This window comes from Nicotiana sylvestris, chromosome 6 (genome assembly GCF_000393655.2).
Source record: "Nicotiana sylvestris chromosome 6, ASM39365v2, whole genome shotgun sequence".
Taxonomy (NCBI): Eukaryota; Viridiplantae; Streptophyta; class Magnoliopsida; order Solanales; family Solanaceae; genus Nicotiana; species Nicotiana sylvestris.
Genome location: NC_091062.1, coordinates 189,730,048 through 189,801,332, shown reverse-complemented (window position 1 = coordinate 189,801,332; position 71,285 = coordinate 189,730,048). Strand labels below are relative to the sequence as shown.

Below are 71,285 nucleotides of genomic sequence, written 5' to 3'. Positions count from 1 at the left end.
ATACGCGATAATATTATCAATCGGGACGGACCAAGTCACGATCCCCAATAGTGCACGATCCCACGCTCGTCATCAAGCATGTGTCTCACCTGAATTTAGCACTACGATGTGCAATCCGGGGTTTCAAACCCTCGAGACATCATTTACAATCATTACTTACCTCGAGTTGGCTAACTCTCTAGCTCGCGACGCCTTTGCCCCTCAGATCGGCCTCCACGCGTGCTGAATCTATCCACAAATCAGAACGAGAACATTAAATATGCTAAGGGAACACAGCCCAAGCGAAAACAATCAGTAACTGGCACAAATCCCGAAATTAACAAAACCCGAGCCCCATGCCCACTTCTCAAAACTCAGAAATTTTCACATCATTAGATTCCTCATCTCCTCACGAGTTTATACATATCAAAAGTTCTCAAATCCAACCCCAAATGGTCCTCCAAATCCCCAATCAAAAGTCCAAAATTCCAAGCCCTAGTTCTTCCATTTTTATCCCTTTAAACCCATTAATTACAGCCTTAATTCATGAAATTGTACCATAGAAATGTGTTTTTAAGTCCAAAATCCTTACCTCCACGAAGTCTCTTTGATTCCTCTCTTCAAAATTGCCTAAAGCTCCCAATTCCGAGTACAACCTTCAAAAATCGCGAAAGAAGACATATATACATTTTGCCCAGACATAACCGCATCTGCGGTCCAAAATCCACTTTTGTAGTAGCATATATGCGGTCAACACATCCGCTTCTGCGGAGTTCATTAAACCGGCCTAAGCCGCATCTGCGAACCTCTTCCGCAGATGCGATCCCTTTAGCCGCTTATGCGGTCACGCTCACCTGACCCATTTTCGCTTCTGCGATGAAACACCCGCATCTGCGGCACTGCATCTACGGTCCACAAACCGCAGACGCAAAAATACCAGAAGCAGCAAATCTGAAGCTGCAATATTCCAATTTCTCCGCTAACTATCCGAAATAACCCCGAGGCCCCCCGGACCTTGACCAAAAGCACAAACATGACATAATACTTTATTAAAACTTGTTCCAATCATCAAAACACCTCAAACAACATCAAATTACTCGAAACGCATCGAATCCAAGCCTAAGTTTCAAAAAATCTTCCAAAATACGCTTTCGATCAAAAACCCAATCAAACCACGTCCGAATGACCTGAAAATTTGCACATACATCCAAAATGCTACAACGGAACTACTGCAACTTCCGGAATTTCATTACCTCTATATCAAAATCTCACCTACCAACCGAAAAACGCCGAAATATCAATTTCGCAAATTCAAGCCTAAACCTTCCACGGACTTTCAAAAAGCATTCCGATCACGCTCCTAAGTCCTAAATCACCTCACGGAGCTAACCAAATCATAAAAATTCCAATCCGCGATCATATACAAGTAAGTCAAATATTGGTCAAACCTTTCAAATTTTAAGCTTCAAACTGGGAACTGTTCTTCCAAATTCATTCTGATTATCCTGAAAACCAAAATAAATGATTTGCATGGGTTGTAAAACATCACATAGGGCAAGTCATGCCCGAGAACTGACGAGAAAAGTGCAAAAGCTCAAAACGACCGGTCGGGTCGTTACACCACTGCATTATCGTAGTGGGAGAAATGTCAATAGGCAGTAGATTGCACAAGAGCAATTGCCTGACATCCCACTACCCCAAATTAGTGGGAGTAATGTTGAGAAACCTCAGATTATTGAGCAACCTCATATTGTTGAACAACCTGAAATTGTTATGCAACCTGCACTCCAGGAAGAAGTTAATGATATCCCAGTACCGCAAGGTGTGGAGGATAACATTGAGGCTTCAATTCCAGGAAATGATGTTGTGATTCAACAACAAAATCAGCCTCCACCTGTAGTGACTAGTCGTAATGGGAGAATTATTAGAAAATCTCTCTGATTTGCGCTCTTGGGAGAATCTTATGATAGAATCCCTCAAGAGCCTAATACAGAACCTATTAATTACGGTGAAGCACTACATGATACAGATGCTGATAAATGGGTTGATGCTATGAAATCTGAAATGGAGTCCATGTACTCCATTCAAGTCTGGGATCTTGTAGAACCACCTACTGGAGTCAAACCCATAGGTTGTAGATGGATCTATAAGAAAAAGAGAGGAGTGGATGGAAAAGTGCAAACTTTTAAAGCTAGGCTTGTTGCAAAAGGGTTTACTCAAAAAGAAGGGATCGATTATGAGGAAACCTTTTCGCCGATAGCCATGCTTAAATCCATTAGGATTCTCTTATCCATTGTTGATCATTACGATTATGAGATCTAGCAAATGGATGTCAAGACCGCTTTTCTAAATGGAAGTCTTGATGAGTGCATCTATATGGCACAACCAGTTGGTTTCATAAAAAGTGGCAATGAGCACATATTGTGTAAATTAAAGAAATCCATTTATGGATTGAAACAAGCTTCTAAGGCATGGAACACCTGTTTCGACGCATCGATTAAGACCTTCAGTTTTGATCAATGTGAAAATGAGTCTTGTGTCTATAAGAAGTGGAATGGAGATACAGTTACATTTTTTGTTTTGTACGTAGATGATATTTTGCTCATAGGAAATAATGTGAGCATGTTGAATTCAGTAAAGGAATGGTTGTCCTCACGTTTAGATATGAAAGACTTGGGACATGCAGCACATATCCTTGGGATCAAGCTTATGCGAGATCGCAAGCAAAGAATATTAGGCTTGTCCCATACACTTTATATTGATACTATTCTCACCAGGTTTAGCATGCAAGATTCCAAGAAAGGGTTTCTCTTCTTTAGACATGGAATCTCCCTGTCAAAAGATTAGTCCCCAAAAACGACAAATGATATAGAAAAGATGAAGGTGGTCCCTTATGTTTCGGCTGTAGGGAGTCTTATGTATGTTATGCTATGTACTAGACCTGACATTTGCTTTGTTGTTGGCATGGTTAGTAGATTTCAGTCTAACCCTGGTCGAGAACACTGGACTGTTGTTAAGCATATAATCAAGTACTTGAAGAGGACTAAGGATTATATGTTGGTGTATCACTTAGGTGCCATTGACTATACTGATTCAGATTTCCAGTCAGATAAAGACTCTAGAAAATCTAACTCAGGATATGTTTTTACCTTAGGAGGTGGAGCCATAAGTTGGAGGAGCATCAAGTAATCATGTGTTGTTGATTCCACCTTGGAAGTCGAATATGTGGCTGCATCTGAGGCAGCTAAAGAGGATGTTTGGCTCAGAAACTTTCTGAAAGAGCTTAATGTGGTTCCTTCGGTTCAAGCACCAATTGTACTTTATTGTGACAATAGTGGTGCAGTTGCAAACTCGAAGGAACCAAGAAGCCATAAAAGGAGTAAGCATATTGAGCATAAATATCACTTAATTCGGGACATAACTCAGAGAGGTAATGCAAGAGTGTTGAAGATTGCGTCAGAGGACAATTTGGCAGACCCGTTTACAAAGAGCTTGACACAGAAGATTTTTGACAAGTATGTAGAAGGAATGGGTGTTAGAGTAGTTGACGCATGGTTATGAGTCCAAGTGGGAGATTGTTGGGATATACTATTAACCATGCGGTTTAGACATAGTATTATATTTTATTCTTTATGGAACAATTGTTTATTTAATTTATTAAATTCAATAAAGTACTATTTTAAATAGATAATTTGTTACATGTGTGTCCTTTAAGTTATGTAGTAGACAATTTAGTGTATGGAGTCTTAGCTCATGCACAGAAGATTAAATTGTTAGTTCTCATAATTAATAAACTATGTTCACAATCAAAGATGGTGTTGGACAAAATATCTTGATGATTGTAGCACAAGATTATCGAATAATTTGTCTTGATTATGGGAGTAGTTTTACTCCAACTTCTTGTGCTAGTATACTCAGTGTATATTGAACGGACCAAGTAGAGAAAAGATATTTTTGTACTGAATATATAAAATATTTTCTCTAATTCATTAAATGAGCTTTGTAACAACTAAATTTCGCTCCTGAAAAAAATAATCAAGACAAGAAATAGAGCGACAAATATTATATTTAATTTCAAGTGATGGGGTTACAATCACTAAAATATCTCTAAATCTAAAAAGATGTAGTCCTCTGATTTTTCTCCTCACGGATGATGGTTCAAGGGCTTGAAAGCTTGATCTTGAACTTGACGGATTTTAGATTTGTAGTACGTCACGAACGATCTGAAGCTCGTCACGAACCAGAATTTGGTGTTGGGTTATCACGAACGAAAGATTTGAAGCCGTTTGCCTATGACTTGAGTTCGCCTTTGGAATTTGACCAAAGACGACGTTGCAGATATGGATGGAGACCTTGATGCTATTCTTCAGAGCCTCTTTAGCCTTTCCTTCTGCTTACTTGCTTGTCCCTTAGTCTTCTCCTTTGACCCTTTTATATAGGTGTGGGGTGGAGTAATCTCCAGAAAACCCTAGTGGATCATTGGGCTTGACGCTTATGGGCCGACCCATTTGATAGAAGACCAATTTGCGGGCTAGCCCAATAATATATTGGACTTTTATTTAAATCAATTCATTTTAGATTTAAATAATCGACCCGATTATACTAGCCCATAGTATCATTTGGACTAATATATATTTAATACGTGATTAAATCCAAATTACTTGTGGATTTAAATTTAATAAAATTTTATTTGTCTACAAATGCCCCCTGCTTCAAGGCTTGTCGCGGTGTAGGCTTGCTGAAATGAACAATGAGACTTGAAGTACCCGTGGACGTTGATATTTTTTTTCCAGCACTTGTGGTGACTTCTACCGGTCAAATTTGAACTTTTATCGAGTTGCACATTTATGTGAAATGCTAAATACAAACTCCAAACAAAAATTAACCTTCCAATACTTTGGTTGTAGAACACGTGTGTGCAATGTAATTTGATTTGGAAGTAGCAATTGCAAATTTTAGTAATGGAGAATTCTTGCAAATTGTCAGACAACTTTCCATGTTTGTCTCTTTTTTTTTTGGTTGTGTTCCATGTTTGTCTCACGCGTTAGGTCTATTTCCTTTTTCACCAATTTGAATTTTGTCTCAAAATTTCCATATGAGGCTTGCTAGTCAACGACCAATTGAATCTTATTTCTAAAGGAAAGTTCTTGTTCATCAAGCTAACAACAGCTGACTTAACACTTCTATAAATAGAAGAGGTCCTAGAACGTTTTCCATGAAGGTTTTCTGCCGTTTGTCCTTAATTTTGCTTTGGCATCTATTTACAGTTTGTACCCCTCAAAAGAAAATTTTGCATGTTGGCATAAGAGCATCAAAACACGAATCGCTTGATCATTTTGATGTTAAACTCGTAGGAATACGGATATAAGAAAAATCAAAGCAAAATACATTTTGTACCTCCTCTGGTAACATTTAAACTTCAGTCCGTAATCTGTCGTTTTATATTACTCAACTTTGCATGTCTGTGGCAAAAAGTTCATATCTTATTGTCAGAGACTTAAAATAATGAGCCGCTTGATTCTGCTAAAAAAAGACACGGAGGGCTGCAACATATCCAAGAACCGGAACAAAAATCCTTCTGTACCATTTTAGGTATTGTTTTGAATTTTTGTTTCACGTGCTGCCGCGTTTGATCTTTCGGTTTTGCGCATCTTCACAAAAACTTCATATCTTGGTGTAGGAACGAATCATGAGAGGTTTACGGCTACATAAACTATGCCCGGAGTACTACAAAATACCAAAAATTTGGATTTAAATTCGTATTGTATCATCCCATGTGAGCTTCATAATCTTGGTTCAAGTTCTGTCACGCTCGACATTTCAGTTTTGCGCGTCTTAACCAAAACAATCATATCTTGGTGTAGGAATGCCGAAATTGCGAGCGGTTTGCGGTGACGGAAACTAGACTTCCGGAGTACGACATAGGTAAAAATCATAATCAGAATATGCTGATATATTCCCAGATGTTTTCTCGAATTTAAGCAACATATTATGACATGCTGCCCCATTCTGTCTTGCTGTTTTTTTTCATAGATTCTTCCCTTCTTTTTTTTTCGCAGACTCTCAGAGCAGCACATAGGGCTGTGAATTCCATCAGCAAGGATGCGTTTCATCGACCATGATACACCATACCCACACCTTGATATTATTAGCGACAAGCAGAATCCGCGCGCCCAAGTTCTAACTTTAAAAGTTCATCCTCCGGTGATAGGTGCTTTTGCTCGCTAGAAAGCCGCTTGACGCCTCCCTTGATCTTGCAGAATGGTATACTATAGAGATGAAGGATGCATTGGACAGATTTTCGGGCAAAGCAACCAATATGAAGGTCCTAATTTTGAAGTCCTCCACCCATCAAAAGGTCGCGTCTGCTAGTCCTTTTCATCGTGATTATGATGGACGTCTCGCCACTTGGAGTGTTCCTCCTTCCGGCTTTGGTGAAGTTCGCTATACGTCCAAATATTGGGAGTGGGTAGAAGATGTTCTTGCCCGTAACAAGTTGACTCTGGATGGCATTAAGGTCTATGACGCCATCTTTGCTTCGTTGTTCACATATGACTACAATGAGAATGTCCTCCGTGCCTTTTGTGAGCTTTGGCGTCCATCTACCAACACAATTTCTACCTCCATTGGTGAACTCTCCATCTATTTGTGGGACTTGCGAGCAATCGGAGGCCTTCCGGTGCATGGGTCTTTCTACGACGAAGTTATCCCCTCGGCTAAGGAGTTGACACAAGAAGACGATCAAGGAAAACCTTTCCTCCCAAGAAGTTGTCTGCACCTGTTCTCGGCATTCTACAAACTCATGAAGTATGATGTCCACGAGGTCTCCATTCATGATTGGGTGGAGTTTTGGTTTCGAGGCCCGAGTAGGTATGCCAAGCATCCACAAAAGTCATTAAGGAATCGGACTACAAGGCCGAAGTTGAATCATAATCCTTCTGGGAATATTAATGCGAGCTTCCTACCACGAACCGATGAGGAGAATGCCCCATTTATTGAGCTTGGAGTGGAGGAGTCACTTAGAGCTGAGACTTATTTGGCGGCTTTCCTTGCATGTTGGATTTGCAAATTTGTGTTTCCCAACAAGAAGATCGACTACGTTCGTGCTAGTGTCTTCAAAATTGCGAGTCTGATGGCTCATGGAGAGAAGTTTTCCTTGGCGGTTCCCGTCCTTGCAAGTATTTATCATGGCTTGAAGGATGTCTCCACTTCTCAAGATTTGGGTGTCTGCAAAGCACTCTTTCCTATTCATTACGTATATGGATGGATAGGAGCATATTTTGACACCTACTATCGTGTTAAGCGTCCACAATGAGGTCCACAAATGTGCAAGGTTTCTGGCGAGAAGATGGCCAAGCATTTTGACCTTAGTAATGCTCGTGAGTTGTTTCAACAAGTTAGTGCGCAACAGCTTCACCATTTGGCTATGCTACAAAGTAGGGAATTGCATCTTATCGATCGTGACGAACAATTGAATTCTTGGAGTGACATTTTTATAAGTCTTCGCTCAAGCTTCATCACCCTTAGTCATGACGACATTCATATTGTGGAATCTTATAGCCCGCATAGGTTTAGTCGTCAATTCGGCTTTTGTCAAGATGTTCCTGGCAACCTCATAGAGCGACCCTATAACGGCTCACTGAAAATGCTAGTGCAATTCTGGGACTCCTGTGTTCGTCTTGGAGGTTCATCAAAGGTTATTGTCCCTACGCATCCATCAGAAGAGGGACCTCTAATGACTCGTGAGTATGCAGATTGGTGGTCAGCTCGTCGAGTGCACTCTTCCCGACAAAGTACTCATATCATTTTGAAAGTTCCAAGGAAAGATGATATTCCTTTATCCTCCAAAGATGATCAACGTCAAAAGAACACTCACGAAGGGTCTTCCAAGTCCAAGTCCAAGTCCAAGTTAAGATTGAAATATCCTTCGCCAAGCACCAAGGTCTTACCCAAGTCTACCCCTTCGACGGGCGGGGAAGCCCATGTGGACAAAGGAGATAAACATGTTTTGTTGACTTCCAAGACAACTACTGCCACTGTAGATGTGACGAACAATCCTTCCAAAAGGAAAGAGCCTCATACTTCACCAAACAAAAATGTTGCGAAGACAAACAACGTCGTGCCAACAAACGAGGAAAGGACTCAAGATTCTGCTTTGCCCAATGAGATTTTGAATGTTAGTGCAACTTCCAGTTCGAACGAGAGTGATGTTAGTCAAGACATACATGGGAACCATTCAAAGAAGAAGGCTAAGGACATGAGCCATAGTGAGTTTGCTGACTTGGATGCTCTTAGTATCGATACTGGATTTTTCGTAGAAGGTGACCCTAGCTCAACGATGTCGTTGTCTGAACTGGAGAAACGAGTAAATATTATTTCCTTCAAATTTACTCCCTTTCTTTTCTTTTTTTTTTTGAACACTAAAGATTGTTGTTTTTTTTTTTGCAGTTGGGCGTCAATGAGTTGTATGATGACGTGCTTGGTGAAGACACGGTGGAAGACTGTGTTACAAGCCTAAATTCCCTCAGTGTGGCCGCAAAAAGTCCTCACACTTTATTTAATGGTGTTGAACATCACGCTGCAAACCATGCTTCGTCGATAAATTTGAGTCTACCCAAAGAGTCGCACCTTGTTATTCCAGAAGATGTTGTGCTTTCCAAGCCAGCCATGACGAGTAAGATGGAGGTTTCCGTAAGTCAAGCAAAACGTCTAAAAGCCTTCGAGCCTACTCCATGGTCGTTGTATCTTGATGCTCCAAACTTTAAGCCACAAGAGACTATTTCCCATATTAAACTTTCTTTTGTTAACACGATGTGGCATACCTTGTGCGAATGGATCGAAGAGTTCTCTCTTGATTCTATGGATAGCTTCACAAAGTTGGAGGAAAGTATTGCTTTGAGTCTTGAGGAAATTAAGAAAGAAAATGTTATTGATACTTCTACCTTAGAGGCTCTCGTCGAGGCTTTCTTCAAGACGTACGCAGATTACGATGCTTTAAGATCGTCCAAGATGACTAAAGAATTTCACCAAGAGTCACTCTCTGATGCACGACGACACCTTAATGATGCAAAATGGGAATATGAAAAAGTGAGCGAGTCTGTAGAAAAACTTCAAGCCAGTCTTGCGAATGTTGAACAACAGCTAGCTTCCTTGGCCTCCAGAAAGAAGAAGATCATTGCACTCTTGGACAATCAACAGGTGAAGTTGGCTAAAAGTCAAGAGAACGTTGACGTTACAGAAGGGGAGATTTATACCATTGAAGCCAATCATCCATTATCTGACGATGAAGCAGAGAAATAGTCCCTCCTAAAAGGGGAAGTTGAGACAAGCCGCCAACAAATCCTTAGCTTCAAACCTTTTCCATGATTTTAAAGTTTTTTTTTTTTGCTTAGGATTCTCGACTTGCGATTTTTTTTATAACTAATATCATGTAATGGAGTACTTATATCTTGGAGCAATAAAAGTATCTTTATTATTATTTTTTATTTTTTTAATATGTGATATTTCTCTTTGAGACCACGGTTCTCTCTATTACTCCCAATTATTTCCTTCTTAAATTTCAGCATATGTCTTGTATGTTGGTTTTGTTGTTTCGCGAAAAAGAATTCATATTTTGCTGTAAGAGACTTCAAATAATAAGCCGCTTGCTTCTACCGAAACTAGACTCATAGGACTAAAACATATCAAAAAATTAGCACGAATCTCCTTTTGTATCAGCTGGAATTAATTTTCAAAGTTGATCTACACGTCTGGCCCGTGTTTAGCTCACAGCTTTGCACACTCTGCGCAAAATAAATCACATCTCGAGATAGGAGCATCCAAATCACAAGCCGTTTGCGATGTCAGAAAAGAAACTCGGAGATATAAAACTCATATAAATTTCATAGCAAAACTCCTTTAGGACTGTCAACAGAAAATTCACGAAGTCGACTCAACTACAGTGAATTTTCAGATTTGTGTACCTTCGGCAAAAATAGTTGTATCTTGAGCTTGGAGTGTTGGAATTGCAATCCATCCATGTCGTTAGAAAGAAATCCCAGAGATCTAAAACTCATATAAATTTCATAATAGAACTCTTTTCGGACTGTGAACAGAAAATTCACGAAGTCGACTCAACTGCAGTGAATTTTTAGATTTGCATACCTTCGGCAAAAATAATTGTATCTTGAGCTTGGAGTGTTGGAATTGCAATCCGTACATACCGTTAGAAAGAAGTCACGGAGATCTAAAACTCATATAAATTTAATAACAGAACTCTTTTCGGGCTATGAACAAAAAATTCACGAATTCGACTCAACTATAGTGAATTTTCAGATTTGCGTACCTTCGGCGAAAATAATTGTATCTTGAGGTTGGAGTGTCGGAATTGCAATCCGTCCATGCCGTTAGAAAGAAAACTCAGAGACCTAAAGTATCTACGAATTTCATGGAAGAACTTTTTTTGGTCTACCAACAGGAAATTCGCTAAGTTGACGCGACTGCAGTAAACTTCCAGATTCGCATGCATATAGGAGTCTTTGCGGCATAAGACCTTCTGGATTAGTCAAAGTTCCAGATCATGTATTCCACACATTTGTTTTTTGAAACTTATGTGACTGAACTTAGAATGAAACTCTAAGCTACCTACATACCTCGGTGAAGAGGATTAAGTCATAACGTAGTTCAAAATAGGTGAGTTTTTTTTTGTGTCCTAACTTTTGCCTAGGCCGCCTCTTTTGAGGTTTTCGACCTAGCGGACTCTTTTTTTTGGGTGTCGTTCACAGTTTAGGCTCATGCGGGCCAGGAGTATTGCAACATGCAGTTTAGATTCTTGTGTCAAGGAGCGTAGTGGCATGCAGTTTAGGCTCGTGCATTAAGGAGCTTCATGACTTACAGTTTAGGCTCGTGCGTCGAGGAGCGTTTATTCTTCAAGGATAGTACCTCTTCAAAAATTTCCCATTTATAGAGCCAATTCTCATGCCATCTGCATCAACTAACTTGTAAGCTCCACTTGAATAGGCTTCTTGTACAACATATGGACCATCCTATTTTGAAGTGAATTTGCCCCCAGATTTGCGAGAGGTGATAATAGGTCTTCTTACTGCAAGAAATTGATCGCCAACTTGGAAGGACCTCAAGCGAACCTTTTTGTTGAAAGCACGAGAAAGACGAGCTTGATAATATTCAAGACTTTGTTGAGCTTCTAGCCTTTTTTCATCAAAGGACTCAAGTTCTTCAAGGCGCAGGCGAGCGTTTTCTTCCTCAGTAAGACCTTCTTGGACAACGAGTCACAAGGACGGTATTTGACGCTCAAGAGGAAGAACTGCTTCGACTCCATAAACAAGAGAATAAGGAGTTGCTTGTGTCGGCGTGCGATGAGTCGTACGATATGCCCACAAAGCTTCTTCCATTATGTCATGCCAATCTCTTTTAGACTTGGAGACGACCTTCTTTAACAAGTTGCAAAGCGTCTTGTTAAATGCTTCGGTTAGTCCATTTGCAGCAGCATAATACATTGACGAATTACGTTGCTTGAAGCCAAAAAGTTCACAGATCTTGGTCATCAATTTGTTATCGAACGGTTTGCCATTATCTGTTATTATATAATTAGGAATGCCGAAACGATATATGATGTTCACTCGAATGAAGTTTGCAACATTTTCTTTCTTCACTTCCTTGAGAGCGATGGCCTCTGCCCATTTTGAGAAATAATCAGTTGTGGCCAAGATGTATAGATGTCCTCCAGAAGATTTTGGAAGTGGTCCAACAATATATAATCCCCAAGCATCAAATGGCCAAGATGCAACAGTAGGGTGTAACATTTTAGGAGGTTGGTGTATAAAATTTGCGTGAAACTGGCAAGCCTTGCATCTTTGAGCATAATCTAAGCAATCTTTCACCATTGTCAGCCAGTAATAACCCATCCTCTTAATGTGGAAGTGGAGCTTCGGCCTGGATTGATGTGATCCACAAACTCCAGAGTGTGCCTCTTGCATAGCTTGAGTTGCTTCATCTTCCCCTAAACAACGCAAGAGAACTCCCTCAAATGATATTCGATACAAAGTGTCTTTGTAGTAAAGGAAGCGAGGGGCACGCCGACGAATTTCGGTCTTTCTTCTTGGATCTTCTGGAAGTATCCCATAACATAAGTAGTCGATCATGGTTTGTCGCCAATCAAACTTCACAGCTTCAGCGACGGCTACCAAATGCTCGAGCTTGCTTTCTTCGTCCTCGTTCTCATCTGGCGGCACTATCCATTTTTGGTAGATAGTGATTTGTGTCTCGCCGGGCAGAGTCAATGTTGAAGCTAGAGTATCTAGAGCGTCAGCCTTCTTATTTTCCTTCCTTGGCACATGCTGAAGAGTTACATTGCCAAGCCATCCAATCAATTTCTGCGCATAATCATAATAACGATGCAATTCTAGATTTTTGACCTCCCAGCTACCTAGCAATTGATTGATCACTAACTCAGAGTCTCCAAAAATATGTAATTGGAGTTGTCTCATATTGACGGCCATCTCAAACCCAAGTATGAGTGCTTGATATTCCGCAATGTTGTTGGTGCAATATTGTGTTAAGGTGAAGGAATATGGCAAGACTTCCCCTTGAGAAGTGACAAACACAACACCTGCACCAGCTCCCTCACGATGTGCGGCACCATAAAAATACATTTTCCACGGTGGTTGCACTTCGATGACCATCGCATCCTCATCAGGTAGTTCATCAGTCAACTTCCAATCATCAGGAATTAGATGATCTGCCAAGAAATCTGCCAAAGCTTGTCCTTTCACAGCTTTTTGTGGGATATACACAATCTCGAATTGTTGAAATTGGAGGTACAACCTTGCTAATTGATCATTGAGGACGGGTTTTAACATAACAAACTTGATCGGGTTCTCCCTTGAGACGAGACGGATGACATGAGCTTGAAAGTAGTGCTTCAGCTTTTGAATTGCGAAAACCAACGCTAGACACAATTTTTCGATCGGAGAATACTTTATCTCATTTGGGGTCATCATCCTACTCAAGTAGTAGAGGGAATTTTCTTTATTTTCACCATTTTCCTGGGCCAAAGGGGCTCCCACTGACCTTTCTTGGGCTGCAATATATAGAATCAATGGCTTTCCTGGTATAGGGGCTTCCAGAACTGGTGGTTTCATCAAGTAGGATTTGATGTTTTGGAATGCACTGCTACAAGCTTGGTCCCATTCAAAAGGTATACCCTTCTTCATGAGTCGGCTAAAAAGTTGGCACTTCCCTGCTAGATTTGAGATGAATCTTCTAAGGTATGCCAATTTTCCTTGTAGACTTTTCAGTTCATGTATATTATTGGGCTGGGGCATCTTCAAGATGGCGTCAACTTTGGCTTGATCTATCTCAATCCCTCGATGTCGAACAATGAAGCCAAGGAATTTTCCAGAAGTAACTCCAATGGCACATTTCAACGGGTTCATTCTAAGTTGATATCTCCGGAGTCGTTCGAACACCATTCTTAAGTCTTGTAAGTGGTCTCCTCTCTTTCTTAATTTCACCACTAAATTATCCACATATCATTCCACATTCTTGTGGAGGATGTCGTCAAAGATATTTTGCATTGCCCTTTGATATGTGGCGCTAACATTCTTCAAGCCAAAAGGCATTACTTTGTAGCAATAAATGCCTTTAGGAGTGCGAAACGCAGTAAGCTCTTCATCTTTTGGTTCCATACGTATTTGATTGTAGCCAGATGATCCATCCATGAAATACATCGCCTCGTATCCGGTAGTGGCATCAATCATAAGCTCTGGAATGGGGAGCAGAAATTCGTCCTTAGGGCATGCATTATTGAGGTCTCTAAAATCGACACAAACTCGAATTTGGCCATTCTTCTTTTTCACAGGAACAATGCTTGAAATCCATGAAGGATATTTAACCTCCCGAATGAAACAAGCTTCGATGAGTTTATTGACCTCGGCTTCGATTAATGGGATCAATTCTGGCCTGAAGCGTCTTTGGGCTTGCTTAACAGGACGAACTCCTTTCTTGACTGCGAGATGATGAACTGCTACCTTAGGATCTAAACCAGGCATCTCTTTGTAGCTCCAAGCAAAGACATCTCTATATTCTTTGAGTAGCTCCACATAAGTGTTTTCTTCATCTGTGGTTAATAGGGCACTTACATAGGTGGGCCTGGAGTCTTCTGCAGTGCCAAGGTTGACTTCTTTCAATGCATCAACAGTCATTTTAATTCCTTCTTCTAGTTCCGCAGGAGCGTCCTCGACATCTTCGTCTTTTTGAGGATCATCATCGTTAAAAGATATATGGCCACACCAAGAGGCATCTCCCAAATATTCGTCAAATTTCCTTAGGGATAAAGTGTATTGCTCCTCATTCGTAGTAATGTGATATGAAGATCCTACACTTTCTTCATCTTCGTCACGCTCTCTAGTGTGGACCATTATGCGGGTCTTCACTTTGAGTACCTCTTCGCATGAAATCAAAAGTTCTGATTGTCGCTTAATTCTGGAAGGGACCAGACTTTGACACTCTTTAGAGATACTTTGGACTCTAGATGGCAAAGGTCTTCTTATTTTTTCATAATTTCTTTGGGACTTGTTCTTCTTCCTTTTCAATGGCCCCAACCTCTCAAATATAGAAGTTCTTGTAGTTGGTTCTCCAAGTCGATCAAATACAGAAGGCCTTTTATTAGGATCAGCGGGTTCATCTTCCGTCGTGATATAGTTGATACTTGCTCTTCTAATGGAGATGCGAACTGGTGGGGGTTGTTTGTAACCTAGACCCTCACGTGATTGCTTCACCACATGCTCATTATCCTTCATCATGTTTGCTTTCCTAGTAGCTTCATGTGGGATCTTCCCTAGCTTAGATGGTTCATTGGGATCATATCCAGCCTTTGCGAACAACCTGTAAGCATTCGGATCAAAACCTTCATTTGTGCGTTTCGAAGGGAGTGCCTTATTTTGAGGCATGTTAGGGGCCACAAAATTTCCCAGTAGCTTTGAAGATAACTTTATGGTATCAATCTGCTTGATAGGAAGGGTTAATTCTCTTAGTGCACCTTTTTGGAGGCTTGATGATTCTCCTTCATCTTTCTTCACTTTTGGAACGTAACGAAATAAAGGAGCTATTTTCTTGCCTTTGGCCTTAGTGATGTCATCAACTTTTACTCCCTTCATGATGTGGTTCTTCAAGTAGAACTTTGCATCAGCGAAGTATGCCTCGGCTTCAGAGAACGGCTTGTCGTCAACAACTATCTTCTTTTCGACTCCATATTTATTATATTTCAAACATTGGTAGTAAGTTGATGGGACAACTTTGTTCTCGTGTATCCACGGGCTGCCAAGCAACAAATTGTATAAAGTATTTGAATCGATCACATGCATCCATGCAGTTGATTGCATATCTCCCATGGTGATTTCCAGCTTGATAGCTCCTATGGCCCTTTGTCCTCCTTGATTGAATCCTTGAATCATCAGTCGGCTTTTAGAAAGTTCTTCTGTTGAGATGCCGAGTTCTTTCATTATGCGAATGAGAAGAATGTTAACTGCAGATCCGTCATCTATCAAGATTCTGTTTATCCTCCTCTCGAGCACATAACCCACCATAAACAAAGGGCGATTGTGTGGTGCCTCACCAAGTAGGAGATCGTCTTCAGTGAAGGTGATTTTTGTATTACAGACATCTGCTGTAACGACCCGACCGGTCGTTTTAAGCTCTAGCGCGTCGTTCAGCAGTTAAAAGTCATGAACAGCTTTATTTTAGGTATATTGACTTGTACGTATGGTCAGAATTGAATTTCAAGAAATTCGGAGTCAAATTGGAAAGAAACTTTTCATTGTGGCAACCTTAAGTTGAAGAAAACGGCTAAGATTGGAATTTTGAGTAAACGACCTCGGAATTGGGATCTGAAAGTTCCAGCATGTTCGAATGATGATTTTGGACTTGGGCGTATGTCCGGATTTGATTTTGGATAATCCGTGAGCATTTCGGCGTATATTGTGGAAGTTAGTATTTTAGAAGAATTTCATAAACTTGGGTTGGAAGGCATTTCAGAGTTATAGATGTCCGTTTGGGATTCCGAGTCTGGGAATAGCTCTGTATGGTGATTCTGGAGTTGGGAGCGCAATCGGAAGTGAATTCGGATGTCCGGAGGTCATTTTGAAGTCATTTGGCTAAATATAGGAATTTGAAGGTTTTTGAGAAAATTCGACCGGAAGTGAAAATTTTGATATCGGGGTCGGAATGCGATTCTGAAAGTTGGTGCAAGTCCGTAATATCGAATGTGACTTGTGTGCAAAATTTGAAGTCATTCGGACTAGTTTTGGTAAGGTTTGAGACACTTAGTCTCTCTTAAGGAAGCATAAGTTGGAAAAGTCAACCGGATATTGACTTATGTGTTAGAGGGCTCGAAATGCAAATTTTATGGTTCGGATAGCTTCGTTAGGTGATTTGGGACTTAGGAGTGTGTCCGGAATATTTTTGTGATGACCGGGGTAGAATTAAGCTTGAATTGGCAAAGTTAGTATTTTGGCGAATTCGGGTTGATAGATGAGATTTTGATCCGAGAGTCGGAATGGAATTCTGAGAGTTGTTGTAGCTTTGTTATGTCATTTGTGATGTGTGTACAAAATTTCAGGTTATTCGGACATCGTTTGGTCGGGTTTTTGATCGAAAGTGTATGTTCGGAAATTTTTGGAAACTTAGGCTTGAATTCGATGAGTTTTGGATAATTTGATATTGTTTGAGGTGTTTTGATGATTGGAGCAGGTCTTAATGATGTTATGAATTATGTGGTCATGATTGGTTGAGGTCCCACTGGCCTCGGGTGTGTTTCAGATGCCCAACGGGTCATTTTTGGTAGATTTTTGTCGTTTTGAGCATAAATGTAATGATCTAAAGGTTCATTTGTAGTTCTAGAGATTCAAATTTAATTTCGAGACTTCCAAAATTTAAATCATGAATTATAGGACTGATCTGGAAATTTTTGTTTAATTTCATCAAGTCGCGATTGGGTTTTTGACGTGAAATGTGAGTTAATTGTTTAACGAGCGAAATGGGTATTGAACTGGGCAAACGAGCTCCGAATTGAGTTTTTATTGAAGGGTTGTGTTTGTATTATTATTTGTGACTCATAGGAACAAGAATCGTCTAATTCCGAGTTCGTATGATGGAGTTAGAGCCATTTTAGTGAAAAATAGTTGTGCTGCAAATTTCATAAAAAGCTGCCGTATTTTCTGCAGCAGTGAACAGTAACCGCGCGGGTGAACAGTGACCAGTGAACAGTGTCGTCAATAGTCACCCGTGAACAGTGACGGGTGAATAGTGACCCGTAAACAGTGTCGTGAATAGTGACCCGTGAACAGTACTTCTGAAATATTAACATTTCATCCGCGAACCCAACCCATTTTTCCATCATTTTTGAGCAACCTTGAGAGCTTTTGGACGGGAATTGAAGGGGTTTTGACGGAAAGTGATTGGAGGTAAGTCCTATGAACTAAATACAAGATTATATTGTGCAATCATCCTTGAAATTCATGAAAATATAGCCAAATTGTAAGAAAATAGGGCTTAAAATTGAAATTCTAAATTTGGGATTTTAGGGGTCAAATGGACTCTGATTCTTGTGAATTTAGTATGTATAGACTCGTGGCGATATAAGGAACATTTTGATGTAAAAATTTCTGGATTTTGAGAAGTGGGCCCGGGGCTCGGGTTTTGCAAATTTCGCGAATTTCGATATTTTTCGATTGCTTTCGATTGGGTATTGTCCCTTTAGCATAATGCGACATATTCGTTGCGGTTTTGGGCAGATTCGACGCACGTGGAGGCCAATTCGAGTGGCAAAGGCGTCGCGAGCTAAAGAAGTAGCCGGTTCGAGGTGAGTAATTGATGCAACTGTTGTTCTGAGTGTTTGAAACCCCGGACTTTCACATAGTAATGCTATATTGAGGCGTGACACGCATCCCATGGCAGGTGCGGGGTCGTATATGATTGGGGATTGTGACTTGGTCCATCTTGAGTGATAATTATAGTATATTGGCGACTGATACGCACATGTATTGATGATATTTGGGCTTAATACCACGTTTGGGGGCCTTGTGCCGACTTGAATCCTTCGGGGATTAATATCATTTAATTTCAGTCCAAGGTTTTAATTATTGTTTTGCAAACTTAGCCGTAATTCTAAGTGTTGAAAACTCAAATGACATTTTAAATGTATTTCGGGCTGGAAACTTCTATTTTGTAAATGCCCAAGGGGCTTATTATATTATTTTCTGGACTGATTATAAAGTGACTTGAAACAGTGGTAACAATGACACTGTATGATATACTTGAAACAGTGGTAACAATGGCACTGTATTATGTAAATTGGTCAGGTAACAACGGGCTGACCGGTCAGGTAACAATGACTGACCAAGATTGCGCTTGGGCTGTAGGAGCCCCTCCGGAGTCCAATGACACTGTATGATATACTTGAAACAGTGGTAACAATGACACTGTGTGATATACTTGAAATAGTGGTAACAATGACACTGGATGATATACTTGAACAGTGGTAACAATGGCACTGTATGATATAAATTGGTCAGGTAACAATGGCTGACCGGTCAGGTAACAATGACTGACCAAGATATTGCGCTTGGGCTGTAGGAGCCCCTCCGGAGTCTGTACACACCCCCAGTGAGCGCCGTCGACGATAAATAAATATGGATGGCTCGGGCTGCACGCCGCAGTGGGTACTGGAATGTACCATCATATGCATTGCATTGCATTCATGTATTTGTATTTATACTGGTGTTTAGCTGCTCAGTTCCATATGTTGCTGTATATTTGGATTTTAGCTTACTTTGTGTATTTACTGGATTTTCTTATCTTCGGACTGTAGTTACTTTTATTACTCACTGGGTCGGAGTACTCACTTTACTCCCTGCACCTCGCGTGCAGCTGCAGGTATTGATCACCCGGTAGCGGGATATTAGCTCATTGAAGGTATTACTATTGTAGCTGAGCAAGGTTACCGCCAGCGTTCGCGGCACCGGACATTGTCTTTAGAATTTCAGAATTTAATTTTGTATATTATTGGCCCTGTAGTTGTGTTTAGGATTTCTTTAGATGCTCATGACTTGTGACACCCCGGTCGGGTTATGTTGGGCTTTAAACACTGGTTATTTTTGTCGTTAAGCTGTATTTATTTATTCATTTATATTTAATAATTGTTAAATATACGATTTGGGTTAGTTGGCTGGCCTTGTCTTCACGAGAGGCGCCATCATGATCGGGTTAGAAAATTGGGTCGTGACATCTGCTTCTTGGAAGGAGGACTCAACAAGACTATTAGACAGTGATGGTGAGGGTGTTGACTTGACTTCATTCTTTTCCTCTTCTTCTTTATCAGCATTACAGCACAAGGCCTTGTCATCATCGTCAGAAATCCTCGTGCGAAACCAACTCGGCAAAAATTCTCCCAAAGTCACCGGGTGGCATGGCTTTTGGTGATGGTGTGTCTCTATCTCCACCTTCTTTGGGTTCTTAACAATTTGTAGCTTCTTTAGTCTTCTCACCATCTTATTCCTCGTAGGTTGCTTCGTTGATCCTTTTTGCAGACTCAATTTACGGCGTCTTCGACGAGTCACCAGGGTCCATCCTTCTTCATCAGGTTGATCAACTCGGACTTTGTCATCCTCCAACAATTCTTCATCTTCATTCCCTTAATAGGTGCATATCTCAATTGGATCGAATGAGCCAAAGGTAATGGACACATGGTTTGTGCTTGCTTTTTCGTCTTCGAGCTCGATCTTCTTTTGACGAGCCAAATCCATAACTTTGTCCTTGAAAACAAAGCACTTCTCAAGAGGGTGACCTACAAGCCGATGGTATTTGTAGTAATTCAGGTCATTGCTTTTTCCAGCTTTATCTGGTCGCTTCATCTCTGGTAGCTTAATAAGCTTTAACTCGAGGAGTTCTTCAAATATTGCAGGCACATCAGAGTCTAGAAATGGGTACTCCTTTTCTTGCATCTCTTTGAGAGTCAACTTCTGATTTGCATTATCTTGAGAGGAAGTTGTTTTTATACTCTGTTTCTTGCTCGCCTTGGTAGTAAATTTCAAAGGAGAGGCATTGACGTTCATGGATTCTTTGCTTTCATTTTTGGGTACGAACTTGCTCCATTTCTTGACTTCTTGCTTATCTCTTCCCTTGCGAGGTTCGTAGATGGGTAGCCCTTCGTTTCCCGCAGAAGCCATGCTCAACTCCATATCATGAGCACGGGTGGCAAGTTCTTCAAATGTCCTAGGCTTAATTCCTTGCAAGATGTAACGAAGTCCCCAATGCATTCCTTGGATGCACATCTCTATGCCAGAAACTTCGCTTAGCCTATCTTTGCAGTTAAGGCTTGCATTCCTCCATCGATTGATAAAGTCAATAACTGGTTCATCTTTTCGTTGGCGAGTGTTCGTAAGTTCCACCATGCTCACAGTACGCCTCGTGCTATAAAAGCGATTGAGAAACTCTTGCTCCAATTGGTCCCAACTATCAATGGATCCAGCCTCGAGGTCGGTGTACCAATCAAAAGCATTCCCCTTTAATGAGCGGCCAAACTGCTTGACAAGGTAATCTCCATAAGTCCCTGCATTTTTGCATGTCTCAACAAAGTGCACAACATGTTGCTTTGGATTTCCCTTACCGTCGAACTGTTGAAATTTGGGAGGTTGATAGCTGCCAGACATCTTCAGGCTATCGATTCTTGCAGTATACATCTTTGCGTATGTGAGAGAAGACTTTGAAGCGACCTCATACTTATCCTTGATAGTTCCCATAATGAATTCCTTCAATTTTTATATGGGAATTGATCCTTCAGAGGAGACATGAAGTTCTTTGGCGGATGGCACTTGTTTTGTTGGAGGATCAGCTTTCTCGTAGACTTCAGGAAGCTTTCCAGGTGCATGACTTGATTCTCTATCCATCATGCTTTCAACTATGCCTGTCAATTTTGCGATACGGACATCTTGATCTTGAGCATACTTTGTTAACCCATCAATCGCCTTTGTCAGGTTTGCAAGTTGCTCCTCCATTGTCGAAGTGTTAGTCATCATTGCCTCCATGATTATTGTAGATGATGAAGAATAACCGAGACCTTCCCACGGATTGAACTCAGTTTGGAACATGTCATATGGCGAGATTGGCGTAGAACCAACACTTAAGACTTCATTATCAGGTTGGATAAGGTGACTCTTGGTATTGTATAAAGTAAGTTGAGCAAGAGCTTTCTCCACAGCTTCTGCAATATTATCTCCTCTCTCTGACTTGCTAGCAGAGGACCTTTCTTCTTCGAATGATGAAGATCTCAAAGCATGCATTGGTGCAAACGATACTTGGAGTGCTTGTTGCCCCAAGACGCTCGCCTTGCTCTAGGTGATTGGTGCAAGACTCCCCATAGTAACGTTCAGCATACTTTCAACGTAAGAAGAAAACTTGGAGTCAGCAACTTTGATCTTCTTTGAAGCCATCTTAGTGATCTTGAATGTTGAGAGTTGAGAAGAGATGAGAGGTAGAGATAGTCCCACTGGGCATGCCAAAATTTGTAACAACTAAATTTCGCTCCTGAAAAATAATAATCAAGACAAGAAATATAGCGACAAATATTATATTTAATTTCAAGTGATGGGGTTACAATAACTAAAATATCTCTAAATCTAAAGAGATGTAGTCCTCTGATTCTTCTCCTCACGGATGATGGTTCAAGGGCTTGAAAGCTTGATTTTGAACTTGACGGATTTCAGATTTGTAGTACGTCACGAACAGTTTGAAGCTCGTCACGAACCAGGATTTGGTGTTGGGTTATCACGAACGGAAGATTTGAAGCTGTTCGCCTATGACTTGAGTTCGCCTTTGGAATTTGACCAAAGACGACGATTGCATATATGGATGGAGACCTTGATGTTATTCTTCAAAGCCTCTTTAGCCTTTCCTTCTACTTACTTGTTTATCCCTTAGTCTTCTCCTTTGACCCCTTTATATAGGTGTGGGGTGGAGTAATCTCCAAGAAAACCCTAGTGGATCATTGGGTTTGAGGCTTATGAGCCGACCCATTTAATAGAAGACCAATTTGAGGGCTAGCCCAATAATATATTGGATTTTTATTTAAATCAATTCATTTTAGATTTAAATAATCGACCCGATTATACTAGCCCATAGTATCATTTGGACTAATATATATTTAATACATGATTAAATCCAAATTACTTGTGGATTTAAATTTAATAAAATTTTATGTGTCTACAAGCTTATACTCATAATCTTGATATAATTATTATGATCAATGTAATTTGTTTATTATTTTGATTTATCAAAAGATACGACTCTATTTAGAGTTCGTATAAGCCTAATAGATTGGACAATAACGAATAACATTTGTGAATAATAATTAGTAGATAGAATCCATGACTCGGTTTTGGGTTTGATGATACCCCTTTTATGTAAGCTTATAAGTTTTCATGTGAAAACTCGGCCGGTGAATTTTGTATCCGTCACATGAAATAGTTTAAGCGGAATTATAAAGGATTTAATTAGTTAATTAAATTAAATTTTTAGTGATTTAATTTAATTAACTGGTATTTGAAATCTTAACATGGGGAGTTAAAATAAGTATTAATGAATTTTCGAAATTCATATTGAGGAGTTCAATTGCAATTTTTTAGTGGAATAAATTGCAATTAATTATAGTAAGAGTTAATTCATGCTAATTTCGAATTAATACTATAATTAGTAGCCTCTTATTATTTCTGTGGTTCATGCTATACCTAGTAAAAACCTGGACAAACTTGGGTAAAAAGTAGCTTGGGAGAAAAGTTATCCTTTTGAGTTAGAGTAGGATTCTACTTGCAGAATCCTATAAGTTTTTGAGCCCATATTGTGGCTTAATTTCGGGTCTATTAAAGGAAGAATAGTTTCACCTAATTACTTACCTTTCAGTTGTATTGTTCTTGCCCACCCAATAGCAAAATCGTCCAAGTTTTGACTAGGCAAATAGCAGAAGACTGCATCCCTGGATTCTTGCTGTTTGGAAGGTTTGTGCACTATTTCAAAAGGTTAGTGTTTCTAATCTCGTTATTATTGCGTTGTCTAGTTTACATGTATTTGATGTCTGGATTGTATGCTTGTTTCCGCTGGCATGGTCTAACAATTGGTATCAGACGTCGTCTTACATCTAACTAGATAATGTAATACAGCATGCATAGAGTAATATTAAAACGTGTTAGTTAATGATACATGTTTGGGATGAGTATTCTATGTTAAAAACGTGATTGTATTTATTAGTATCTTAATTCAGTAATTCTGAAATTATGAATTAATATACACATGTATAAACAGTGGTGTTATATTTAAATGACAGTCTGTTTAAATTATGTTTTTTGCTGAATAGCAATATTTTTTTATAAAAACGTGACTGTGTTTTTGAATGCTATTAATTCTGTAATTATGGGTTAATATACATATGCATAAAAAGTGAATTAATACCATTAATCTGTTTTAGTTGCGTTCTGTCCATAATCACAGTGTTATATTAATAAAACTTGACTGTGTTGTATGATATTAGCTCTGCAATTTTGGATTAATATACAGAATTATGAACAGTACCGTTTTTTACTGGTGAAAAACATATTGTTTTTACAATTCTGTCTAAACACGTTTTTATTAAAAAAAATATTTTGAGCTCTGAAATCATGTGTTAACAAACATCAGTATATTATGTGATTTGAACAAGTCAAAATAATTAAAAACCCTTAAAACGCCAAAAACAGAATTCTAGAAATTTTAGAATTCTGAAATTCTGTCGAACTCCGATTGACCTCAAATTTGGTAGGTTCGTCCAAAACAGCCCAAATTGGGAGAAAAGTTATCCTTTTGAGCTAGAGTAGGATTCTACTTGCAGAATCCTACACGTTTTTGAACCCATATTGTGGCTTAATTTCGGGTCTATTAAAGGAAGACTAGTTTCACCTAATAACTTACCTTTCAATTGTATTGTTCTTGCCCACCCAATAGCAAAATCGTCTAGCAGAAGACTGCGGCCCTGGATTCTTGCTGTTTGGAAGGTTTGTGCAACTACTTCAAGAGGTTAGTGCTTCTAATCTCGTTATTATTACATTGTCTAGTTTACATGTATTTGATGCCTGGGTAGTATGCTTGCTTCCGCTGCGCATGGTCTAACACAGGAGATCCAGTATTACATCAAGATCGTTAGAAAAATCAACATTACACCAAAATTTTAAACTACGGATGCATCTATTTGTTCTCTGCCTTCCCCTCAAAACACTTACTGTTCCTCTCGAGCCAAACGTTCCAGAATATGCATAAAGGAAGACTTTGCCAACTGCTTAGCGCTTGTTTCATATCTGGTGGCATAACCCATCGAATCCCCTACAAGTTAAGAAACATACGCCAAATCTGCCATATACTGTCTCGCCCGTTCTCCTTGCACAAGTTGCACTCTAATTCCGATTGCTGGTAAATAACTCTTTGTTCATCAGACAACCAATAGATATAGAAGCATCAAACTACCAACAATGACAACATAAACATATCAAAGTATAAACTTAGTCCTGATTAAGAAAATATAAACCATTCAACAAAGACTTGTAAGTCTTCTCATTCATTAAGCTATCCCTCTTCTTAAATTCATCAAGAATTTCAAATGCATAACTTCCTCTGCCTTCTCTACATAATTCTTCCAACACAGTTTTATAAGTAAGCTGATCAGGCGACAACGAATTATCCAACATATCAAAAACCACCTCAATAGCATCCTCAAATCGACGCTCCAAAGCAAGACTGCAAACCAATATCATATAAGTACTTCCTTTCGGAACAAATCCTTTATCCCTCATTTCCTTGAAAAACTCAAGTCCCTGATTCACTCTTCCCTTCTCACACAACCCTTTGGCTATATAACCATAGGTAAATGCATCCGGCTCACATCCATACAACCCCATTTCACGATAAACACGAATCGCCTCATCAACCTCAAGACACTTAGAGTAAGCCTTGATTATCATATTCAAAGCAAATGTATCTGGAATCACACCAAAGGACTTCATTTGCTTAGCTAATGATCGAACAGAATGTAAATACACGTAACAGACATGTAGCTTATTAAATTTACTGAGAAGGGCATTCAGTAACAAATTATAAGTCTCTAATGAAGGCTTAGCTTCTTCACATTTTGTCATTTTCTTGTAAATGTCAAATGCGCGGTTAAACAAGAATTTACGGCCGCAGCAAAATTTAATCATGGAATTGTACAGTGGGAGGCTCGGCGGGCAAGCGCCGGCGAGGACTTCCTCGACTAGTGTTTCTCCGACGCGGTAACGCTTACTTGAGACTGCGATGTTAATCATTGTTAAGTAAGTGACGTGGTTGTGCTTGTAGTTCCGCTGTTGGCCGGTCCACCGGAAGATATCAAGGGCGAGGTCCGGGTCGGATTGAGCTCTCAAGGCTTCGTTTACGTCAGCTGGTGTGAACCCGGGTTTGAGATTGTTAATCCACGATTCGAACTGTTTTTCCAATGGAGTTCGGGTTCGGGTTCGAGGGGTAGGGTTTGTGAGTTCATCGGAGGAGGACGGCGGTTGAGATGTTAGGGTTTCTGGAAGGTGATCGGCGGCGGAGGAGCTGGAGATAGGGCGGAGAGATAGGGAGGAGAAGAGAGAGGTGATTATCGGCCGGCGTACGGACACCCGCATTTTCAGTACCGGAGAGAAGCGACAAAGGTGTGTTTGGTTGAAGCTGATATGAGATGTTCAGATTGCCGGGGTACCTTTAGAACATGGATCATTCATACTCGGGCCTAAGACAATTAACAGTAGGGATCTTTACACAAATAGCCGACTTAATTTACTGTTTGGCTTTTAAACCAGTATACTTGGTTTACCACTTATATATGGTTATATACATAATATAGATTATACATATATTATATATTTTATGATTATTATTAGCTATTAGTTAAGCGATTGAATAGTGGACTACTTAGATTAATTCTTCTTAACTAACTTCTTAACTTAGTAACGGTTGGAGGCTAGGTTAGGCCACATTTCGGTTGAGCTATATTTTTAATGGCCAATTGCAAAAGCGAGTTCTTTCGAAACATTTCGTAAAGTTTGGACAAACATATTGTTTGCAAACAATGAAATATAGTATTTGAGAGTAATTATTTATGTTACAAGTTTTCCTCTTCAACTTAAAGTAGAAAGCTCGAAGTCCAAATACAATTTTAACTGCAAATATTCTTTTTCAACCTCAACGTTAAATACTCATTTCATTAACTTCCAACCAAATGTTGTCCAAACAGATCATGTGGATAATTACTTGAGAAAATGACATTGTATAGCCGCTCTCAAAATAATATCCGAAAAAATATATTTTTTATATGTTATACAAATTTTATACAATTTATTGATTACCGAATATAAATAATTTCTGACGGGCTAAAAGTAATAGTAATTTTTACATTTCTATGCCATATAGTAAACTATATTACCCTCCATGCTTAACTTTTAATATAATTACCTTCTATATACCTAATTACTATATGTACCATTTTAGGATTTTAATGGTATTAATTAGTCTCCTAATTTTACTCAACCGTATATTCCCACTCCCCCAAGTTTCTCTCTCCAAATCCCCACGATTTTCTCTTCAAACACCCACGATTTCTTCTTTTAAAACCAACGAAAATCTATAACCCCTCCATCATTAACAACCATTAAAAAGCTTTGAAGCTTTGAATTCGAATTTGGATTTTCAAAAGACATTGTTTGTTTGGATTGGATGTTGTTGCAAAGAATTGAGAATTCTCTCTATGTCTCTCTCTATCTCGCAATCCCAAATTTCAGTAATATAAGAGGAAAGAAAAATAGAGCAACAATTCCTCCATTGACAGCCATTAAAAAGTTTTGAAGCTTTGAATTCAAATTTGAGTTTTCAAAAATCATTATTTGTTTGGATTGAGTGTTGTTGTAAATAATTGGGAATATGGTTTGGAGTTTATATCTCAATTTTGAGAGTTTTTGGTGAAGATCAGACTTGGTTTTGGCTGAATTTCAGATTGAAACTTGAAGAAAAAGAAGAAAAAGACATGACATACATTCTATTGCAAAAATTGTAGAAAAACTGTAGACTGTTGTTTGTTTATTTTTGAGCTTTGTATTTTTGTGTTAAAAATTTTGATAGGAACTTGTTATTCCACTTCGTCTGTTTTGGAGCTAACTTGTGCAGAAGATAAGATGTCTTTTTAAGTTATATATATTGCTATACTTTTAAATTCAAGAAAGTATGGTTAAAGAGACGTGAATTTATAGAATAGGTTGAATAGGAGGAATGAGTCAAATAAGACTCACAGTGACTTGTTTTCTACATTTAATCTACAACAAAACTACATATCATTTGAAAAATTAATATAAAAATACAAATTTGATTGTTTCTACAAATTATCTACAAAATTTTTACAAACTATTCATAACATAATTTATCTTTATTTATGTATGTTCGTCTGGAACACTAAAGTTACTTGATATGCCAACATCTCCCGTTATAGAGGAATACAACTTATCTACAGTTCTCTACAACTTTTATACATTATTTTCACTCAGTTAAATACAACAACAATAACATAAAATTTGAGCTTTGTGTTTTTGTGTTAAAAGTTTTGATGGGAGCTTGTTATTCCACTTCGTCTGTTTTGGAGCTAACTTGTGCAAATGAGAAGATGTTTTTAGGTTATATATATTGTTATACCTTTAAATTCAAGAAAGTATGGTTGTATTGTATTTAAAGAGGCGTGAATTTGTAGAATAGGTTGAATGTGAGGAATGAGTCAAATAAGACTCACAATGGCTTGTTTTCTACATTTATTCTACAATAAAACTACATATCATTTGAAAAATTAATACGAAAATACAGAATTTCAATGTTTCTACAAATTATCTACAAAATTTCATAACAGAATTTATCTTTATTTTCATGCATGTTCGTATGGAACACTAAAGTTACTTGATATGGCAACATCTCCCGTTATAGAGGAATACAACCTATCTACAATTTTTTACAACTTTCACACATTATTTTCACCCAGTTAAATACAACTACAATAACATAAAACTTACATACAAATTTTATACAAAATTTATACAATATGTCTTTTGTATATTTTGTATCTGATTTATACATAGTAAAAATAATTTTCATACAACTAATTATATATTATACAACTTATCTACAAATTATCTACAATTTTCGTACATTATTTCTACTAAGTTATATACAACTACAATATAATACCACTTAAATATAATTTTTATACAATGTTGTTCGACTTTCATAAAATATGTAAATGAATAAAAGAAAAATAAATAAACAACAGTCTACAATTTTCTACAATTTTTTTACAATTTTTCTACAATTTATGCAATGTAATGTATGCCATGTCTTCTTCTTCTTCTTCTTCTTCTTCTTCTTCTTCTTCTTCTTCTTCTTCTTCTTCTTCTTCTTCTTCTTCTTCTTCTTCTTCTTCTTCTTCTTCTTCTTCTTCTTCGAGTTTCAATCCGAAATTCAGCCAAAACCAAGTATAATCTTCATCAAAACCCCTCAAAATTGAAATATAAACTCCAAAACCATGTTCCTAATTATTTTCAACAATACTCAATCCAAACAAATAATGATTTTTGAAAACCCAAATTTGGATTCAAAGTTTCAAAGCTTTTTAATGACTGTCAATGGTGGAATTGCTGCTCTCTTTTCCTTTGCTTTGTATTACTGAAATTTGGACATAATTGCGTTTGTTGCAGAAGAATTGTAGAAGATTTAGTCGTTTTTGATTTGTGAAATCAGAAAAAAGGTTGAACCAGAGTGTATCGCAAAAATAGAGTAAGGAAAATTTAAAATGAATCCGACGATAATTATGAATGTGCGTGATTTGCGTTGTTGAAGATCTGGAAGAATATTTAATTCCCCAATTTTAGCGCGCCTAAATAAGGAAACCTACAACTATAATTATTCCTTATTTAATGAATTATCTATATTTTGTAGAAATACTATTAGCATGGTGGGTAATATGCAAACTATGAACATATTTGATAATATAATTTCCTATATGGTATAGGAACGAAAATTTTCCAAAGTAATAAGGAATTTTTACACCCTATAGAAAATCTTAGTACCCTATTTATTTTAAATAAATACCATTTTAAAATATTACATCCTATAGATACCTTTTATACTTTATAGCCAAATATCTAATTATAGTTACATCCTACATTTAAGGCACCATATATGCTAAATAATATTTTTCTCTCTCCTTTTTAGTCTTTTCTCTCACATAATCACAGTAAAATTGACTAACCACGTTCTCTCTCTCTTTTTGCATACACTTTACTCTTTCTCCCTCAACCCACGATTCATACCTCTTCTCCCACCAAATTCTCTAGTTCTCTTCCATTATCACTCCATTATCTTGACCATCGCAGATCCACGAACTTTTCACCTTGTTTGATACAGATCACGATGTGAAGATCAGCAAGGCCGATTTGATCGCCTGTTTAAGAAGATATCCTTTGTTGATTGCCCTTTTCTCACCTTGTTTATTGCAACAAACTTGCCCATAGCTGGTCTATAGTATGGAGAAGTGAACTAAGTTGATGGACATAGGCACCATTAATGGTAGAGAATCCTTTTTTGGCCTTCTACCAGTGTTGTGAACTACTAATATATCTCAGATGTGTTAGGGGCCTGACCAGCCGGAATTAATGGTTGGCCGCCAGCCGGCGAAGCCATAAGGCTGTTTCTCTCTCTAGATCGCCAAAATCGCCTATTTGTATTCAATTGTATTCGAATGTATATTTCAATTGTATTCACATGTATTCAGTAGCATTCATTTATATATTCACATGTATTCAAGAGTTTTATTCATTTGTATTTTATTGTATTCAAGTGTTTTATTCAAATGAATTAAGTTGTATTTTGTTGTATTCAACTGTATACAGTTCTACTCAACTGTATTATTCATATGTATTTCTCTTTATTCAGCTATAATCTTTATTATGTATCTTTCAAATACAGATTAATGAGGGATCGTTTTAGTCCGTTGAGTTAAATTAGGAGAATATCATGTAATTTGATTTCCTTCTGTTTTTAACCAATTTAACCTTCCAGATTTTGCGCAGATACGTTACTGTATTTAACGTTAATGTCGCTTGAATACAACTAAATACATGTCAAACTTAGCTGGAATTCCAGTTTTTACGCCTATTTTTTGGTTGTATTAATGAATACAACAACTTAAATACATGAAATACATTGTATAAAAACATAAAAGGTATCTATAACACGTAATATAGCAAAGGGTATCTATAAATGGCTAATTAGACCTAAAAGATGGTGTTTTATGAAAAAACCCCTAACTTCTTATTTCGAGCCCAGTCCACGCTCAAGCCCAAGTCAAATTTGATCAGATCACAATTGAAGCCTTTTGCAGCACAAGCACATCCCATGAGAAGCCCAAATGGCAAAGGATGGTAAATTTACGAGCTATTGGAGGGTAAAGTTGTCATAAAACAAACGACCAAGGATAAGTTGAAAAAAACAAGTTGGCGGAAGGGCTTTTATGTAAACTTACTTAAAAGAGGACCACTCCTTTTTCCCACCACCAAGCATCTTTCGCAATATTTAATTTCCTTTAATCTTTTGCTAGTTTTTAATTCCTCTTGTTTATCTTTAAAAAACTATTTTAATATTTTATTACTTTGTATATTTCGAAAAATATACTATTTGGTTTCTTCTCCAACGCTTCTTCATATGATTTTGCTGTTACATTATCGATCGGCACATTCATTTGCTCTCTATAAATCCTCCTTTTTCTCTCGAGAGATGTTTATTGTTTGACTGTTTCTCCAGCATTAACCGGTGAGCTCGATTTTTTTTCTTCAAATTTCTCTGTATTTACTCTTATATTGTTCTTATTTTACGTTTTTTTTTCTAGTAGCTGGAGAATCAATTTCTGTTGCTTTTCTCAGTAAATCACGAATAAATTCAATCGCATTATTCTCCTGTTGCTTCAAATTCAATTTTCTTTTTGTGCTATTGATTTGAATTGGTACTAGAAGAGTTACTGGAAAAAAAATTAATATTTTGGTCAAAATTGCTGTTTGATTTGATCATAACATTGATGCGTATTTATGTACTTATGTATTCATGTAGTAAATTTACCATGTCCTTGGTTTGGCGCTTATGCTAAATAGTCTATGATTTGTTATTCTCCGTTGAAACACTTTTCTTTGATGAAACAAATATGAAAAAAAAGGAAAATTGGGATTTATTAAATTAATTAAAGCTGAATCAGTTTCCAGTTTAGATACAGATGTCATATAGAAATTATAATTATAGCAAGAAAAAGGTGAAGCCAATTGCTACATAGTTCATGAATATAAAGCCATAGGTATTGACAAAATAAGAAAGTGAATGGAGATTGCTCTTCCACAGAATAGCAGCCTGCGTATGCTGTTAGCTATTTTTGGATCTTTTTATCTCATCCTGTGTCTCCTCTCTCTCGGTGGCTGTTTGCAAAGGCGGATATAGCTAACAGGCTACGGGTTCAACTGAACCTTATATATATATATACGTGTGTGTCTGTGTGGGTAAAAGATCACCAAAATTTCAATAAATATTACATTTTGAACCCATAATTTTGAATGTGCAATGAATCAGTGATAAAAACAAAAAGATTGGATCCATCAAGTTAAAATCCTTGATCCGTTTCTGGTTGTTTGACACATAGCTCAGAGAGCTTTCTGCTTTTAATGTTTTTCCATTTATATTTTCAATCCAGATTGTTCAATACTTTAAAGCACGGAAGGTAGCACGCGCTATTCATGTTCTACAGTTGTCTCTGACTTTTTCTGAAACTTTTTGACAGATAAAACATAACTGAAGCTCAAGGAAAAGAGACGTGCTGCCGGTTTGATATCTTGTTGACATGGCCGACTCTTATTTTATCCACAATATAGCAAGTATTTGACAGAAATCAGTGGCTGCCTTTTAGATGATAACTACTGATTGCAGCTCGTGAAGGCTGCATTTAAGCATGTTGATAGTCTTTCAGTTGATTTTCAGTTTTTTTAGTGATGAGAGGTGGATTTTTTACCATTTACCGTATCGTATGCTGCACATAAAGAGTGATATATGTCAACAACCACATAAAGAGCACTGTTTTTACAGAGTAGAAACCTCTATCAGGAGGTTAGAGGTCCATTGAGAAATTGTTGGTCTGCCAGTCATTGTAAATCGAAAATGGAAAAGTAAGTCTTATTGAAACCCTATCTGGATATTAAAAGGTGGTTTTCCTTTTGATGATCCTAACTTATGTGCTTCTTGGTGGGACATTATAATTCCAGATATAGAATATTGAAGGAGCTTGGAGATGGAACTTGTGGTAATGTATATAAGGCCATTAATACAGAAACATCTGAAATTGTAAGTAATTGTCTTTGTTTCCGAATTTGTTATGTTTTATATATCCACACATGTTTTTCAGCTATTTTCATTTAGTTGATATAAAGAGACATTTCAAAATCCTGTTTACAAAATTTATGACTTGAGTAGGAAGCTTGTGTTTGGCAGCAGCAGAAAAGATTTTGATCTGCTGCATGTTTGAAGAGTTGCGCATCTGAATTAATAAACTCTTTTAGTTCTAAGTACCAGAGCTCAACATGGTAATGCTTGGATTTGCTCCTTGGTTTCCTTTGCAATGGAAAGTTACTGGCGCCTTTCTTACACAACAGTAATAATATCTGCCAAAAATCTCAAGTAGACTCTAGCTAACCAAAAGTTCCTTTTGGGAGTTGACTGGGGGCATGTTGTGTTTAGTCCCATAAGTAATAATTTGTGAGAACCATGTTAAAGATCCATGCCACATTGAGGCGAGACATGAGATTAGTGTTTAATCACGCCTATGCTATTACAAGAAATAAAGAATAATAAAATTTGACCTTTTCACTTTCTTCTTTGTTTCCTTTGGAGGGAGTTGACTGGAAGACTCATTTTACTTTTTTCTCAGTGCTTGGACATCTCATAGGATGTTGATTCTTCTCTGAGATTGTACTTATAGATTTATTTCATGTGTTGCAGGTTGCAGTAAAGAAAATGAAGAGGAAGTTCTATTTTTGGGAAGAATGTGTTAATCTACGTGAAGTAAAGGTGTGGGTTTCCTCTTATTTTTTCTCACATTTGATGGTCTAAAAGGAAAAATTTCAACACATTGATTCAGAAAAAAATACCATGTTAGAATTGAGTTGCTTGTGCATTTATAACTTGGCGCGAGCTAAGTTTTCCAATCTTCTCTGTGCAGTCCCTCCGTAAATTGAATCATACTAACATCATCAAACTGAAGGAGATTGTCAGGGAGAACAATGAGCTATTCTTCATACTCGAGTACATGGTACAAGTTTAAGACTTTTGGCTAGATCTCTTTGATGGCACCTTTCTCGTTGTCTGTGCAGTAGAATCTTTAATTCAGTTAACATAGTGTATATCTGTGCCACTCTGGCAATTACTGCTTTTAGTTTGAGAATATATACTATATCAAGGTGAACCTTCAAATTATCTCCTTTTAAATGTGTCTAGGAACGTAACTTGTACCAACTAATGAAAGAACGACAAAGACCTTTTCTTGAGGAAGAGATTCGAGGATTGATGTCTCAGGTGTTGCAAGGACTTGCCCACATGCATAAAAATGGTTACTTTCATCGGGACCTGAAACCTGGTATTGAAATGTCATGTGGTTTGTTTACTATCTTTGTTTATGGCAGTGCAAACTAATGTTGCACATGTTCTGCCCCAGAGAATTTGCTGGTGACAAACGACATAATTAAAATTGCTGACTTTGGGTTGGCTAGAGAAGTGTCTTCATTACCTCCTTTCACTGATTATGTTTCAACTCGTTGGTGAGTTGTCTTCTCTTGTTTGGTGCATCATTTGTCTCCACGTGCTTGTGAAAAATTTGCCTTTGATGGAGGGATGTTCTAATGTCTTTAAAAGGTATCGAGCACCAGAAGTTTTGTTGCAATCTTCATCATACACACCTGCTATCGGTATGCACCATCAATACGTTCTTACAATTTCAGAAGCTTTCTTGTGTGGACACAATGGATCATTTTTCATTTGACACCAATAAGTTGCTGTATGTTTAGAAGCTAGGATTTGATAAGAATTACCTAATCCTGAATTTTGTTCTTGAATCTCGACGACTGTCGCAGCTAGTTTTCTACTTGTCCTAATAAACTTATTAATCTAAGTACATAGCTGAGCAGTATGTTTCGTGTTTGTTGATATTTTATGCTGGAAAAACAATCTAACTTTCTTGAAATGTTTTCTGTTAATTTTGAGGGTTAGCCTTGGCTCTTTGAAGGTACTATAACCTTGAATGGATTCTATGAAAGTTGTGTGAAAGAAAACAGGAGAGTGACAGGAATTGCCTTGGACCAAGTTCACCATGCTAACACATGCCTCAAAGTATTGACTTCAAAACTGTTGGCTTGATTCAATAGTAAAACTAGAGAGAAGACCATTACCGCTGTTCTCCTGCTAGAAACTTCGAATTTCCTTAGGTGTTGTCCATATTTGTCTAGCATGATAAATGTATGTACAAAAAAAACTTTGGGTTACTAGAAAATTGTTGACCAATATAACTTGTTTTTTTTTTCATTCTTAAAATTATCATATGTTTATTCGGTATTAGTCTACTACTTCACATGCTTGGCTTTGTCAATTTTATTTTATTTTTCCACTGCATTTGTGAGATTTCTTTATTTTGGATCTTTAATTGGTTCTTCTATGGTCTATCCAAAAAAGTATATCTCTTTTCACTGGTGTTGTTTAGAAGTTCTCAGTCTTAAGCTTGATGGCCTTAATTTTGAAATTCTTCAATGCGTCAAAGAACTCTTGGATAAACTTTCATGTTTGTTTTTGTTAGTTAAGTAATCTGTTTCTTGACTCACGAGTCATGAGAATAAGGTCTACAAATGATTGCAGAAACAGCCAACTATTATTATACATAGTTGTTTATTTTGAATAGTATTTTTTTTATTTCATAATCTTGCTTATATCCTATTTTTCTTTACTATCAGCTGCTTTAACATATTTATGGATGAACACAGATATGTGGGCAGTTGGTGCGGTACTTGCTGAACTTTTCACTCTTTGCCCAATTTTCCCTGGTGAAAGGTGATTTCACATCCCAGATTGTCTTACATGAAAAAGATCTACTATCTTCTTCTAGCTTGGAACCTAGACTGCTTTGACCTCAAATGGAACTGACAGTTGGATGATGTAGTTATTTCCAAGAGCTTGGGGAGCATATTGTCCGGATTCTGTGGAAAATTGAAACTTGACTCGCATCAGTCTTAAGTTGAATTATTTAGAGAACTATTTCTTTGAGAATAATCTTCCTTTTTCTTTGTCCAGTGAAATTGATCAGTTGTATAAGATATGCTGTATTCTTGGACCGCCAGACTGGACTAGCTTCCCAGAACTGAGAAGTGCTTCACGGTTGTTTGATTTTAGTTGTCTTGATGTGAGTCCAGCATGAACTTCTTGTTAGTTTCCTGCCAATTTCTTTTGACCTTTATCACGGACATGCGAGTGATCATGTATTCAGTTATTTTATTATTTCCTTTTGTTTCTGATAGATTAAACCAGCCAATCTGTCTGATGTCATTCCAAGTGCTAGCTTGGAAGCTATCGATTTGATCAAGGTATTGTTATAGCTGCTTCTTTACATTGTTGGCATATTTTATGCACGAAATAGGAAATGGTTTTTAGCTGATCAATCCCTCCCTTCCTGCCATAGCAACTCTGTTCGTGGGACCCATTGAGGAGGCCAACTGCTGACCAATGCTTGCAGCACCCATTTTTTCATGTAAACTATTTTCTGTCATTTGTTTTTTGCTTCAACTTATAATTGTAATTGGCATCCTTCCGTAGAGATTTGAATAATTGACCACTTGCTAATGAATAGGTTGATATGTGGATTCCTCGTCCTCTAGGGGATCCATTGCAGATGGATTTGAGTAATGTTGGTAAGAACTCATAAAGTACTTTTACCATGTGTCGTTATTCGCTTTTAGTCATGAAGCTGGCCTGTTGTGCAGGACCTGAGCCTAATCTTGAGTTGAACCTGTGGGATTTTGGGACAGTAAAGGATGACTGCTATCTTGGTTTGACTTTGGCTGTGAACCCGAGTCCCTCTTGCCTGGGTATGAATTTTTAAGTTTTTGATTATTTCACCACGCATCATGCTTCCTATTTTCGTCTCCTGTGGTAATATATATGTAAACCACTTTAGATTGCAATAGACTATTGTCTATGGTTCAATTTGTTGCAACAATCAAAGAACTGTTGCAACAATTGCTTTTTGTTCATGCAAATTGTGGCTCTTGTGACAACTGACATGTTTGTCTTAATGTCTTCCTCTATCTTGTTTCATAGAAGCAATACCTACGCCTCTGTATCCACCAAGATGGAAATCTATATTCTTGATATGGTGGTAATCCAAGTGTAAACACGTCTCAAATATGCCCAGGGAAACAGAGTTCTAAAGACAGCATGCCTGACACTTAGATCTTACATATGAAACACTCTTAACGCAAAAAACCATTTATTCATAGTATCACTTTTGTTTTGAGAACATGAGACAAACGTCCTTGCCTGATATATGTCTTGCTTTAATTTTTCAAGTTATTGTTTTGTTGTTGTAAGATCTTGTTTTTCTGTGGTAGTTTTCTGAAACAATTTACCTTTATCTCATTATGTAGATCTATTTCCTGCAAAGATGGCAAGTAAAAGTCAAGGTACAGGAACGGTGAGTTGTCTCAGGTTTTCTTTTCTTTTTAGATTTTGGGTCACTGTTTTCAGAGATTTCTATTCATAAGACTTCTGATTTGGCTATATTATTCCAAAATGGTTTTGGTAACATTGGCAGGATATGCTGTTCTGCCCTGGTTACCAGGATCACTCACAACAATCAGGTAGCTCATATACTTTTCCTTTTAGTGTAATATGTTGTTGTATTAACCATTTCTGCAATTTTATAGTTCTTTTTCTTTTTGTTCTGGGGTGGGTGGGTTCTATAATTGCCTTGTGTTAGACTCTCGAAACCTAGAATACTGAAAGGTTTGTCAGGCATATTATGTTCTTTCTGGGTATTTTATATAGTTAGTTGAAATCTTTATCTTCTATATTATTACCTAAAGGTGTCATGGCTTGTTTTGATTACTCCTTTTCAGTTTTCTGGTCATTGTTTCCTCCTGATCACCAAATATCTACTCCAGTGGACTCCTCATTATCATTATCATTCAGGTCAGTATCCATTTATCAAATTTGCTCTGTTAATGACATAAGTTTTGGTGGGTTGTTGAGTATTATATTTCCCTGTGGAGATTAGAAATGGGATCATCCTGCTATCCAGTTTCCGCAACAAATTTCTCTACCCAGAATTTCATTACACATCTGAATCATTATAATGTCTTTACTCTTATTAGAGGTTGAACGTAACTTAATCTTCCGACTCTCCATCCCCCCGCTAAACAGGTAGCCTCAAAAACATGTCCTCGAGAAAACCAAACACCAAAAAGACCCAAGTGTGTCGCACTTTGCAAGTCAGTAACTGGGAATGCAAGTGGGCTCATCTGTTTCTGTTATCAGAAATATAATTGTTTATTTTGCATGAAACTATTAACTGAAGCTGCTTGTGGAATGATGCCTTATGTTTATATTAGTGTGCTTGGTATAGTAAATTGAACTTAACTGTTAATCGGTATGAAGGCATGAAATTAAGATTTGCTTTTCTCTGCAGCACAATTCCACACTCAAATATTGGAGTTCCACAGTCCACTGGTTTTGGCATGACATCTCTGCAGTCTAACTTCTTGGAGCGACCCTTTCTGGCTATGTCATCCTCCTTCCAGCAGAGACAATGCCTTTGAGCTACTGATTCAACGGCGAACTCTGAGTAAATAAGAGATTAGTAGGAATTACTTGTAATTTGTAAATGTCATTATCATCATAGATTAATATTTATTCACGAGGACTATGATAAGTCGATAAGCCCTTTCTTTCATTCTCGGAAGATTTTCTTCTAAAGCTGAAGAGTCACCCACGCCCCTTTTACGTGGTATAGTTGGTGTCCTTGTGGGAACATCTCTGTAGGAGATGAGTGAAAGTCAATACTGTTGTAATTATTATACCATCATAAACTGGGAGAAAGATAGAACTTGCATTGTTTCATAGTTTTTTTTAAAAAAATATCTCTACCTTTCTCGAAGTAATTTACAAATCCCTCTTATCTAACAATGTCACATGTCATTTATTGTGTTCTGTTATTTGTTTTGTGTTACTTAGATGGATTGAAGGGGAGCCTTGGCGTAATTGGTGAATTTATTGTCATATGACCAAGAGGTTACGGGTAGAAATAGTCTTTTGCAGAAATACAGGGTAAGGCTGCCTACAATAGACTCTTATGGTCTGGTCTTTCCCTGACCCTGCACGTGGGGAAACTTAATCCACCGAGCTATCCTTTTATATCGATTGAGCTTAATGCAAGGGTCTTTTTTTTAGGATCACATGCTTCAAAAAATATTTTTTTTTTCCTTAAACTTTGTACAAGTCAAACTTCATCGGCTAAATTGAAATGGACAGAGTACTACTTTTTAACTGAAACGTAACCTCATTAATTAGAGAAACCATAATAGAACTGGAATTTGAAAAACCATAATCAGATGACAATTAACCATAATCAGTTGACACGTGGGAGAGAGTTTTTTAGTTTTAAAAACCCAAAAAATCACAGAAGTATTCTTATTCAAAGTTCCAACAAAAATGGTGGAGAAATTCTTACCTGTTGGGCGATTCAATAGTCTTCGCAGTAGTGACCCAGTTCTCCTCCTTTCTGGTCCACCTTCATCAGGAAAAACCTCTTTACTTTTCCAGTTCGCTATTAACTCAGCAACAGAGAGTAGGGAGGGTAATGTGGTCTTCATTTGCAACCGTCGTAAGCTGGAAACAAAACCCCCTTATCTGGCTCAGGGAATTGATCCATTCTCTGATAGTACTATTTTTGAACGTATTCAGATGAAGTATATAGAGGACGAAGAAGGAATTAAGAAATACTTTGCTGCATTTCATATGCATAATAATCCTGCTCCAGTTTCAGTTATTATTGATGATTTTGCTGATTTTTTTAATGAAGGAAAATGCCAAGAGAAATACAATAATAATCGAGGAAAAGATTTGGCTATGGTTCGAGTATTAGCACTATGTAAAAATGCAATGATGTATGCTAATCAAAAGGGGTCATTGCCATGTCAGCTTTTACTCTCTGATACTCATTATCATAGTGACTCCCCGAGATTGCTATACATTTACAAGAGATGGGTTTCCTCTATTTACACAATTAAAGCGGATGGTTTTGGATCATATCTTATTAGGAGTAGCAGCAACAATTTTGCTAGGGCTAAAACTGCAAAATACTCCATTGCTCTTCAGTATTTGGTAGTTGAAGATATTACTGAAAATGAAGAGCAGTTGGATGAATGAGTATTTAGGTTTATCATTATTATTGTGTATATCTACTACTTTAAGTTAATATAATGTTTGTTTTTTTCTGAACCTCCCCCCCCCCCCGACCACAAAAAGAAAATAAAATTAAAGGGTTTGCAGCTATGGGTACATTATATGAATTTTTCTTTATAGCTCTCATTTTTTTTTTTTGTTGTATGTATTCACATTTCTTGCATAATTTTGCCTATGTACAGAATGAAGCGTTGCAGTAGGTTGACAGTTAGGTAAAAAATAGTTCTACTCATATAATCTTCAATTTTATATTAGATGGTGATTTTGTTTTATTTTATATGAAGGTGTTTGATTGGGCATAAAGTTTAAGAAGAAAAGAAAGACTACTATCATATACCAAAAGGTACCTTTTGAACTTGAAATTGTGATTTTCTAACATGCCGTGACATTTTTATGGTTATAACAACATGTCAGTAAAATTAAAATTGGAAATTTGGAAGTTTAAAGCTAATAAATTTCCAGTGGTAAAGAAATGTTGCTCTTTTTGGAATAGACTAGAAAGAAGAGAGTGCCCTGTACAATGGAACAGAGGGAGTAGCCCAACGGAATTGATTTGGAACTAAGACTAGTTGATTGATTGATTGATTCTCGTGTCTTCCATAAATTTTATTTATTTAAAGAACTAGAATCTTTTTCTAAGCCGAGGGTCTATTGGAAATAGCCTCTCTACCTTCACTAGGTAGGGGTAAGGTCTGCGTACGCACTACCCTCCCCAGACCCCACTTGTGGGAATATACTGGGTTTGTTGTTGTTGTAAAGAACTAGACTCTTTGTACTGAAAAAAATGAAAAAGATTGAATTTTTGGTACTTGAGAAACGCCGTCTCTTGAACAAAACTTCCTTGAAAATCCACTAGGCTCGCCAACTTTTCTCAGGTATTTACTGTTCCTGCTTTTCCTATAAAGATGGACTCTCTACAGGCTCTCTCTCTCTGTGTACATTATGTAATACTAGTGGTTGGAAATTGGAATGTGTGCAATGGTGGTGATCATTTTGGATCAGAAGTGGGGAATGAAGAAGTTGGAGTAGGTTCTATGGATTTGGAGGAATCCGTTCGAGCTTCTTCAAATTCTATGGATGAGGTTAATAAAAAACGTTTAAGGAATGTTTATCTGGAAGTTCTCAAGAGCTATGATAAACTGCAGTTTCACAAGGACCATTTGAAGGAAGCCAAAAATAAAATGTTGAGGTGCCGTAATTTGTAGTCCATTTGTTTTCTGTCTTAGTTCTCTTTCTCTGGAGGAATAAGTAACTAGATATACCAATTTAATAATGCTCCTCAAATTTGTTCAACATATTTATTTAAGGAATTTTTGTCTTGGGTTACTTGTAAATGATATGCATCTGTTGAGATACATAGTAAATGAACACCTGCAGGTACCCCCCCCCCCCCCATATCATGGATTGAGGTTGCGGGTGGCATGAAATGAGCGATTATAATATACCAAAAAAGATGACACTCCTCTTGATTGGTCCTAGAGGATCTGGAAAAAGTAGTCTTGTTAACAAGATTTTGAGGGTGTTTGAGGATGATCCTTTTACACCAGAAAGGCATGTTCCAACCATCTGATACATCGAACTCACTCGACCACTTCGAATCAGATTTCGCAGAATCTCCATCAGGCTTCAAAGATCGAGTGTGATCCAGAGTCTTATAAGTGTTCTTGCTGGTGTGATCCAGAGACTTATAAGTGTTCTTGCTGGTGTCCAATGCCAAGTCTGCTGAACCCCTTTGCCTCCACACTCCATGTGCTTTTCCTTGCCTATTATTATTGTGCTTGCTGTCACCAATCCTGGACTCTATGGAAAAGCTCTCAATTACAGAGCTAGTAGGTAGGTTTTCAGGCGTAGAGTCTGCCCTTCCAGTTGTCTCATCTGGACCAGGAGAACTGCCTGACGACAACAGTGGCGGTTGACTACTAGCATGCTGTGCAAGCTCTTTGGCCACAAGTTCTTTCTGTTTGTATGACACACGTAGTTTGTCAGATGATTTAATTGAAAATAAGAAAATGGTGAAGCAATGGATGACAAAGGGTGTTTGTCATGGGGAGCAAGTAATGGGGTCTATATGATTATTTTTGAATTTCCTCAAACAAAACCTTAGTTGGGGGCTACCCGGATTTTCTGAAATGCTCCTTTTGGCAGGGATTCTGATGATGCACATCTGACATCTAAAGCTCACCGAAATAGTTGCCACTGAGACCAAGGTGGTTAATTTTGTCATATTTGTTGTCAGTGCGGTCCAATTCTGCACTTAATGGATAGTGACGATGAAACAGAGAGGCAACAAACTCAAGCTGTTGCTACAACTTTCAACAGCCCTCTCTTGTCACTCAAAGGTATTAATTCACTTTCTTTTAACTTTTTTATCACTTCAATCTGTCTTTTATCCTCTTAAGAGCAGTGTAGTTGTTGTATATTATATGCATTTTGTGAGTACTAAAAAATGTGTAGATAGAAACAATACGTGCTTTAATGATAGGAGGGACAGCATCTCAGTTGTAAAATCTAGATGTTTAAAAAGTCTCTATTTGAGGAGTTCCTTGATCAGAATATGGGGGAGTTCACCTTGGATCAAATAACACTGATAGTCATAAGAAAAAGAAAAGAAAAGAGGAAATCTTTAGCCCATTCAATAACAAGCGTCAGACTGATACTAAGTTTATCACTTATTTCAGTATCTAATCATCCCATGTTCTCTTCCTCATTGTTGGAGCATACTACGGTTCTTTTAATTTGCTCACTCTCGCCATCTCAGGTGACAAGCCTGTTGTTGTGCTCACACATGGTGATTTACTTTTCCTTTCTGATTGTACGCGCGTCCGAATGTATTTGGGACAGCTGCTCAGTATCCATCCGAAGACTATTACATGAATTTCTTTAAGTTGAAGTAAACTCTCATCCCCCCCCCCCCCCTTTTTTTTTCGTCATGTGTTTGCAGAAAGTGATGATTTAGGAACTAAGTGGACTATACTCAACATGCATCGTTATTGCCTTGAGCACACTGATAAAAACCTACCCTTCAAAAAGATCTACCTGCCAAAGGCCCATTTAGTAGCAAGGTGAGATTATTGTTAGAGGAACTTAATTTTACATGGTTGATTCTTGTTTAGGTGGTTTCATTTCTTTGTTAGGGGCTTTTTAAAATTTAAAGTTCCTTTGTCTGTAAAGACAGGTTAAAACTTGTACGGCGTACATGCCATCATCATCATGTTTGCACCATCAGTTGATGGACATTTCCTAGATCAAATATTCAGTCCACACTTCATCCTTCTAGCTACAGTCTCTTGGAACAATCAATTTAGTTAAATATTGTAGCAGTAGTGCATAATTTTACACAGCCTTTGATGTTGGTCATTTTTCACTTGTACGCTTTGCTTATTGGCAAGAGTTACCACGTTATGGCTACTGCTACAGAGATTCAGGGTGTCACATGTTTGGGTTGTGTCGAACTTAGGCGAGTTTCAAAGGGTTGAGTAGATAAAGGATCCTGTTGCATGTTTCCAAGTTTATTTGGGTCAGAAAGGGTTGAGGAGTGAGTCGTAGTCCAAGCCGTTCAACTAGAACTCACTTTTGTTTCTTTTCTTTCTGTAGCTATACAGTTGAGTTGCTAAAAATCATTCACTCGGCAGTAAGTAAACTACTATAGGCAAAAGAAATTGACTGTCCTTTTCTTTTTCGAGTCCTCTAGTATTTTCCGACCCCAACTTGTTTTATTGAGAAATAGTTGTAATCATCTATTATTTTACAAAATTCTGTAATGATTAGCTATAGCCGAGTCTGTTGCTCCTATTTTGCCACTTAGATGACTGTCACCCGCCTAACCTGTTAAATTTGGATGGCTTACACGTTACGGCTCAATATTGACAGCCCTACTAATAGCCTGTTTGACCAAGCTTTTCCAATGCCAAAAGCACTTTTTTCCATAGTTGAACTGTTTGACCAAGCTTTTAGAAGAAAAAAAATGCTTTTGAGTTGAAGCAGAAGCAATTTTGGAGAAGCAGAAAATAGTAGCTTCTCCCCAAAAGCACTTTTGAGAAAAATATATTTAGAAGCACTTTTTAAAAACTTGGCCAAATACTAATTACCGCTCAGAAGTGCTTTTCAAAATAATTACTAAACACAAACTACTTCTCTCCAAAATTACTTTTGAGAAAAAGCACATCTCAAAATAAGCTGATTTTTGAAGCTTGGCGAAACAGGCTATAAGATCCAGTTATTATATTGCATAATTCATTTTAGGTATAGCATTCAGCTGGCGTTATAACAGAGATTGAAAAGGTACAATGCACGTATTCATAGTTTACAGATGAAATTTGATTCGTGCTTATTCTAAATTGTACCATACCCTGCATCTACATGTGCTCTTCAGTATAAATTACTGCTTATCGTGCATTTTCAAATCAGGTTACAATTCTCTCTTTTAGGGTGCCTTGAATAAGATGCTTTTACATCTACTGACACAGGCAACTCTATTAATATTTGTGGGAGTGGTGCTGATCTTGATGGATTTTCATTTTCATAGGCACGGTTGATTCTGTAACCCTGAGGTATGATCACACGTAAAACATAGATTATAATGCAACTATGGTTGATTTTGTGTTCGCATTTTATAGGCATTGTAATCACAGGTAAACATAGACTGGAATGCAACTGTTGTTGGTCCTGAGGTATTGCAACCACATGTAAACATAGGTGGTCATGCAAATGGTGTTGATTCTGTTTGCGATCTTCACAATGAGACGTCTCAATCAGATGTAAACATACAGTGGGTTGCAATTTGGCGTGCAATTCGACACTTACTGTGTGGCGATGTTCACTGATGAGCTCGGATGTAATGAGGTTGATGCATTTGTCTATAGCTGTTATGTTCCCCAAATGCAATGTTCTCTCTGTATAAACAGCAGCAGTAGAACTCTCTTCTTGCATGTATAGGACTTATCAGCAATGATTCTCTTACTAGGACAACTGACATTCATCTGTAAAGTTGATAACTATGAGGAGTGGCGGAGAAAAGATTTTCACTAAGGGGTTGAAAATCTAAAAAGTAAATATGTGATGAAGCCAAGGGGTTTCAGCATTTACTAGTATATACTATATATAAATAAAAAATAATTTGGTGAATGTAATTTTTCGACGAAGGGGTTAATGCTCCTCTAGCTCTGCCCATGGTTACGAGTGTTAATTAACTGGTGCTTTTCCTAGTATTTATGTAATTTACTACTTTCTCCATTCACTTTTACTTGTTCATAATACCAAAAATATATTTTCACTATTACTTGTCTACTATACGAAATCAAGAGAAAGAGAATCTTTTTTTTCCGTTTTATCTTTATCATTAACTACTCATTTCCTAAATCATTTTCCAAGACTTTTAAAAATGCTATCATTAGGGTAAAATTAAAAAATATATATTTTATATATTATTTCTTAAGAGTCGCGAAAAGTGGACAATTAAAAGTGAACGGAGGGAGAATAAAATTATTCGCATAGAGCTAACTGGATTTTCATCTTATTAATAGCCCGTTTGGCCAAGCTACAAAAATCAGCTTTTTTTTTAGAAGTGTTTTTTTTTCAAAAGTACTTTTGGTGAAAAACAGTTTGTGTTTGGCTAATTAGTTTGAAAAGCACTTCTGAGCAGCAATTAGTGTTTGGTCAAGCTTCTCCAAAGCTGCTTCTGCTTCTCCTCAAAAACACTTTTTTTCCTTCCAAAAGTTTGGCCAAACACCTTAATTTTTGGCCAAAAGTGCTTTAGGCAAAAAAAGGTACTTTTGGCCAAAAAGAAGCTTGGCCAAACAGGCTATAAATCAAGTTGGTAAAAATAATTCTTAATTCAGTTAAACAACATCTGAAGAACAGTTCAAAGTTCCTATAAGTGTAATTTTTTCCAAGTGAAACGTAACCTTATTAATTAGAGAAGAGTTAATACCCTAAAATCCCCCTAAACTATCATGTTTTTGTCAGTTTCCTACTTAAACTATTTAGTGTCCCCAAAACCCCCCTAACTATATTGCCCTTCATATTAAAAATCCCTTATTGCATTCTTAGAGGCGTGTGTAGTACACTCTCCTAATTATTTAAAAAACGTGCCTTGTAGCACTACACGTGGCTATTCAACATAGCCTAGAACCCGCCTAAACTTTCACCATTTTGTTAGTTACCTACTTAAACTATCTGGTATCTCCAAAACCCCCGTGAACTATATTCCCCTATATATTAAAACCCCATGTTGCGTCTGTCTAACTATATTAACTTATAGTTTTTAAAGAGTTTTTTATATAGTTTACTCATGATGTATTACTCTGGGATGATTGATTAATTTTATGAGTTTTGGCCAAAATAATATTTAATGCCCTATGTTAATTTTAGGTTTAATTGTGATTGTGCTTTATGCTAATCTCTAATTGAATAAGTCATTTATATTCACTTTGTAGGACGGAAAAATATAAATAAAGGCATATAGTGTTTCTTAAAAATCATCTTATATTACATAAAAAAGATTACACAAAATAAAATTTCACAAATAAAAAATCAATTGGCCAACAAATAAAATTACATTTTCTAATTCCAGATTACATAAAGAAGGTCCAAGATATTAAACTTTATTCTCTACAAGGTGTTGAGTTTAATAAGAATATTTAAATTGGTATTCTTTCAACAATATGTGTAAGAAATGAAAGAAGACTAAAACAAGAAAGAGAATAAAATATTTCAGAGGAAACAAGAGAGGGAGAAATTTTTCCAGAGGAAACCCATATGGCGAACTGAAGAAAAAAGGTTAAAAATGAAGAAGAAGGTGAAACATAAAGAAGAAATGTAAAAAAAATGGAAAAATGGTTAAAAAATGAGGGAAAAAGGTGGATATAATTGAAATATGGAGAATATTTATTAAAAACAAATAAATGTGAAAGAGGGTTAGGCTAATTAGCCATTATTTTCTGCTATATGAGTCATTTATATAATTTTTTTCAGCTGTCACGCGCTCCCAAGCGAGTGTTTGCACATGTTATGCTAGGTCAACGACGAGGGGGTTTTAATACGAAGAACAATATAGTTCAGAATAGTTTAAGCAATAAACTGACAAAAATATTATAGTTTAGGAGAGTTTCATGGTATTAACTAGAGAAATCATAATAGAATGGGAGACTCGAAGAACCAATCAACTATTGCCAAATCAGATGACACGTGGCAGAAGAACATGATCAATGACCGAGCAATGCCGCCCCTTCAACTCTTGTTTGCTAAGTAATTGAACTTCCAATTTCATCATCATCACCTTATTACTCTTCTCTTCACCCTAGAGAGTAAACTTTCAAAAACCTAAATTCACAGAAGTTTTCACTTTTCAGCTATGGGTGGAGATACTACAACCCTTGATTCCCCTCTCATCTATTCCACTGGTACATTATGGGTCTCTCTCTTTTCTGTATGTATTCAGTATTCACATTTGTTGCATAAAATTTTCCTATTTTTGTTTGTAAAATGTTGGCCTTTTTAATTTCGGATAAATAACGAGGTATTGCAGTAGGTTGACTGTTATTCTTAGGTAAAAATAAATAAAAAGATTGATTTTTTGGTACTTGCAGAAGCATCATCTCTTGATCAAGACTTCCCTGAAAATTCTCTAGGCTCGCCTACTTTTCTCAGGTAATTACTCTAACTAGTTCCTGATTTGTACGCAAAGATGGACCTCGCTACAGTTTCTATGTGTGTGTGTGTACATATTGTAATACTAGTGGTTGGAAATTTGAATGTGTTCAGTGGTGGTGATCATTTTGGCTTAAAAGTGGAGAATGGAAAAGTTGGCCTAGGCTTTATGGATTCTGAGGAATCCGTTCGAGCTTCTTCAAATTCCTTGGATGAAGTTAATCGAAAGCGGGTAAGGAATGTGTATATGGATGTTCTCAAGAGCTATGATGAACTGCACCTTCATAACGACCGTTGGAAGGAAGTCAAAAGTAAAATATTGAGGTACTGTGATTTATAGTCATTTGTTTGCTATTCTTGTTCTTTTACTCTCGGGAATAAGTAACTAGATATGATAATTTAACAATGCTCCTCGTATTTGTTCTACTTATTTATTTGTGGGGTGCTGTTTGTTTCATGGCCTTGTTTGATTTCTCCTCCTCTGTTTCCAGATATTTGGATTAAATATTGTATTTTGGGTTTTAATACTGGATAATCTGCTAAGCTTCAGAAAGTGGGAAATGGTTTTTCATTCCGGCATTTATTCAGTTTCTCAACTTTACATGGTAGAATCTATCATAGCATATCATATTGTTCTTTGTAGTGTTTTATTGTAACTACTATGCATCTGTTTAGATACATTGTAAATGACCACTGCAGCTACACTCCTGGATCATGGATTGAGGAGTTGGGTGGCATGAAAAAGGGCGATTATAATATACCAAAAAAGATGACACTCTTGTTGATTGGTCCAAAAGCATCTGGAAAAAGCAGTCTTGTTAACAAGATCTCGATGGTGCTTGAGGATGATCCCTTTACACCAGATAGGGCCCCAGTATCGTGTATGTTCTCTCTCCTTTTCTCATGAAATAAGTGAAATTTGATAAAAGATAACCACAAAGAATACGCTTGTCATGTGTGCTCTATTTATCGTAGATACTAATGTGATTAGATAGTTTGTTTCTTTAAATACTAGTTGTCAGATAATTAATGCAGATATAACAGCATCGTTGTTCTTGAACCTATGGATTACCAGATTCTTCTGTTGGAGATGGGACATTTTTTCTCCAAGAGTACATGATACCAAGAGGTTCAAGTTCTTTTTGTTTGTATGACACACGTAGTTTGTCAGATGATTTGGCTGAAAATAAGAAAATGGTGAAGCAATGGATGACAAAGGGTGTTCGTCATGGGGAGCTAATAAAGAGGTTCATATCATTGTTTTTTCCTTAAATTTCCTTAAACAAAACCTTACTTGGTGTACCTGGACTTTCTGAAATGCTTCCTTTGGCAGGGATTCTGACGATGTACATCTGAAATCCAAAATGAAGTCTAAAGCTCGCCGAAATAGTTTCTGTGCCATTGAGGCCAAGGTGGTTAATTATGTCATATTCGTTGTCAGTGCGGTCTCAATTCTGGAATTGATGGACAGTGATGATGAAATCAAGAGGCGAAAAACTCAAGCTGTTGCTACAACTTTCAACGACCCTCTCTTGTCATTTGAAGGTATTAATTTAATTTCTTTTAACTTTATTACACTTCAGTCTGTTTTTGAGCTTGGTAAGAGCTATGTATTTGATTAAAAGAAATTTAGGCATTCTGTGAGTACTAAAAAATGTATAGATAGAAACAAAGTTGTTGTTCTCCTAGATAACAATTAATGTTAATTGAAGCTTCCTTGATTTAGAATATGCGGTAGTTCATCTTGGATTTCCAAAATAACATTGAAAATAACAAGAAAAAAGAGAAGAAATCCCTCTTTCATTCAAAAACAAGCGTCAGGTTGATGCTAAGTTTATCACATATTTCAGTATTTAATCATCCAATTTTCTCTTTCTCATTGTTGGAGGCATATTATGATTCTTTTAATTTGTTCACTCTCGCCGTCTCAGATGACAAGCCTGTTGTTGTGCTCACACATGGTGATTTACTCTCCCTTTCTGATCGTACGCGAATCCGCATGCATTTGGGACAGCTGCTTGGTATTCATCCCAAGAAACAAATTTTTGACATCCCAGGTGGCATCAAGATAAGTTAGCCTGCTGTTACATGAATTTGTTTAAGTTGAACTAAACTCTAATCTTTTTCCTCCTTTTTTTTCTCTTTTTGGGTCTTGTGTTTTCAGAAAGCGATGATGCAGGAACTAAGTTGACTATACTTAACATGCTTCGTTATTGCCTCGAGCACGCTGATAAAAATCTACCTTTCAAAGGCCCATTTAGCAGCAAGGTGAGATTATTGTTAGAGGAACTTAACTTACATGGTTGATTCTTGTGTTAGGTAGTTTCACTTCTTTGTTAGGGACTTTTCAAAATTCATCTGTCCGTAAAGACAGGTTTAAACTTGTATGGTGCGTATGCCATCATCTCCATGGTTGCACCATCAGTTGATGGACGTTTCCTAGATCAAATGGGCGTTCAGTCAACATTTAGACCTTCTAGCTGCAGTCTTTAAGCAGTAATGCATGTTTTTATGCAGTCTTTGACATTAGTCGTTTCCCCCCTTTTATGCTTTGTCTCTCCACTAGGGTAACCTATTACAATACAGAGGTCTAGGGTGTTGCATGTTCGGGTAGGATCAAATTTATGCGGGTTAAAATGGGTTTGAGTAAATAAAGGGTCATATTCCAACCATTCAAATTTCACTTTTCCGTTTGTTTTTTATTTTTCTGCTTGTAGCTATACAGTAAAGTTGCTAAAAGTTATTCACTGTGCAATAAAATAAAAATGCCATATGCAAGAGCAATTAGTTTTTCTTTTTTCATTTTTACCTTTTGACAAAATTCTGTAAAGTCTGATATTAATGTAGCCCAGGCTGTTGAAATATTGATTTGGGCTACTCCTATTTGTCACTTATATGAATGTCACCCGCCTAACCTTTTGAATTTGGATGGCGTACACTTTATGGCTCAATATTGACAGCCTACTAAGGTCCAGTTATTGCATTGCTATTTCTAGTTCACAGGGCTACATTTGCGTGCACTATTCATTTTAGGTATTTTATTCAGCTGTATTATGACATGGATGGTAAAACTTAAAAGTAGCCCGTATTCATAGCTTTATAGATGATAATTGATTTGTGCTTTTTGTAAATTGTACCATACTCTGCATCTACATGTGCTCTTCAGTTTAAATGACTACCTATCGTGCAATTTTAAAACATGTTGCATTTTCTCTTTTAGGGTGTCTTGGAGATGCTTGTATCATTTCTACTGGCATATGCGGTTCTAGCAATACTTGTGGGAATGGTAATCAATATGTTCAATTTCATGGCAAGGTTGCTTCTTTTTTCAATGTTCGCCATTGGGTATTGCACTGACATGTAAATCATAGATGGAAATGCAATTTTAATTGATTCTGTTCCCAATCTACAGGTAACACAATCGTATGTAAACATCGATTGGGATGCGACTACCGTTGATTCTGTACCCAACGTTGATTTCCATGCAAGTGGGGTTGATTTTGTTTGCGATCTTCACACCGAGCACCCCCAATCAGATATAAACATAGATTGGGGTACAATCCGACACTTATGGTCTGATTAAGTTTACTGGTGAGCTCGGATGTATACAAATGGATGCATTTATCTATAGCTGTGAAATTTCGAAAATGCAGTATTTATTATGTGTATAAACAGCATAAGCTGTCTTGCTCTCCTTGTATATAGGATCTTTCAGCTATAATTCTCTTACTTGGAGAATTGGCTGTCTTTGGGAAATCTTTGTAAAGGTGATCGTTACGAGTGTTAACTCTGCCGTTTTACTACTGTTGCATATGTGACCATTCAAAGTTAATTCTCTCAACAAGGGAAGTGACATTCGTTTTGGCATTATATATATATATATATATATATATATATATATATATATATATATATATAGGCAAAGTTTGTCAGCATTTTAGCATTCACATAGGAGGGGAGAGAGAGAGTATGCGGTGAAGATTTTTTATTTTTGGGTTTCCCGTTGTGACGAGAAGTACTATGGTAGGAGCAAAGCACTCCTTGCCAAAGGTAACTTCTTCATTTTCAAAGGTCAAATCTAAAACCTCAGGTTAAGATAAAAAAAGTCTAGAAAAGATAGAAAAGTTTTCGGAAAAAATATGTTCAAGATAAGGTTTTCCCAAATACCTTTTGTACATTTTTTGGACCAAGAAGTCTTTTGTCAATCACAAAATGCTACTTCTACTTCTGTTCAGAACTTTTCTCCAGAATATGGTCGCGTGATAGGGCACCATCCTCTGGTTATTATTATTTTTAGAGAAGTTGCTAAAACATTCTGCAAGATGTGAAACCCATAAAGTTAAAAATGCACCATCTTCTCATCATATTAGATTGCAATGGGAAGTTTGGGAAGTAGATACCACTGTATTAGACATTTTAAAGGAAGTATTAGCTCAGTAGACAAGGAAAAACTCTGATTCACATCATACTGAAATGCCTAATCAAAAACATCATACTGGATGAATTCAAACAGAACTTCAGTAAAACTAATGTTGCAGAAAAGATAGGAAAACATCATGTATAAGCTATACGGCGCAATGTGCCAAGTATGACACTTCAATCAAGGGCAACTGCATTGGAAAAAGAATCAAGGGCAACTTTGGAAGGTTGCTGGTATGGACCCTTGCTCATGCTACAAAATATAAGGATGGAAAAAATATGGATAAAAATTCATCACCTCATATATCACTATGGTATAGAAGTCAAAAACAGGACCTTGCATTCCGAGCAAAGGACCTATGTTTTCAAATTCAGTGTGAGTTTGCTTCTCAATTCCTCCAGTTTTACCCGAGCCATTGAAAGGACAAGTACCTACTTGCTGTAACCTGTATATTTCCTTTCAGTCAAGACGCTATTTTCCTGCAGAACAAGAATCTGGGAGGCTCTGCAAAAACTTTGCTCTTGCAGCAGGATCAGTGGAAAATCGACCCAAAACAGCAAATGTGGCCGTGTTGCTTCCAAACTTCTCAATTCCTCTAGATATCATACAGGTGTGATTTGCTTCCACGACTACTATTATGTCTTCACCTAAGAGCAATGAAACAGTCTCAGCTATCTGCCTTGTAAGTCTTTCCTGTACTTGGAGTTTAAAGCCATAAAAGTGTACTACTGATTGCAATAGCGCTCTTCCAACTGGATTCAGTCCATCCAAAGAGTAATAACCAATGTGCACAACACCTTGAAAAGGAAGTAGATGATGTTCGCACTGGGACCAAAACGATAAATTGAGCTCAGAGCAGATACCATCTTTGAAACTACCAACCTGACCAGGATGAATTCGAGTATCTATTCTACTTCGAACAAAGCCATTCAGTTTCATCTCCAAATTCGAATTACTAAAATTCATGAACCACTTCACGAACCGAGATGGTGTTCCTACAAGCTCTTCCCTTGACGGGTCTTCGCCCAGAGACTTGAGTATCGAAAGCACTGCATTTGTTATAGCTGAATTTGCTTGTCCCAACCTGCCACAAGATTGAGACGGGCACCATGATTGGTCGGAGAGCCTTGGGTGGGCACTTTCTATGCTGATACCTCTGAATTTCAGAAGACTTAAAAAATCAGTCCAAACATCAGCTTTTTCATCCTCAAAAACACCAGAACCTGAGGTGACTAATATCTTTACCCATCCTTGGGGAGTCGAGTCGAGAAAGGCTGTTTCGAAATTTGGGAAATGAATATGTGAACACTGTAGAACCACAGCAACACCTGTTGGCTTAATTCCATTCTGCAAACCAGCACAAATTTCATTGGCAAGGCGCTGTGGACTTTGGAGCCGTTTTGCAAAAATATCAGCCACCCGAGAGAGCTTGCTTAGTCCTACAACCCTTTGTCCCGAGGGAACATAACCTACATGACACTTGACCTGGAACGGGAGCAAGCAAGACTCACAGTATGAGAAGAGATCAAGATCTCGAACAATCACAAGCCCACCAACTCCTCCAGCCTGACCACTTCCACCTTCCAATCCAGCTTCAGGGAATAAAGCGCCATGAACAATATCGTTCACTTTTTGTTTGTAACCTTCATTCAACATAAAAGATGAAAGACTAGAGTCAAACAGTAGTTCAAAACATCATTCCACCAACCCAGGTAAAATTAAAAATATCAATAGGTTCATGCTATTATAAGATGTAAATTTCCTACGAGTACAGCATGTTGAGATCCACACTAAACTAGCATAAAATAGAAAGACACTAACGACTTGGAGCACTTTGTTAAAACGTTATCAAGTTCCTGGTGTAAAAAAAAAAATCAACAAAAAAAGTTCTTCAGCCTAAACAGAATTCCAGCTCTAACTAGCAATCAAGCATTTAAATGTAAAATGCAGAAAGGAACAAGGGATGAGAAAGACTGTTTCTTTTTAGTTTTAACAGACAAGATGAAATTCCGGCATAAAAGGAGTTGTTTAACTGAAATAGCTACTCCTAGGAAATGTTTGTCTGGACTCTGATTAAGCTAATTCCACCAACCTACCCCTTCTCTTTCCTTTTATACACACAGGAACAAAGTGTTCATGATTGCAGAATCTTCACTAAAGAAACAACAAACAAAAATCTGGATACCCCATCATTATTGGTTGCCAAACTTACTTAACTTTCAGCTATTGGGCATTTTCCGACAAGGGCAACACATAAACAAATAGTAATGAGACAAATACTATTTCAGTAGTACTTACTAATAGTAATTTATTATTATTTGTCTCCAAGTAAGACTTTGAAAATCTAAATCCAAGCTAACAAGCTAGATGCACATGCTGCACTTTCCCCAGATCTCATAGAAAGGAGAAAGGAAGCAGATCCATAAAGAGTCAAATCCAGGATTTGAACATAATGTGTTCGAGTTCGGAATTCTACCACAGCACATTTGATTTACTGGATTCGAAATCTATTAAGTGAATTTTTAACATATATACAATGTTCGAGCCAAAGCTACTGGTGCAGAACAAATAAAAATCAAATCTTGAGCAGGTAAAAAATTAAAAATCCAAAAAAGGTGTAAATTTACACATATACAAGGTTCGAGCCAAAGCTACTAGTTATACTCATTGATGCAGAACAAATAAAAATCAAATCTTGAGCATATTAAAAGATTAAAATTCCAAAAGGATGTAAAGAATTTTCACCTCTAGTTCCTTCACGAAGAGCCTTAGCAACACGGAAAGGAGTTTTTTTAATGCCTTCCCTATTAATATCTTCACCCAAACCTTGCAAAAGGACTTTTACAGCATCCTTAATAGCAACAGTTTCAGGCTGAACCTCAAAGCCAAGCTCAAGATTTACTTCATTCTCTATTTCTGAATGATAGTGCCCTTCATCTAATGCGCCCATTGAACACAGAGATAAATAAAAATATAACAGATCTTAATACACAATTAACCACCTGATGAACAAAATTGAATCTGTTACAAGGAAATAAAAAGAGAGAAAAATTATTTTAGCCAAAGATTCCAAATATGAGACACTCAAATGAGGAAAATCTGACCAAAAATTCAATAAAAGAGATACGGATGAATGGGAAGTGTAGGGCTCTTATTTTTGAGAATAAAAATAGAAGAGATGAATGAGGACGAGATGTATGTATTACTACAAAAGCTTTTGCAGCAATTTTAAAAATATATAAAATTTTAAGGAAAAAAAAACGTAAGGTTATAGTTGATATTGGAATGTGTGGAAGGTTACAGTCATTATATCAAGATCTGGGTCGGTCAAGTGATTTGGTATATCCAAATATATTCGCCAACAGTAAAAGGGAAGAGAGGAATTCTCTTTTATTAAAAAGGGGAAGAAGCCATAACAATTTTCTTTTAAAAAAGGGAAGAAATAATAACAATATACTTTCTTTGTCCCACTGTATAGTTAGTATTTAAAGTGTCTGACAAAAAATTACCATGTTTATATGTTTTAAAATCTATTGAAGTGTTAATTATTATAATTCATACTATCTTTTATGCAGTTTTTATATATATAAATTTTATTTTTAAATTTTTTTAAATTCTATGTTTAAATTCAACCTAAAATTAAATTGATTGATCTTCCTGCTAGTGGGAAAGAGGGGAGTACTTGTTGACGATGAGACTTGAACTCATGAAAATTACATACTTTTAACTTAATTGCAACTAGGAGTGGAAAACGGACGGTTCGGGTCGGATATGGTCCGGATCGAAAACAGATAATGAAAAAACGGATAAATTATCCGATTCGACTCATATTTAATACGGATAAAAAAACAGGTTAACCGACGGATAATATGGGTAATCATATTATCCATGACTTCTTGCATATGATCACTTTTGGGAGAATTCTTAGTCTTCGTAACTTGAGAAACCCCCAATTTGAGGTTTTACAAATGTAAAAGTTAGAACTATTGATTATACATTGGTTACCCATTGGTTATCTATTTTCAAAATGGATAATATAGTTTTTATCCATATTTAACCCGTTTTTAAAAAGTTCATTATCCAACCAATTTTTTAGTGGATAATATGAGTGGTTAACTGTTTTCTTTTAACTATTTTGTCACTCCTAGTTGCAACTAAAACTTTTAACATATCTCATTTATATAATAATTTCATATGAGTTCACAATAATCTTGTCAAAATAGTATGGCATAGTTATTTTACAGGTGGTTATTGAAAAATAACGAGCATATGCAAAGTAATTAAAAAGTTGCTACTATTTAAGTGGAGATAAAATTTGGACAAAAGTATTTTAGCTGAAACACAAAAAGTTGCAGCATAATATGCTGGCTTATGGAACTCTTGCATTTAAACTTCCAATATATTATGTTAGAACTCCAGCATATTATGAATTCTAACACATTATATTGGAATCTCATATGTTAGAAATTTGAACTCCAGCGTATTGTACTAGATTTTTTCGAATTTTTAATGATATTTTTATTCATATTTTATTTTTATATTGAAAAATAGCTAAATTTCGATTACATTTAAAATTATGACTAATTTTCAGTTAACAATTATAAATCAAGTTATTTCTGATTTTTTTTCAAATAATCTTCTAGTACCCCTCAATGAATTACCCAGTGATTAACAAGTGGTATTACTCATTTGGACATCTCAAGTTCTAATATTAATCATAATATTTGATGAATAAGATCACTTACTAATGTGAAATTATAGGTATCTCGTAAAATTAATCGCAAAAATTGGCTCGAACAGCATACTTATCAAACAAAAAAAATGTGATTACATCTACTCCAAGCTAGTGTGCAGGATCACTTTGGTAGGTTGTTCCAGTTAGCTAAACAAATAATTATCGAGATACGCACAAATATATTTTAAACACAGAAAATATATTATAAAAATTAACAAGCATGTGCTACTCCACTGATTGCTTCCATGTTTAGATCTTAATACTTGGATCTTTTACGAGCCCTAGTTGGTTGGTGGACACAAAAACAAGGATATAGTCAATGCCCCGTCAAACCATAGATGGGTCATGGGCGGATTATAATGTTTGTTTTAATTTTATATTTATATTAAAAATTCATAAAATATGTATAAATATTTTATTTTGGACCTAATAACTACAACTAACTATAACTTAAAATACAAATTTTTATTACGAACTTAATAATTAAAACGAATTATACATTCAAATATAAGTTCAAAATTCATAAATTACACCAATAAACTTGTAAATTCGTTTTTATTTTATTGTGCGGTTGGTGGTGCATTTGTTACAGTTGAATTTGGTATTGGTAGGACCTCATTATGTTATATATAAGAAAAAGTTGGTGGGGAATTGAGATGCCGCCACTAACTAACTCATCATTTTACCTTTTGCTTAAACTTGGAAAATTGCTCACACTCCTGTTCAATTTCAACATAGTGGGAATTAAGTGGTGTTTCGATTGGTTTTTAAGCTGGTCAAATTACCTTTTAATTAAGCTTTTTTAATTTATTTTTTAAATATTTAGTAAAATCAAAAAGTGTTTAAAATAAATTTAAAAAAACAAGTCAAAAGCAATAAATTAAGCAATTCCAACTTATTAGTTTTTGACTTAAAAGCAATTTCTTCTAAAAAAACCCTACTTTTTAAAAGTCAATCCAAACCAGCTCTAGTATGGCATCTCTCAAAGCATAAGTAGATAAATTAAACTCTTTCATGTAATATAATAAATAAGGCAAATTATATTACTAGAACCATAGATCAAATCCTTGTTATACATTTTTTAAGAATAAAAATAATCTTACACACTTAACTTTTTTTGAGTTTTCTTAATACGCAATTATGACTCAGTCACAAATATATGGGAATTCATCAATGATTTAGCAAATTCTGCATCGGCTGCCACCTATCGCAACTTTCCTTTATCCGAGTTTGAAATTAGCAATTTGAGCAAACTTTCACATACAGAGTTAAACTCTTTTATACAATAATTTTATAATTTTTTACATTATCAGATCACCTAAAATACAATTATAGATTATCTTGCATAATAAGTGAAATTAGTATCCTAAAAAATATAAATTATATGTTACAGCTGATTTAGATAACTTGATAATATACGAATTCTTAATAAATCAATCAGAAAACATAAATTGTCAACATTCAGTGGGGTTTGGTGGATTATGAACATAATAATACCAAACATGTATCTTGAACTCGTAAGTAATAAATAACATTAGTTTGGTGTTAGTTTCTAAATTTCTTCCATTTGGTTTCGTCAATGGAATTCAAATGGTCTAAAGATCTCTAATTTAACTTCTCTTTACTAGATAGTTTATTTAAAACATGATTAACTATTACAATAAGTTTTACCAATGAAATGTCAGCCAAAGTGGTTATAGTTTTATTTGTACTTTCTCTTTAATAATTATTACCGTCAATTGAATATGAAATTAAAGAGTAAAGACAAAGTATGTGCTGTCCATGTTGTTTAAAATTAATCTTGCTTATGTTGATAGTATATTCCGGGATTAAACTTTATTAAGAATTGTTTAAGTCAAAGAAAGACAACTTCAATTTGCTGTAAGTAGAACTAGAAAAAGGAGATTTGTCACCAACCCAACGCTTCACCAAACTCCAAAGAGTTTGGCAGAGATGGTATGATCCCAGCTGATTATGAAAGGGAAATGACTAAAATAACAAAATAGAAGGAAGAAAAAAACAAATCTACGAGAAATGACGCCAAAAAAAAATATAAATAAATAAATAAATAAAATTGCTTGGCGTAAGATAATTAACTAAGCATTTAGGATTAACTAGTGTTAGTGTACGTGTCGCGTCAATCATTATTAAACATATACAAGATTAAAAAAATTGTTGAAAAATAACAATTGAAGTTAAAATAAAATGCAATATATGTTTAAATAATAAAAACTAATTTACATTGACAGAGGGCGTTGCGTGTGTCCCTCGTCTCAATAAGTATAAATTTTATTAAACAAATGCATAAATATAATATCAAAAATCGTATTTGAGTTATTATAAAATAAAAGTTGAAAATTTTATAAGTTCATGAAAATGATTATTGTTGTTCTATTTAGCTAAGCTAAGGAAGAAACTCGGTCTGCAGATAAATTTTAGTTCGACTTAAAATTTATTCCAATTTTATAATTTGAACTTCAATTTTACAAATTAAAATGCTTCCTTTTAATTTCAACTAGAATGCTTCTTCTTCTTCTTTTTTTTGGTACACAAATGTTTTAAGTTTAATTGCAAAAAAATAAAAATAAAAAATAGAGATCTACTAATTGATACAAGATATCTGTTTTTTGCTGTCAAACAAAATAAAAGTTACTCTATTCCTGATCCATGACAAATACTATAGGAATTGTTTCCAACAAATTAGAAAGAACAAATCCCTATTGCAAAAGTAGAAATTGCTAAATTTTGATTAATTTAAGCTTTTTATTTTTATTTTTGAGAGATCTTTCATTCTAAGGACATAAGTATGCATTCAAATATTGTCTTTTTATACAAGGGAGAATCTATGATTGAAAACATATTTAGAATTTAATAACATCCTAGCATATGAGTGAAAATATATGATTCATGCATGTGAATATGCATATAGCTTATTAATGCAATCCTCCATTTCAACAAAAAAAAAAAACTGCCTGTCAATATCATATTTAGAATTTATTTTTATCAATTATCATGAATATAGTATTTTATTTTTGCGTGTCTACAGTGTTGACATTTAATTTTAATTGAAACTTTTTAAAAGCAAATTCGATTTAATTTTAAAAATATATTTAATTGTCTATATTACGAAAATAACATTTTTGTCTATATTTTGTTCTCATTTAAATTGAACCATTTTAATAGTAACTCCAATTTGATTAAAAATAACATCTTTAATTGTCTATTTTGTGAAAAAACATTTTTGAGCAAAATTTTACATAGACACTTTGCTTGCTTATTTTTCTGTGATATTTTCTCTTTTTGTATTAATTTTCTACTTACATAAAACATATTTATAAATGGCGCCTTCTAATTTTAACCTTGCATTATTTTATTATATTCACGTATAAAATGGAAAGAGCTTTAATATTACTTAGATTTTTGTAAGTATTTTTTATTCATAAAATTATATCTTTAAAAATAGTATTAATTTGGACAAAGGTTGGTGCAATTATTATTAATAGATTTCAACCGTAACATTACGCGGCATCATCGTAGAGATGTAATTAATCGCAAAAGGAAATCGTTATTCAATTTCAAGTTTAAACCGATATTTTGTACCTAAATTAACGTTAAGGCTGGTGTTTACATATTAAAAGGAAAAGTATTATAGTTAATATTACATATTATCCTAAATATTAGGAGTTTGTACATAGTTCAAATAAGGAAAATATTTAATAACCTAAATTCTAATAGATTTCAAACTAGTCCTAAATGGTCGTAGTAAATTAATTAAATTATAAGTTTACAATTTCATCCAATCTAAAAGCTATTTTAAAGGGTAAAAAAGGCAAACAATATTTTGTTAAAGACCTTTGTGCTTTTAATATAATACTAGTATCTATGAACGTGTGTTGCACGTTAATAATGATACATGATAATTAAATATTTATTTATATAAAGAAACAATAAAATTTAATTACCGAGAGAAATTTTATGTATAATAATACAACAAACATCTAATTGCCGAAAAATATTATTACATTAGCATAATACATAAATTTAAAATTAAAAGACATCATCAAAACTTACACAAATTATTAATTTTGTCTTGTTAGTTAAATAATTATGTATTTTAGTTTAAAAGTATTTAATGTGATGATATCTTAACAAACACTTCTTTGTGGACAATATTTTTTTGTGTATGTTTTCTCCTAATGCTTCGGTTGTTATGCCTTAACCAGAACTCTTGTTGCCGATCTTAATATCCCTCTTGAAAGTGCAATATACAGTTGTTCGTGCAAGAAAATATATTGCGATAAATATAGTCTAATATTTAGGATGTTTGTCCTTGTGCTTTATTTATTATATTTGTAAAATATAAAATACTAAAAATTATTTTCACACAAATTTAAAAAGATATTCCTTAGTTTCTTGAATTCAGGGATAAGAATATACTTAGAAGCACATTGACCAGTATCATAATTTTTGCATGTATGGTGTTATTGTCAAAACTTCTATATACTATTTGTGTGCTATTACATAAGTTATTCGGCGTATCTAAGTTTTTTAGTAACAGGACGGGTATATTTTTCTTCAAAATCAATCTTTATACAATGGAATATCACTTTTAACCTAGTCTATTATATATTTGGTGACACTAACATACGTAAGAAATAATATATTTGACAACAAACATGTATGGTAGAAGGCCATTTGGTATTAAAGTATTTAAGCGTTCTTTTCGGTAATAATTATTGGTACCGTTTTCTTCTGAGTCAAAAACAAAAAAATATTTTGTTTTGACTATAAAATTTTGCAATAAACATTTTATTAGTTGATCAACATATTCATTTCTGCTAGCTAAGATATTTTTTTTAATTCTATCATGCCATTTGCACAAATTACGTTTTAATCTAATGATAGAAATATTTTCCTTATTAAATGCACTATTATTACCATTGAGATTAATAACAAAGTGTTCAAGAAGAAACAAATCATCTTTTATTGGATGTTCTTCTTCGTTTTCGACGCGAAGCAAGAAAACATTGTATACTGGATCTACTCTTACTTTATATTTCTTGTTAATTGAATCTTTTTTCATTTGAGGCCGGGAGTATAACTTTGGCAAGCTAGCTTTTATAGTCTATGCTTTTGTCGATTTTGGAACTACTGGTAGTACGTGACATAAATTATCTCCCAAACCATTAATTTTCCACCAAACAGTTCATTAATATTCAATATATCTCTAGAACTCCGGGCAATTATTTCGATTGTTTGACACTTAGCCATAAGTGCTTCATATCATATTATCAATTTTGCTTTCCTTATAAATTTTGCACGATTGCTCTGCTTTGATATATTTGTGATGGTTCTTTTTAAAGATGTATATCAAATCTAAAGTGGGTGACCTCACAATAAAATCATTATTGGTACACCACTTGCTCTTATTGCTAATAGTGTCATTCCTCTTGATATGATATTTGTAAGCAATGCATGACATAAAAATATTATTTTGATTCCGCCGAAGGCATCTACAAAGAATAATCTCGTTATAGCATAATCGACTCTTTATAATATAATGTTGAAAGCTTGTTCTTATGTTAGGATTTAGCTTTGATTGTGCTTCCTCAAACACTTGTAAGCATTTTGATTCTTAATAATATACTAACCTTTTTACTTTGTGTTCAAACGCTCTTTTTATGGAATAAATTTATGTACCCTAAGATTTTTTTTAAACTTGAATAAAATTTTTACTCATATGATGAATTTAAAAAATAATTGAATAGGATTCTCTAGCTAAATAATTAATTAAAAGATTTAATTATTTAATTTTAACATAAAAAATAATTTTTTCTATGTTGATTCAACTCTTAATATTAGTTCATCTCTTTAAATATTTAATCTTAATTATAATTTTATCCACTATAAATTTTACTTTCAAAGATTAAAAGATTGATATGACATTTCACTTTTAGATCTTTATGTCTGTAGAATCATTAGTGATATTGGCTCTTTTTTTCTCTTTCTCACACATTTATATTCTTAAATATTTTCTTAGTTGTTGTTTAATAATTGTTTTAATATTACACGAAAAATTGACTAAAAAATTATTTGAGTAGAAAAATAGTTTAAATATAATATAAAAATATATTTTCATGGAGGTATTTTTTTTTCCAATTTCAACTCTTTATGAAGTCCATTTAATACTACTTTTATTTTTTCTTGGTATTATACTTTATAAAGTGGTAATGTATCGCCAATACGCAGTATTTTTATGAAATTAATTTTATTAAACCTTACTACATATTTTTTATAAGAATTTAATAGACAAAATTTTATTAATTTTAAAATTTTAACTATTAAAAATTAGCATAGAAGGTATTGTAATCCAAAAAAAAAAAGTTACTGCAGTTATGTCCTTTTCCTATGAATTCTTCCGTTTAATATTTTAGGGCTATTTTGGTATATTAAATTTGTATTTGTGCTGTTATAATAATATATGCTCTCTTTTTTCTAATGAATATGGACAATAACATACATTCTCAAATTAAATTAGTAACATGACATTATAATATGTTTTCAAATTAAATTAGTAATAGGAATTTTTAAGAAGTATATCCTGAAAGTAATAGAATTACATGACTAATGTTTTTTTTTTCTCAAATGTACCGGAGTACTTAATTCACATATTGGGTGAAAATTCTTCTGCAATATGTTATGTAGCTTAATAGTATGTGTCATCTCACTGTGATAGTTTTTTAATTGACATTATGAATCATATATGGGATGATATTTACTCGGGCAAAGTTGAGGAGGACAGTTACAGTCGGAAAGTAATTATACTAATAGGATTCCTAACGTGTAGTATTATGTCCTAAAACTAATAGGATTATAAGGCTAATATGTAGAATTCTGGTTATATCCTTTTATTATGAGTTATTATACTTAATATTATAAGGTTATTTTTATAAATCGACATTGTATTCATGCTTTTATAATAATATAGATAAATATAAATATAGATATAGATAGATATAGAGTACTTTTATAAACTTTTGTCATTGCATATTTTAAAGTCCATAACAAAGTTGCATTTCGAACTTTTAAAGGTGAACTCCACGACTGTATCTTGGACAAAATTCAAGAGATTGTCATAGAGTTTTACTTCTTTTTTTTAGTTTGAAATTCGTAACACTATCATGAATTTCAAAAATCAGTATGTTATTCTGGATTTTTCACCGTTATAAATTCATGACACGGTCATGCTGTTATATCATGTACTTTAGCGTTAGGATTCGTCGAAGAAATAACATATGAGTTGGAAGGGATTAAGGTTATACATGAAGATATGGATGTAAGACCCTGTAAGTTTGAAGAATTTCGGAACTAATATATATTGGCTTGATATGTATTTTCTTTGAAGTAAACCATTTTCGGTAAAAGTTAATAAATATAATTTTATATGGTTGTGATAAGTTTTAAATTAAATACATGACATGCGGGAATTTATAAATGAGGCTTTATTTATTATAAGAGTATATAGTATTTTATCCTAAGAAAAGTTATCCTTTTTCCGTTTTGAGAATTTATAGTACAAAAAGAATTTCTTTATTATAAAGATATAAATTATTTTCTCACAAGAAAAGAAGGTTATCTTTTTATCATTTTAAAAATTAAGCATACGAAAAATTTATACTATTTATATAAGACTAGGAAATTAGAATATTGAGAAAATATATGTATTGTTACATGGATGTTTCAATAAAATAATAGTGTATGAATTTATTTTACATGGTACCACATGACTGTAATAATATGGTGTATAAAGTATATTAAAAATAAGTAGAATTTTAAGTAATTTGAGATAATTCTTAATTATGTGGGTAATTGGTTAATTTCTCCAAACTTCTCTTCCTTAGAGAAGCGTTTTACCTTTAATTCTTTTGATTAGCATTTCCATACTTTTGTCACTCAAATCATTGTCTGAATCCTAAGAAATATCACCAATCCCATTAAGCTTGTACGGATCAGACTTGGAAGAAAGTTGAGAATAAAACTTTCTTTCGTCTTTGTCATCATAGAGTCTTATGATCCCCGTTTTATAGGAACTGCCATGAGCAACGGACAACTTTCCATTACCATTAACCTTATCACTCTCAATTAAACTTTTTTTCCTCTTGAAAAATAAAGTAGAGAATTCCTCTATAACCTCTTCTTTTATCTGCTTAGGAAATGTTAAATTCCTACCTACACCATCACTGTTTGAAACATGATTGCCTTCTCATCATCATTGTCGCTAATGAGAACAACAATTAAAGACCCATTCTGCCAGGTATTGTATCCAAGTTATTCTTGGTGGAAGTTCCATTACATGTCTAATAAAGTCATCAACCCCTTTTACAAAATCTTCCCGCAATCCCCGCCGATTGGAAAAATTCCTATTGTACATCTAAGTACGATGTTCCATCTATACAAATAAAACAAGAACAAATTAATTTAGTTAATTCATATCCTAATCTTTTTTTAGTTAATTAATTCCATATCCTAAAAGTTCAATTCATATCCTAAAATTTTAATTTATAAACTAAAATTCCAAGACATAAACTAAAAGTTCAATTCATATTCTAAAAGTTCAATTCACATCCTAAAGGCTCAATTCATATCCTAAAAGTTCAATTCATACACAAAAATTTCAATTCATATCCTAAAATTTCAATTCATAAATTAAAAGTTCAATTCATATCCTAAAATTTCAATTTATAAACTAAAATTCCAATACATAAACTAAAAGTCCAATTCATATCCTAAAAGTCCAATTCATATCCTAAAATTTTAATTCATATCCACAAAAGTTCAATTCATATCCTAAAATTTCAATTTATAAACTAAAATTCCAATACATAAGCTAAAAGTCCAATTCATATCCTAAAAGTTCAATTCATATCCTGAAAGCTCAATTCATATCCTAAAGGTTCAATTCATATCCTAAAATTTCAATTCATAAATTAAAAGTTCAATTCATATCCTAAAATTTCAATTCATAAACTAAAATTCCAATACATAAACTAAAAGTCCAATTCATTGTGATGACCCAAAAGGTCATCACTTATTTTAAAAGTAAATTCTTCGTTCCGAGACCTTAAAAACCTCTTTCAATCTCACCTCGATTTGCGTGTGTAGTCCGGGCGCGTAGCCGGAAAGCCAATATGTGAAAATCCGTGAAAAATGATAAAATTTGACTTTAAAAGGAATTTAAGTTGACTTCGATCAATATTTTGGGTAAACGGACCCGGACCCGTAATTTGACAGTCCTAGAGGGTCGGTAAGAAAATATGGGACTTAGGCATATGCCCGGAATCGAATTCCGAGGTCCCAAGCCCGAGAAATGAATTTTTGAAAGAAATTATTTTCTGGAATTATTTATGAGTTTTGGAAATGAAATGTGTTTAAAACTTGATGGTATCGGGCCCGTATTTTGGTTACGGCGCCCAGTATATGTCTTATATGTGATTTAAGATAAGTCTGTGAAATTTGGTAAGAAACGGACTTGAAATGATATGAATCAGACCTTATTTGAGGAAATTGAGAAATTTGAAGTCCTTAAGAAATTTTATGATTTTGAAGTTAAATTCATAATTGTTTATTTTAGTAATGTGAATGCACGAGCGAGTCTGTATGATATCTTTAGGTTGATATGCATGTTTGATTTGGAGCCCCGAGGACTCGGATGAGTTTTGGATAGGCCACGGGGTGGATTTTGGACTTGAGAAATTGCAGATTTCAGTTGTTGCATTGCAGGCCTGCAGGCTTCGCATTTGCGAAGCCTGGCTCGCAAATGCGAACGCTATGTTGCAAATGCGAAAATAGCCCAGGCCAGCATACCTCGCAAATGCGAGGGATTTATCGCAAATGTGATCCCCCCCAGTTTTTGCCAGTCGTCGCAAATGCGACATACTGTTCGCAATTCCCACTTCGCAAATGCGAACTTAGCAGAAGTTTGGGTTCGCAATTGCGAACCATGATCGTAATTGCTACATCTGCAACCTGCAATTTTATAACTTAGCCGAAAATCTTTCATTTTTCACACTCTTTCAAAACCAAAACATTCTTGCGCGATTTTTCAAAGACAACTCTTCTTCCAAATCGATTGTAAGTCAATTTTAACTCATTTTCTTCAATCATTAACATCTTTTCACATGATTTCAACTCAAAATCAATGATTTTCATGGGGGAAATTGGGTATTTTGGGTAGAACCTAAGTTTTTAAAAAATTGGGGATTTGGACCTCCATTTGAGGTCCGATTTCAAAATAAATTATATATTTGGGTTCGTAGGGGAATGGGTAATCAGGTTTTGGTTCGAACCTCGGATTTTGACCATGTGGGCCCGGGAGCAATTTTTGACTTTTTGGGTAAAACTTTGGAAAACTTATTTTCATGCATTAGCATTGATTCATTTAGCATTTATTGATGTAATTAAGTAACTTGTTGCTAGATACGAGCAAATTGGTGGTGGAATCAAGAGGTAAAGCGATAATTGAGACTTGAATTGTGTTCGTGGCATCGAGGTAAGTGTTTGGTCTAACCTTAGTTTGAGGGATTAGGAGTCGTGTCTTATTTGCTACGTGGTAACTGTGGAGTACGACGTATAGGCATGGTGATGAGTATCTATACGTTGGTGTAAAGCATGTCCGTGAGTCTTGTATTGTAATTGTTATGACACGTTGTGGTTTATTTCATTTCATATGAGGATTATCATTATTGTTCCCTTGCCGGAATGTTATTATCATTATTATTCCCTTGCCGGGATGTTATTGTCATATTATTGTTCCCTTGCCGAGATGTTTGTTTTGATATTATTGTTCCTTTGCGGGGATGTTGTTGAAATATTATTGTTTTGGTGGGATCGGGTGGCACGCCGCCACGGAAATATATGAAATGGGAGCGGGTTGTACGCCTGCAACAAGATATATAAAATGGGAGCGGGTTGCACGCCTGCAACAAGATATATGAAATGGGAGCGGGTTGCACGCGTGCAACAGGATATATGAAATGGGAGCGGGTTGCACACCTGCAACGTGATATACGAAATGGGAGCGGGTTGCATGTCTGCAACGAGATATAAGAAATTGGAGCGGGTTGTACACCTGCAACAAGATATATGAAATGGGATCGGGTTGCACGCCTACAACGAGATACATGAAATGGGATCGGGTTGCATGCCAGCAACAAGATGTAAAATGAAAGTGAATTTTGCATTTGTTTTCCTTATCCTTGTTAGTAATTGGATTTTGGTTTCTTTATATTCCTCTTGATATTCTGTTGTTATCTGTTATTCCCCAAAACATGTTTTCCCCCTCCCATCTTTAACTGTAATTATCTGCTTTTATATTTTCGTTGTATATGATTTAAATACACAGGTTTATTTGGTAATCTGGTCCTAGCCTCGTCACTACTTCCCCGAGGTTAGTCTAGGCACTTACCAGCACATGGGGTCGGTTGTGCTGATACTACACTCTATACTATGTGCAGATACTTATATCGGAGCGCTTGGACCGCAGTTAGGGTGCTGTCTTCAGTCCACACAGACGACCCGAGGTAGTCCTGTAGACGTACGCGGGCCTTGGCATCACCTCTTATCTTTCCTTATCCTGTTTCCTTTACTTATTTCAGAAACAGTGTATCTTTTATCTTTCAGATATTGTATGTAGTATTTCTCAGACCGTCTGTGAAACTGTGACACCAGTTCTGGGTTGTCGATGTTCAAGCAGTTGTATTGGATACATATTCAGATAGTTCATTGCTTTTCTTCCGCTTATTATAAATTCCGCTGTCTACACGTTATTGCTTTAAAATTGTCAAAAATATAAAAGGGGTAAAAAGGTAATTTGTTCAAACAGTCGGCTTGCCTAGCTCACATTAATAGGCGCCATCATGACTCCCAAAGGTGGGAAATCCGGGTCGTGACAAGTTGGTATCAGAGCTCTAGGTTACATGGGCCTCACAATTCACGGACAAGCTTAGTAGAGTCTGAGGAATCTGTACGGAGACATTTGTATTTATCCCCCAGAGGCTATAGAGTTAGGAAAAACTTCACATTTATTCTTTCCTGTCGTGCGGTTTGGTTTCTCAGTGCTAATTGGATTTCTACTCTGTTCTTTCGCAGATGGCGAGCACTCGCGCTTCCTCATCCACTAACCAGCAGTCCGAGCCCCCAGCAGCAGCTCCCACAAGGGGTAAAGGGCAAGGTCGAGGCTGTGCTAGAGGCCGAGGTAGGGGTAGAGCTTAGCCCAAAGCAGTAGCACCAGCGGCGGAGCCTCAGGTTGACTTTGATGATGAGGTTCCGGCCCCAGCAGTTCCGGTGGGCCCAGCTCAGGTCCCAGAGGAGTTTATTGCTACCCCCGTACTCCAGGATGCTCTAGTCCGTCTAGTGGGCCTTGTGAAGAGTGTCACCCAGGTAGGCTTGCTTCTTGTAGCCTCAACTATCTCTCAGGCTGGAGGAGGAGCTTAGACTCCTGCTACTCGTACTCCGGAGCAGGTGGCTCCCCAGTTTCAGACTCCAGCCGCTCAGCCAGTTGGATCAGTTCAGCCGGGTGTGGTAGCTCAAACCGATGATGGAGTAGCTATGTCTGCCGTTGCTTTGTGGAGATTGGACAGGTTCACCAAGCTCTTCACTACTACTACTTTCAGCGGTGCATCTTATGAGGATCCCCAAGATTATCTAGACAGTTGTCATGAGGTTCTCAGGAACATGGGGATAGTGGAGACCAATGGGGTCGATTTTGCTACATTTCGCTTGTCCGAATCCGCCAAGACTTGATGGAGAGATTATTGTTTGGCTAGACCAGCCGGATCACCAGCTTTGACTTGGGAGCAGTTTACTCAGCTATTTCTAGAGAAGTTTCTCCCCACCACTCAGAGAGAGGCCTATCAGAGGTAGTTTGAGTGTCTCCAGCAGGGTTCTATGATCGTTACTCAGTATGAGACCAGATTCATCGACTTGTCTCATCATGCTCTTATCATACTTACCACCGAGAGAGAGAGAGAGGGGGTGAGGAGGTTCATTGAGGGACTTATCCAGCTTATTCGACTTCAGATGGCTAAGGAGACGAGGAGTGAAATTTCTTTTCAGGAGGCGACCAATGTGGCCAGGAGAGTTGAGATGGTTCTATCGCAGGGAGGTGATCAAGGGTCTAACAAGAGGCCTCGTCATTCAGGCAGATTCAGTGGTACCTCGTTTGGAGGTAGGGATTCGTATGATAGAGGCCATCCTCCCAGGCCTTTTTAGTCAGCACTTCAGGTTTCTCACGGTGCTTCAGGTGGCCGTGGTTCTCATATAAAGTATTCTAATGAGCAGTCCTACAGTTCACCACCAGCTCTTATCAGTGCACCGCCGCTTCAGAGTTTTCAGGGTCATCAGCCCCAGCAGCCAAGGGCTTGTTTTACTTGTGGTGACACAAGGCACATTGCTAGGTATTGACCTCGAGCATCGAGCAACTCTCCGTATCAGGGTTCCCGTGCCATGGTTCAGGCACCGGGTGTTCCACAGCCTGCCCAGCCAGCTAGAGGTGGGGGTAGAGGTGCTAGAGGTGGAGGTAGAGGTATTAGAGGTGGAGCTTAGGCCTCTAAGGGTGGAGGCCAACCAGCAGCAGGCCATCCTAGAGATGTAATTCAGGGTGGTGGGGCCCAGCCCCGATGTTATTCTCTTTCAGCCAGGCCCGAGGCTGAGGCTTCCGATGTAGTTATCACAGGTACTGTTCTGGTTTGTAGTAGAGATGTTTCGATTTTATTTGATCCAGGATCTATGTACTCATATGTGTTATCTTATTTTGCACTGTATCTGGTCATGCCTAGTGATTTTTTGAGTGCTCCTATTTATGTGTCTACACCGGTGGGTGATTCTATTGTGGTAGATCGAGTCCATCGTTCGTGTGTAGTTGTGATTGGGGGTCTTGAGACTCGTGTAGATTTGTTACTTCTAGACATGGTTGATTTTGATGTCATATTTGGGATGGACTGGTTATTATCGTACCACGCTATCTTGGACTGTCATACCAAGACTGTGACCTTAGCCTTGCCGGGTTTACCTCGGTTAGAGTGGAGAGAGACTCCTGGTCATTCCACCCGTAGTGTTATCTATTATGTAAAAGCTCGGCGTATGGTCGAGAAGGGGTGTTTGGCCTATTTGGCCTATGTTCGTGATTCTAGTACTGAGGTTCCTTCTATTGATTCTGTGCCTGTTGTTCGTGAGTTTCCTAAGGTATTTCCTTCAGACCTACCGGGTATGCCACCCGACAGGGATATTGACTTCTGCATTGATTTGGCTCCGGGAACTCAGCCCATTTCTATTCCGGCGTATCGTATGGCCCCGCCTGAGTTGAAAGAGTTGAAGGACCAGTTACAAGACTTGCTTGAAAAAGGCTTCATTAGACCTAGTGTATCGCCTTGGGGTGCACCGGTGTTGTTTGTTAAGAAGAAGGACTGATCGATGAGGATGTGTATTGATTATCGGTAGTTGAACAAAGTTACAATCAAGAATAAGTATCCATTGCCGAGGATTGATTATTTGTTTGATCAGCTTCAGGGTGCCAAGGTATTTTGGAAGATTGACTTGAGATCTGGCTACCATAAGTTGAGGATTAGGGCATCCGATGTCCTTAAGATAGCTTTCTACACTCGATACGAGCATTATGAGTTCTTAGTGATGCCATTCGGGTTGACAAATGCCCCAGCAACTTTTATGGATTTGATGAACCGAATGTTCAGGCCTTACTTGGATTCTTTCGTGATAGTCTTCATTGATGATATTTTGATTTATGCCCGTAGTCGGGAGGAGCATGAGCACCATCTTAGAGTGGTTCTTCAGACTTTG

At 36.2% G+C, this 71,285-nt stretch overlaps 6 protein-coding genes across 14 annotated transcripts; 3 read left to right on the top strand and 3 right to left on the bottom strand.

Moving 5' to 3' along the window:
* Positions 1–13,508: 13,508 nt before the first annotated feature.
* Positions 13,509–15,563, bottom strand: LOC138871841 (uncharacterized). The gene has a single exon (XM_070149748.1). The coding sequence runs from the start codon at positions 15,561–15,563 to the stop codon at positions 13,509–13,511; it is 2,055 nt and encodes a 684-aa protein (XP_070005849.1).
* An 8,517-nt stretch (positions 15,564–24,080) lies between these two features.
* LOC104223591 (pentatricopeptide repeat-containing protein At3g25210, mitochondrial) lies at positions 24,081–25,792 on the bottom strand. Its single transcript, XM_009775048.2, has one exon. It carries the CDS (start codon positions 25,695–25,697, stop codon positions 24,555–24,557), a length of 1,143 nt encoding a protein of 380 aa, XP_009773350.1. The 5' UTR covers positions 25,698–25,792; the 3' UTR covers positions 24,081–24,554.
* A 4,954-nt stretch (positions 25,793–30,746) lies between these two features.
* On the top strand, positions 30,747–38,327 carry LOC104235299 (serine/threonine-protein kinase MHK-like). The gene is made up of 19 exons (XM_009789028.2): positions 30,747–30,912; positions 31,922–32,136; positions 32,224–32,303; positions 32,400–32,478; positions 33,133–33,201; positions 33,353–33,442; positions 33,628–33,766; positions 33,845–33,947; positions 34,042–34,094; positions 35,160–35,226; positions 35,467–35,575; positions 35,691–35,756; positions 35,852–35,920; positions 36,020–36,080; positions 36,153–36,257; positions 36,816–36,862; positions 36,983–37,028; positions 37,287–37,359; positions 37,856–38,327. The coding sequence occupies exons 3-19, from the start codon at positions 32,296–32,298 to the stop codon at positions 37,983–37,985; spliced, it is 1,314 nt and encodes a 437-aa protein (XP_009787330.1). The 5' UTR covers positions 30,747–30,912; positions 31,922–32,136; positions 32,224–32,295; the 3' UTR covers positions 37,986–38,327.
* Positions 38,328–38,824: 497 nt separating this feature from the next.
* LOC104235300 (uncharacterized) lies at positions 38,825–44,790 on the top strand. 5 transcript variants are annotated; one of them, XM_009789030.2, is made up of 6 exons: positions 38,825–39,842; positions 39,915–39,973; positions 41,776–41,969; positions 42,572–42,692; positions 44,097–44,180; positions 44,262–44,790. In XM_009789030.2, the coding sequence occupies exon 1, from the start codon at positions 38,878–38,880 to the stop codon at positions 39,592–39,594; it is 717 nt and encodes a 238-aa protein (XP_009787332.1). In that variant the 5' UTR covers positions 38,825–38,877; the 3' UTR covers positions 39,595–39,842; positions 39,915–39,973; positions 41,776–41,969; positions 42,572–42,692; positions 44,097–44,180; positions 44,262–44,790. The 5 variants fall into 5 exon arrangements, with proteins under 5 accessions (XP_009787332.1, XP_009787331.1, XP_070003829.1 ...); XM_009789029.2 differs by having other exon boundaries at positions 38,825–39,973; XM_070147728.1 differs by having other exon boundaries at positions 38,825–39,973; positions 44,247–44,790.
* Positions 44,791–46,779: 1,989 nt separating this feature from the next.
* Positions 46,780–51,109, top strand: LOC104235302 (uncharacterized). Of its 5 annotated transcripts, none has more exons than XM_009789034.2 (10): positions 46,780–47,030; positions 47,217–47,277; positions 47,392–47,601; positions 47,977–48,158; positions 48,353–48,524; positions 48,611–48,822; positions 49,209–49,334; positions 49,442–49,545; positions 50,498–50,563; positions 50,690–51,109. In XM_009789034.2, exons 1-10 carry the CDS (start codon positions 46,982–46,984, stop codon positions 50,858–50,860), a joined length of 1,353 nt encoding a protein of 450 aa, XP_009787336.1. In that variant the 5' UTR covers positions 46,780–46,981; the 3' UTR covers positions 50,861–51,109. The 5 variants fall into 5 exon arrangements, with proteins under 5 accessions (XP_009787336.1, XP_070003828.1, XP_009787335.1 ...); XM_070147727.1 differs by having other exon boundaries at positions 46,897–47,030; positions 50,498–50,592; XM_009789033.2 differs by having other exon boundaries at positions 46,897–47,030; positions 47,953–48,158.
* Positions 51,110–51,773: 664 nt separating this feature from the next.
* LOC104235303 (GTP cyclohydrolase 1) lies at positions 51,774–55,017 on the bottom strand. The gene is made up of 2 exons (XM_009789038.2): positions 54,443–55,017; positions 51,774–53,340 (listed from the first exon to the last, which is right to left on the bottom strand). The coding sequence occupies exons 1-2, from the start codon at positions 54,645–54,647 to the stop codon at positions 52,169–52,171; spliced, it is 1,377 nt and encodes a 458-aa protein (XP_009787340.1). The 5' UTR covers positions 54,648–55,017; the 3' UTR covers positions 51,774–52,168.
* Positions 55,018–71,285: the final 16,268 nt, after the last annotated feature.

What these genes read in the sequence shown, in the direction of transcription:
- LOC138871841 (XM_070149748.1), bottom strand. Translation starts at nt 15,563, where the DNA reads ATGGTGGGTTATGTGCTCGAGAGGAGGATAAACAGAATCTTGATAGAT.
- LOC104223591 (XM_009775048.2), bottom strand. Translation starts at nt 25,697, where the DNA reads ATGCGGGTGTCCGTACGCCGGCCGATAATCACCTCTCTCTTCTCCTCC.
- LOC104235299 (XM_009789028.2), top strand. An exon ending in TTAATCTACGTGAAGTAAAG is followed by an intron (nt 33,202 to 33,352) that starts GTGTGGGTTTCC and finishes TTCTCTGTGCAG; the next exon opens with TCCCTCCGTAAATTGAATCA. An exon ending in CCAATTTTCCCTGGTGAAAG is followed by an intron (nt 35,227 to 35,466) that starts GTGATTTCACAT and finishes TTCTTTGTCCAG; the next exon opens with TGAAATTGATCAGTTGTATA.
- LOC104235300 (XM_009789030.2), top strand. Translation starts at nt 38,878, where the DNA reads ATGGTGGAGAAATTCTTACCTGTTGGGCGATTCAATAGTCTTCGCAGT.
- LOC104235302 (XM_009789033.2), top strand. Translation starts at nt 46,982, where the DNA reads ATGGGTGGAGATACTACAACCCTTGATTCCCCTCTCATCTATTCCACT. An exon ending in CCCTCTCATCTATTCCACTG is followed by an intron (nt 47,031 to 47,216) that starts GTACATTATGGG and finishes TGGTACTTGCAG; the next exon opens with AAGCATCATCTCTTGATCAA. An exon ending in AAGGCCCATTTAGCAGCAAG is followed by an intron (nt 49,546 to 50,497) that starts GTGAGATTATTG and finishes TTTCTCTTTTAG; the next exon opens with GGTGTCTTGGAGATGCTTGT.
- LOC104235303 (XM_009789038.2), bottom strand. Translation starts at nt 54,647, where the DNA reads ATGGGCGCATTAGATGAAGGGCACTATCATTCAGAAATAGAGAATGAA. An exon ending in TCTTCGTGAAGGAACTAGAG is followed by an intron (nt 53,341 to 54,442) that starts GTGAAAATTCTT and finishes TGTTGAATGAAG; the next exon opens with GTTACAAACAAAAAGTGAAC.